The 71,280-nt window shown below is 34.7% G+C and overlaps 7 protein-coding genes across 10 annotated transcripts; 3 read left to right on the top strand and 4 right to left on the bottom strand.

Annotated features, from left to right (window-relative positions):
* Positions 1–9,775: 9,775 nt before the first annotated feature.
* On the bottom strand, positions 9,776–14,279 carry LOC104897753 (pentatricopeptide repeat-containing protein At2g17670). Its single transcript, XM_010684699.4, has 2 exons — positions 12,739–14,279; positions 9,776–10,547 (listed from the first exon to the last, which is right to left on the bottom strand). Exon 1 carries the CDS (start codon positions 14,152–14,154, stop codon positions 12,742–12,744), a length of 1,413 nt encoding a protein of 470 aa, XP_010683001.1. The 5' UTR covers positions 14,155–14,279; the 3' UTR covers positions 9,776–10,547; positions 12,739–12,741.
* A 1,657-nt stretch (positions 14,280–15,936) lies between these two features.
* On the top strand, positions 15,937–21,252 carry LOC104897752 (butanoate--CoA ligase AAE1-like). The gene is made up of 3 exons (XM_010684697.4): positions 15,937–16,673; positions 17,124–18,594; positions 20,821–21,252. Exons 1-3 carry the CDS (start codon positions 16,476–16,478, stop codon positions 20,877–20,879), a joined length of 1,728 nt encoding a protein of 575 aa, XP_010682999.2. The 5' UTR covers positions 15,937–16,475; the 3' UTR covers positions 20,880–21,252.
* Positions 21,253–22,488: 1,236 nt separating this feature from the next.
* Positions 22,489–26,481, top strand: LOC104898052 (protein STRICTOSIDINE SYNTHASE-LIKE 5-like). The gene is made up of 4 exons (XM_048647353.2): positions 22,489–23,324; positions 24,391–24,698; positions 25,378–25,510; positions 26,016–26,481. The coding sequence occupies exons 1-4, from the start codon at positions 22,896–22,898 to the stop codon at positions 26,283–26,285; spliced, it is 1,140 nt and encodes a 379-aa protein (XP_048503310.1). The 5' UTR covers positions 22,489–22,895; the 3' UTR covers positions 26,286–26,481.
* A 2,056-nt stretch (positions 26,482–28,537) lies between these two features.
* Positions 28,538–34,232, top strand: LOC104897750 (protein STRICTOSIDINE SYNTHASE-LIKE 7). Of its 3 annotated transcripts, XR_008969770.1 has the most exons (6): positions 28,549–29,847; positions 30,928–31,235; positions 31,552–31,684; positions 31,890–32,205; positions 32,831–32,939; positions 33,055–34,232. XR_008969770.1 is itself a non-coding variant. In XM_048645774.2 (4 exons), exons 1-4 carry the CDS (start codon positions 29,380–29,382, stop codon positions 32,148–32,150), a joined length of 1,170 nt encoding a protein of 389 aa, XP_048501731.1. In that variant the 5' UTR covers positions 28,549–29,379; the 3' UTR covers positions 32,151–32,359. The 3 variants fall into 3 exon arrangements, 1 of the variants encoding a protein (XP_048501731.1); XR_007274940.2 differs by having other exon boundaries at positions 28,538–29,847; positions 32,831–33,057; XM_048645774.2 differs by lacking the exons at positions 32,831–32,939; positions 33,055–34,232 and having other exon boundaries at positions 31,890–32,359.
* Positions 32,886–45,654, bottom strand: LOC104897751 (isovalerate--CoA ligase CCL2). Of its 2 annotated transcripts, none has more exons than XM_010684695.4 (3): positions 45,006–45,654; positions 33,737–34,703; positions 32,886–33,527 (listed from the first exon to the last, which is right to left on the bottom strand). In XM_010684695.4, exons 1-3 carry the CDS (start codon positions 45,420–45,422, stop codon positions 33,016–33,018), a joined length of 1,896 nt encoding a protein of 631 aa, XP_010682997.2. In that variant the 5' UTR covers positions 45,423–45,654; the 3' UTR covers positions 32,886–33,015. The 2 variants fall into 2 exon arrangements, with proteins under 2 accessions (XP_010682997.2, XP_010682998.2); XM_010684696.4 differs by lacking the exon at positions 45,006–45,654 and adding an exon at positions 38,388–38,823.
* Positions 45,655–49,422: 3,768 nt separating this feature from the next.
* Positions 49,423–56,076, bottom strand: LOC104897748 (isocitrate dehydrogenase [NAD] regulatory subunit 3, mitochondrial). The gene is made up of 4 exons (XM_010684693.4): positions 55,376–56,076; positions 52,346–52,585; positions 50,543–50,621; positions 49,423–50,049 (listed from the first exon to the last, which is right to left on the bottom strand). The coding sequence occupies exons 1-4, from the start codon at positions 55,922–55,924 to the stop codon at positions 49,775–49,777; spliced, it is 1,143 nt and encodes a 380-aa protein (XP_010682995.2). The 5' UTR covers positions 55,925–56,076; the 3' UTR covers positions 49,423–49,774.
* Positions 56,077–58,619: 2,543 nt separating this feature from the next.
* Positions 58,620–61,758, bottom strand: LOC104897747 (CASP-like protein 1F2). The gene is made up of 3 exons (XM_010684692.3): positions 61,386–61,758; positions 60,303–60,426; positions 58,620–59,016 (listed from the first exon to the last, which is right to left on the bottom strand). Exons 1-3 carry the CDS (start codon positions 61,595–61,597, stop codon positions 58,798–58,800), a joined length of 555 nt encoding a protein of 184 aa, XP_010682994.2. The 5' UTR covers positions 61,598–61,758; the 3' UTR covers positions 58,620–58,797.
* Positions 61,759–71,280: the final 9,522 nt, after the last annotated feature.

Raw genomic sequence — 71,280 nt, 5'->3', positions numbered from 1 at the left:
TTTAGCATACATCAGAAGATGACGCATTCCAATTTTTCGGACTAATTCTTCAAATTTCTTCGCCGGAAGGGATTTGGTGAATAAATCTGCAAGATTCTCACATGATTGGATTTGTCGAATGTTGATCGTCCCTTCCTTTTGGAGGTCATGAGTGAAGAAGAGCTTTGGTGATAAATGTTTAGTTCTGTCTCCTTTGATGTACCCTTCGCTTACTTGGGTGATGCATGCAGTATTGTCTTCGTAGATGATAGTTGGATTTGTTGTTATTGTTTCCATCCCCATTCTTCTTGGATATTCTTGATCATTGACCTTAGCCATACACATTCCCTTCCAGCTTCATAAAGAGCAATTAATTCTGCATGATTTGATGATGTGGCCGTCAAAGTCTGCTTCGTAGATTTCCAAGATATTGCAGTACCTCCATAAGTGAATACATATCCGGATTGAGACTTAGCCTTTTGTGGGTCTGATAGGTAGCCAGCATCTGCATATCCAATGAGTGACGCATTGTTGGTCTGACTGATAGAATAATCCGAGATCTTGTGTTCCTCGAAGATAACGTAATAAGTGTCTGACTCCATTCCAATGTTCTTTGTTGGTGCATTGCTGTATCTAGCTAACAAGTTTACTGAAAAAGCTATGTCAGGTCGAGTATTGTTAGCCAAGTACATTAAAGCACCAATTGCACTTAGATATGGTACTTCAGGACCAAGAATCTCTCGTTTTCTTCTCGTGGTCTGAATGGATCATCTTTCTCATTCAGGGAACGCACTACCATTGGAGAACTTATTGGGTGGGCTTTGTCCATGAAAAAACGTTTCAGGATTTTTTCTGTATAGTTTGATTGATGGACAAAAATCCCATTTCTTAGATGTTCCATTTGCAGGCCAAGGCAAAATTTTGTCTTCCCGAGATCTTTCATCTCAAATTCTTTCATCAAGTATTTTGCAGTCGCTTCAAGTTCTCTAGGAGTTCCGATAATGTTCAAATCATCGACATATACAGCAATGATCGCGAATCCTGATTTAGATCGCTTAATGAAAACACAGGGACTGATTTGATTATTTTTGAATCCTTCTTTCAATAGGTATTCACTAAGACGATTATACCACATTCTTCCAGATTTTTAACCCATAGAGTGTTTTCTCAATTTTATTGAAAACATCTCTTTGGGCATGCAATTTTCTGGTAGTTTTAGTCCTTCAGGAACTTTCATATAAATATCTGTGTCAAGTGAGCCATACAAATATGCGGTCACTACATCCATCAATCTCATTTGCAATCCTTTCGAAACTGATAAACTTACCAGAAATCTTAGTGTAGTTGCATCGACTACTGGAGAATATGTCTCATCATAATCAATCCCTGGCATTTGCGAGAAGCCTTGGGCTACTAATCTTGCCTTATATCTAGTAACCTCATTTTTCTCATTTCGTTTTCTCACGAATACCCATTTGTACCCAACTGGTTTTACACCTTTTGGTATTTGGGTTATTTGACCGAATACTTCACGTTTTTCAAGTGATCTCAATTCTGCTTGAATTGCCTCTTTCCATTTTGGCCAATCTTTTCTACGGCGACATTCATCAACTGTATTTGGTTTATCATTTTCATCGTATGTCATTTCAACCGCTATCGAGTAAGCAAAAATTTCATTCAAGACAACATCTTTTCGATTCCATTGTCTCTTTGTAGAAACATAATTAATTGAAGTTTCATTGTTGTCTACGCTTTCATGTTCCTTTTCTTCTGGAACACGTTTCTCATTTTGTTTTCTTTTTCATCATGCTCTGTTGGGAGATTTATAATTTATTTCTTCGTTGTCTCCCCTTGCCTTTTCATTTTTCTCGGTTTTAAATCTTTAGAACCGGGTGGTCTGCCACGTTTTCGACGTGCTATTGACTCATTTTCAATTGCCTTATTGTCATTAGGAATTTCAATCCGTTCCGGAGCATTCGCAGCAGGTACATGTGACTTTGTCACTTTCTTAGAATCTGTGAATGCATCTGGCAATTGGTTTGCAATACTTTGCAGATGAACAATTTTCTTGACTTCTTGTTCACATGAATTTGTTCTCGGGTCCAGAAACGACATTTGCGATGCGTTCCATGTAATTTCCGATTTTATATTTTGTGGGTCCACTTTCTCTCCCCCTAAGGATGGGAATACCGACTCATTAAAATGACAGTCGGCAAATCGAGCCGTAAATAGATCACCAGTTGTTGGCTCTAAATATTTGATAATTGATGGAGATTCAAATCCAACATATATTCCCATCCTTCTTTGTGGACCCATTTTAGTACGTTGGGGCGGAGCAATAGGTACATGTACAGCGCACCCAAAAATTCTCAAATGTGAGATATTCGGTTCTCGACCAGATACTAATTGTAATGGTGAGAATTTGTGATAGGCTGTCGGCCTTAATCTTATCAATGTGCGCATGTAATATAGCATGACCCCAAGTAGTAGATGGCAATTTTGACCTCATTATTAATGGTCTTGCAATTAATTGTAGTCTTTTGATTAATGATTCAGCAAGACCATTTTGTGTATGTACATGAGGTATAGGGTGCTCAACAATAATCCCAATAGACATGCAATAGTCATTAAATGTTTGGGATGTAAATTCCCCAGCATTGTCTAATCTTATTTTCTTTATTGTATGATCTGGGAATTGAGTTCTTAATCGAATTATTTGAGCCAAAAGTTTTGCAAATGCAACATTTCTGCTTGACAGAAGGCTCACATGTGACCATCGAGTAGAGGCATCAATTAATACAATGAAATAACGAAATGGTCCACATGCAGGATGAATAGGCCCACAAATATCTCCTTGAATTCTTTCAAAAACATTGGAGATTCAGTGGCAATCTTATTTATAGATGGTCTGATTATCAATTTGCCAAGTGAGCATGCAGAGCATGTTAATTCATTTGACCGAGGAATTTTGACATTCTTTATAGAGTGTCCATTTGAGTTTTCAATGATTCTATGCATCATTCCTGTGCCAGGATGGCCTAATCGGTCATGCCATAGAGTAAATGATTTTCTTATTATCTAACTTCTGGTTAGATATCATATTAATTTCAATCGGACGTATATCTATGCGATATAGTCCCGAGGAAATTGCTGGCAATTTTTCATAGATGTATTTCTTGCCGTATTTCTCTGCCGTTAGGCATATGAATTCCTTTTGTTCACCGTCATTGTTTCCAAATGGTAACCATTCTGACGTACATCTTTGAAACTTATGAGGTTCCTTCGAGATTTACTCGAATATAATGCGTCATTCCCATTTGGAAATATAATGCAGGCTTTTCCAGAGCCTTCAATTAACTTGGCTGTCCCATAAATTGTACTAACATTTGCTTGAAATATTGTAAGTTTTGAAAAATACTCTTTATTTTTCAATATGGTGTGTTTGTCTCACTATCCAGGAGACATTGTTCTTTGTTCCAACTTCTGATGAATTCATATCTTCATAAATAATAAATACGATGATTAGTATAAGAAAAATATATTTTATTAATAATAAGGAACAAATACATGAAAGTGGATATTGAAGCAGTTAAATAAACTAAGCACATTAATCGATTGTGATCTAAACAAACTTATTTTCAACTTCAGCATCATCCAAAAAAATCTGAAACATCAAGGCTGGGCATGGATGTAGTGGCTTCATTAACAAAGTTTGCTTCAGCATTTTTTCCTTTGTTTTTTATTGAAGCTTGATATAGATCTACCAAATGTTTGGCAGTACGACATGTGCGGCCCCAGTCCCAGTCATGCCACATCTATGGCAAGTATCATTTCCTTTATAGGACGTCTGCCTCTGATTTCCAGATGATTGTCCCCAATTTTTATCAGAATGTTTAAAATTATTATTTCTTGGGGAAAATCGGCCTCTTCCACGTCCAGCCCTCGGCCACGGTAATTACCACGTCCTCTCCCACGACCGTTGTAATTACCGCGTCCACCACTATGTATAGCATTTGCTTCTGGTGGATTAGAGCTTTCTTTGCATTTATCTCATGAGTGGCTGAAGACCCCGTAGGTCTAAGATTATGATTTTTCAGCAAAAGATCATTATTTTGTTCAGCCACAAGTAGTACTGAGATTAGCTCAGAGTACTTTTTGAAAGCTCTGAACCTGTATTGTTCTGCCAATATGATATTAGAGGCGTGGAAAGTGGAGAGCGTTTTGTTTATCATTTGCTCTTCTGTGATGGGATGATCACAATATCTTAACAATGATACAATTCTAAACAATGTTGAATTGTAATCACTGACGTTTTAAAATCCTGGAACCTCAGATTGGTCCAGTCATAATGTGCCTTTGGGAGAAGCACATTTTTGTGATGCCCATATCTTTCATTTAGGCTATCCCATAGTTCTTTTGGATCATCCACAAGTAGATATTCACTTTTTAAACTTTCATGTAAATGATGTCTTAGGAGGACTAAGGCTTTTGCCTTTTCTTGTACAGTCGCAATTTTAACTGATGCGGCTGTTGTAGTTGCATCCCCTTGTTGGGTTGTCACATCTTTAATTGTATGTTCCAGTCCTTGGGCCTTTAAATTCATTTGGGCGTCCACCGTCCATTCTAAAAACTTTTGCCCAGATAGATCTAGTATGTTAAATTGTCTTTTCACTAGATCTCCCATTCTTTTGACTACAAATAGGTAAATATTTGAAATTAGTAATGATGATAAATCACATATATATATTATCTCCCCCTGATTTATATCATTATTATTATAGATAAATAATACAAGCAAAAAAAAAAAAAATAGCGTACAACAATAATGAAGCAAAAAAAATACAAGAAAATACCAAAAATAGAAACAAAATACAACAAGTGAATAAACAAAAAAACTTCCTAAAATGCACTTAAGACAAAAAAAAATTGATATTCATGTGCATTTTTCGCCATTCTTCCGGGGGAAATTTTTTTTTTGTCTCCTTTAGGAGATATATCATTAATGCCATGAGGAGGAAAAAGAAACCGGCTATAAGAAATAAGTAGAGTTTTATTTTCCTAAAATCCTCTTCAAAAGAGGAAGATGAGGGTGGAGGACGGTTGTCGTCGGCGTTAAACATGGTGGCCGGAAGGTTGAGGAAGAAGAAAAAAATTTGTGGGTTTAGAAAGAAAAAGAAGAAGATAAGGATATGTGGTGAAAAGGTAAATCCGCTTTTATAGAGGGTTATCCCTAACTGTGCAGTTCATATACAGTTAAAAAAATATAACGCAATAAAATTCTAATATTGACAAATATACATTGGAGCATGCTAGTAAATGGTAATATAATATATGTAACTATAAATGCAAAAAAAAAAAAGATTAGAGACAATAATATATAATAATGTTCTGAATGCTTGTTCCCTGCATACATACACATTATTGCACATATAAGACATAATAATCTATCATTTCACTAGGCCGTCCATATAGGTGGCAATAAAAAAAATTAACCTGTCCATATAGGCGGTTTAAGAGCAATAAATAAAAAATAACGTAAATAAAATGTCCTTGCCCTCCATGAAGGTGGCGTTAAAATTATTTGTTTTCTGCGTTAGAGTATGGTGACGTTTACTACTAGTTTCTTCCTGTTCATCTCTATCTCTTTTATTACTGGGCGGAGGTTGATTTTCAGCTGGTTGTATAGGAGGGTTATTATTGGTGTTGGAACAGGGGTTTGTGGGTTTTCTCTGTAAGGTATTTGTACCGTTGTTACGGTTACTGGGTCGGGGCTGTATTACAGTTCCCCTCGCTGGGTTGGTAGTGAATGGCACATTGTTTCGCTCTATCCAAAATAAAACCCGAGACAGAGACATTGTGTAAAAAATGTTAATCCGTTACTTTGTTGGTCCATGTTCGGTAGTAAAGGGTTGGGCTTGGAGAAAAAATTTAAACTTAAAACACAAAATGGATGTAAAGATTTTAAAGATACCTTAAAAAAAATTTCGGTAGAACACTCGTGCTGATAACGTGTTGTGAGAAAAGATATATAGAAAGAATGTTACTGAAAGAAATTTATCAGAAGAGTATTGTATATCAATTCAGTATCTTCACTTCTTACAAATGGTGGTATTTATAGATGTAAAATTTTACTGTGTATTCTACATAAATCAACAATTGCTGCGAACCGGCAAGAAAATTACCTGACATGCATTAAAAGCACGCAGGAAATATGGACTTCACACATATGTGAACAGTGTTCTTCACACATATGTAAACAGTGGAATTGTTCATTCCACTGTTTTCCAACAGTTTCTAGCTAGTAAACCTATACGCAAAAAAGTATGGATATGATTTCCATGACTAATATAATTATATAAATGATGTATCTCTAAAACCACTCATACTCTACTAGAACAATATGACAAGTAGTACAAATGATATATCCTTTGCTGCTTGGTTTTTAGCATAATGTTTGCCTTATTATATTTATATTACATTGAATTTGGAGGCAGTATTATGCAATGGCAGTTAGTTTATGAATGCCTTTAAAATGAAACAACTTTTTTTTTTAAATGAAGCAACTTTACTCAATCATACTACTATATGATATATCCATACCTTTAAGGCTAATTTTTTTCTTTACTCAATTACTTTGGTTGGATGAAAAGGCGGTTTACACATGAAACAATAACTACCTCCATAGGAAAATGACTACGATAATTTTGATTGGATGATGAGGTGGTTAACCACTTTATCCATGCAACAGAACTACAGAAAGCAGCTACAAAAACAGGGGACACCTAATTTCCCCTCACATGTTCACATTCTCTTGTCAGCCCAAAAAAACAGGCACACAAGCTTTTACTCAGTTTTACTGAAAAAGAGATCAGAAGTAAAATGAGCATGTGTTTTGAAACGTGGGCGAGGCTAGTGATCATTTAGTTCCATCTAATATCTCAGAGCCCAATGTATGCAAAAACAAAATGGTTAAATTTTTTTTGGTGTTTCTTTTAAAAAATCTTGAGACCATCTCTCGTATAAGTTATATTATTGTATGATGATAGGATGATTGAGTGTGGGCCAATTTCTACTGACTAAGAAGCAATCATCGCATCTTTCCTTACTAATGTATACCGGGTATGTTTTATTCAACTTATATGTAAACTTATTTGAACTTATTAGATGTTATTAGCCCTTAACTGAACTCAAATTATGCACTCAAGAAGAAGAGAAGTAGAAACTCATAAGATCATAGCCAATGATTTTAAAAGGCGTGACCATTATTAGACGATCCTCATTATACGGGTTTAAGTGCTAGAGATTTACGAATGCGTATATGAATATGTTAATCGTGTGTTCTGATGAATGTATATGAATGCGTTAGGAGATAGATCGGGATGAAGATGTTTGAAAAGTGTTGGAGTTGCTGACATTGAGATTAAGACATGAGATGATCGGTTACAAAAGTTTAGACATGTGAGACGGTGAGACCTTGAGTACACAATGACTAGTTAGAGTAGAGGAGAATTGAGATATAGATATTAAAGAAGATGTTTTGACAACCCCAAAGATAACTTGATTATAAGGTGCTAAGAATTTTATGAATAAATTAGATTTGTGGGATCATATAGCGCTTGACAATAAGTAAATGATTAAGTGGCTAAAGTGCAAAGATAAAATTTTGATCGATGACCCATACATTTTACCGCAACCTATTGAAACAAAGACTTGGGATATTGTTATTGTTATGTTTTAGCATCTAAAGGAATTTGCAATTAAAGGGCGCAAAATGGGCATATAATTAACTCTAAATATGAAGCAAAAATTACAACGATTCAAAAGTATGTCAATTACAAAACATGGATGTGCAACAACTAACCGAGATATTTTGCTTCTAGCACAATTTGTAGCGGTAACACTTCATATATCACTTGAAAGGTTAAACATAACAAACCAAGTAAAATTACATTCTCTTTATATGGGAAAATGAATTTTACTTTCCACAAAGGCGAATAAAATTTTGATAGAATTAGGCAATCCAATAAGGAGGAATAGAATTCACTCATTTAGTCTACTTATAAAGTTAAAGGAGGTATCATTCTAAAACCAATTGGCAATATAGAAATAGTTTATCTATTTTATAATGTGATACTTTCTCCTTCAATATAGAACAACTCACATGTGCGCAACAGATATGGGTTCAACGAGCAAAATCCTTTCAAGCACTTCCTTTTTATTAGCCAACACTTTTCAAGTAGTAATATTCGAAGAGCCAAATATATGAAAGAATAATATTTTCAATATATATATAAAAAAGAGCAGCTGGAGAACTAATCTTGGAAATCATGAATCGGGAATGAAAGATGACAGTGCACTTGTAGCCTATGAGTTATACTTTCAGGGCACAAAAATAGCAGCCCATAAATATAAATTAATAAGTTCTGTCTGCCAAAATTTCATAGATCAGCAAGAATTTCCCAAAACAATTATGATAAAACTTCCAAATTTTGAATCACATTTCTGACAAAACTGGTTGTAGTCCAGCTACCTTTACCAAGGATGGAGCTATTATACTCCTGAGTCCTGACCAACAATGGGATTGTGGCATTGAAGTAATAACTGATAAGCACTCAACTGAAGTTAAAAATTACAGCAGAAAATTACCTCAGCCCATCATTGACAGCTACTTTTTTGTCAGAATGATTCAAATTTGGTCATGGTGCAAGTATAATAAGGAACCGTGCAAATTAACAGTGCCCATATGGCCATATAGTGCAGAAGTGTAAAGGATTTTTTTTAAGGTAAGATGAAATCTCTTAGAAGGAGGTCGGGAAATTGAGAATTCCTCATTGGAAAGGGTGAGACTCGATCCCAAGATCTTTAGGGTAGGAGGTGATGCCAACACCGCTATGCTATCACCTGTTACTCGTGACATATATTATAATAGGTTTCACCTAATGGTAACTGGTAATACTTGCTATCTCTTGCTACGATATTTTGTGGGTGTAATTTTCTTACTCTTCCATATACACTAAGTTGTTGTGATGGGCGGGATACCTTCTAAGAGAAGGTGACATACGTATTTCAATAACACTGGGTAGTTGTAAATTTGTAATCATGTACGTGCATCTTCAAGTTTAAAAGTTCTTGCACCAATCCCATACCCTCATCTGGCACTCGTATTTGGGTCCGAACATTATAGAAGATATCAAACAATAACAATAGGAAGGGTGAAAAAGGGTTAGGGGGGATGTAAAACAAGAAAAATGTCCAAGAGAAAACTTGTCATTTCTATATGACAAAGAAACAGATGATTATAGTTGAGCACGTTAAGAAATCATTTTACAATTTTGGATGCACCAGAAGGTGGACTGTATATGTGCAGTGAATGCTATGAAAGCAGCCTAACACAAGGCCAAAACCCAACTCAAATCACATGCCCATATTCTTATGTCTTAGCATTTTTTGTTCAAACAGCACTACATATCCATTGTACTCTACAGGACATACGCATCCTTAAGATTTGGTTAATAATAGAATAGTAACTATATGGTCAAGAAATGGCCAACGTTTCTCATATCAAATTTGGTCTTGTGATTTTTAGAACTCTGAGCTCAACTTGACCATAAACTCATTAGTACTTTATTCAATAGCATATTCGCTAAATAGATAATTACTAGTAACAAGAAACAATTACTTTACCAATCCAAACTTGAAATTATCCTACGCAACCATATCAGTAGAAACCTAAAGAGTAAGAAAAATTTAGATGTCAACTAATTTAGTAAAATCTTATGTAAATAATGGTCAAGACTTAATTGTCGAATCTCGTACTCATCAGTTCAAAAATAAATTTGTTTGAGACCCAAATGATGAATGACAAAAGTTTCTTCATCTATAGCAAAATGATATGTCTTGGGTCCATGCTTGGTGTTCCCAAGTCCATCATACATTCTTGCTCCTTGTCCATTTATGTGAACACTATATTGCAAGCTACGAACCATGAAGCTCTATACTCTTAGCTACAAGCCTACAAGGCTACAACTTGTACATGTCCCAATGCCCACAACTAGGCGTATATAAGATTTTATCAAAACAAAATATGAGAAGAGGCCAAGAATGTAGAGAAGCATTTGAAAAAAAATTGGAAAAATTGATAATCCGCCAACAAAGAGATGGGTAGTCTGTGAAATTCAATGCGTAGAAAGGCTAAGATCCTCTGACTCCAGTGGTTAATGAGTCGCCTGTAAGCTGGTACTGAGGTTTGCCGGTGAAATCCGAGATCTGAGAAGGCAGAAGAGAGATAATATCCCATTTGGTTGGCACAGATGGGGTTTTCAATATTTTCCCCCTTTCTCTGGAAGACTTTGGGGGTGAAAACACGCACATAAGGACTTCACACATGTCAAATTGTGTCTTGAGCAGCTTCATTGGAAACATTCCATGTGGGAAGGTTGTGTTTGGCTCCTGTTTACTGGCGTTTCGAGACATTACTCATATCAGGAACGTTGAAATGTGAAGCTCTCAGTGATCTTGTGCTTCATAGACGTCCCAGCCATTAGCAACTTTCATATAAGATCCCCAACCTACAGAGAGATAAAATTTGTGTATGCATTCAAGTAAATTAAGATGTGATTTTATTCCCATATAATTTACTTCAAAGCTCAAATGTGCAACAAATACATTCAGGTGACAAGATTAGGAGTTATGGACCAACTATATTAAAGCAGATCTTAAAAGTTGCTAACAATTCCTTAAAAAAAAAAGTTATAAGAAACTAATCCGCAAAACCTTGTTAATATAAGAATTCCGCTCTTCTTCCTTTCTTGTCTCCATTCCTCTTTCTGGTTCACAGTATAGTCAAAAAGGATTTATATTCTTTAAGTAATGTATGAGTTATGCAAAGTAAATAAGGATACATGATATCATACAAAATGTGTCTATAGAAACATCAATATTGTCATCCAAACTCCTATTCGAAGAAATAGAGTTATTACCACCATATCTCATAACCTGGCAACTTGCCATGTTTACCATCACATCAACAGCTTCCCTATTATAAGCAATTTTCACATACTTCGTGCCTCACATTAACTAGAGCTCCAACATACTGACACAGATTCAAACCATAGAAGTATGGTTGGTAACTGTCACACCTTAGCATTTCAATCTCATGAAGAACCAGGACGCCCACTTGTTCTCCATTATGAATCACATGGTATTGGTGGGTGTGTAAATAAATGACAGTTCAAGAGAGAAAAGTTAAGGGTTGAGAAATAAAAGGCAGGAGGCTGCTTGCCAGACAGCTTTATGTACTTACCATACTCCTGGCCTTTCTTACTGCTGAATAACCTTTTTGAATCATATTCTAATGAGCTAAGAATTATTTTATCTCATAGTTCAGCGGGACAGCTCAGAAACATCAAGAGCCATGCAGTTGGGCTGAGGAGACCAGGCCTCCTCCAACACCACCCGCGGGCTCTGCCCCTGCTAATATGACTCCAAGGCCAGCTTCAAGCCCACCTTTCATCATCTATAAACATATATACCCAACCTTCACGTAACTGCTGAATCTAATCACATGGTTGTTATAGAGCATCTTCTGTGAAGTGATTCACATGCTACATCAAGAAATTCTAGGCATTCGTTCAGTATTCTACTTGCCATTGGCCTAATTCTGATAGCAACCACTTCTCTTGTAGTAATTGTGACAGTGAGCTACTTTACGTGGACTCTTCATTTTACCTTAAGCACTTGTGTCGGATTATCATCCGACATAGATATGGATACTTTGACACTTTACTTTTGGCCATGGAAATTTCACAAAATAACCGCATCAGATACTTGGATACAAACCTGTGTTAGACAAGAGTACTTGAGTCCATGTAACATAGTCTTTGAGTATGTCTTTCTAAGAAATCCGTGTCTATGTGCTGTCATTTATTTATGATCCACTTGATACAAAAGTAAATAACATGATTCCTACGGCCTCCTTTTGATTCACATACTACATCAAGATACTCTACCCTACAGTATCTTAAAGGTAAACTTCCTATGGAAGACATGAGTATGTGTCATTTATTTACAATCTAGTAGATAAAAAGTAGCCTGGGATGAGTAAATGTGTCACTTAAATGCAATCTAGTAGATAAAAAGCCTAGAGGTTGAGGTGGTGAAGTAGTGGCATCACTTTCCATCTCATATCCGGAGGTCTAGGGATCAAACTTCATGGGACTCATTTGAAGAATTTCCCTTATCCACCCCCCCCCCCCCCCAAAGTGAGCCTCCTTTATCTTTAAAAAAAAAAGAGTAGACAAATGCGTTCGCAGCTGGAAAGTAATGTATCTAGAATCTTAGGTAATTTAACATATGCAACAGCATAGCAATTATGCTAGCATACAACAGGAACCTAATGTGCCAGACATAAGAACAGAATAAATATAAAGCACAGATCGATTACGTCAGCATAAAAGAGCTAGAAGTCCATGTCTTGAATTTTAAAGAGTGATACCATATTGATGAACTTGCTATGAGGTTGTTTTCATCATACATTTCCCTATTTTACAAAATTATTGCATCTAACAGCTTAAACATAGAAAACAAATTAATGATAAATATAATAAAACATATGTAGCTGTCCTATCGTATCCAGCATCAAGAGAAGATTCGAATAAGCTGAATAATGATCATACTTCCAGCCAAAAGCATAGATATAAAGTATAAACATGTATTGTCATTTGTCAAATAATGGTACTTGAACTGAAAAATACAAATTACCCGTCAAACAGCCAGCCCTTTTTCTCTAGTTTTCTTCAACCATTTCAATGTACTTTCCAATGTCGAGTAGGCAGCAAAATCAGTCAAACTTTTACTCTCAACAGCATAATCGAAAACCTCGTAAGCCTCTGCAGCTCTGCCTTCTCTACATAATGCTCTCAAGAAAGTAGCATAAGAAGCTGTCTCAAGTTTCACACCTCCCGATTTCATCACCCCATACAATTCCATCCCCTTGTCCAACAACCTCGATTTACACAATCCATGAAGCAATGTGTTATAGGTGCAAGCATTCGGGCTACAACCCTTAGCTTCCATCTCACCAAGCAATCTCATAGCCCCTACGGCATCACCTTCTCTACACATCCCATTCATCAATGAAGTATAAGTGACGGCATCAGGAAAAAGTCCCATCTCTGCCATAACATCCAAGTATTTTCTAGCCTCCTTAACCCTCCCCGATTTCGACAACCCAAAAATCAGTGTGTTATAAGTCACAATATCAGGTTCCACCCCTTCCTCTATCATCTTCTTATACACCCTGAGAACTTCATTACCAAGACTCAAGGTACAATACCCTTTCATAATAGTATTATAAACATAACAATCAGGCTTAAAACCATTCTCACTAAGCTCACTCAATAACCGAGTCGCCTCACGAAGATTCCTACTATTACACACATTATCAATCAATATAGTATAAGTATACAAATTCGGTTTCAATCCAACTGAACCCTGCAACTCACTAATCACATTGTAAACCATGGTCATTGACCTAGTCTTACACAAGTGCTTAACAAGAAAATTATAAGTATAGTGATCAGGAGTCACAGAATTCTTACAATGCAATTCAGAGACCAATTTTACAGCATCCTCAGCGTGGCCGGATACGCAAAGTCCCCGAACAGCGACATCGATAGTAGCCGGATGAGGCAGGCAGCCATGAAAAACCATAAAATCGACAACCCGGCGAAGATGAGAAAGAGGGGAATCATTTGAATTGGAATTGCAGGTTGAAGAAAGCAAAATGTGGAAGGTGGAATGATCAGGGGAGAAAGAAGGGAGGGTTTTGAGCATGTAGGTGAAGAGAGAGAAAGCATCTTCTAAATTGGATATGGAGGAGTAAGAATGAAGAAGGGAATTGTGAAATTGAAGATCGACTGGAGAATTGAGGTTGGAAACGAGGGAATTAATTAGGGTTTTAGCATCGGAGAGAATTGGGGAAGTGATGAGAGAGATAGGATGAGATTGGGAATTAGGGTTTAAGGAGGGTTTTAGGGATTTGAAGGATTTGGGTTTTTTCTTGGAAGAGAAATAGGAAGGAGGAAGGGGTTTAGAAGATTGAGTTTGAGGAGGGTTTTTGAGAAGTTGAGTTACAGGAATTGCTGATGATCGGAGAGATGCCGGAATTTTTCCCATTTTCTCTGTTTCTGGATTTCTTCTTCTTCAATTTGGTTTGGTTGAGTAATCTGCAACAACGCATTCGTTGAGGGTAGTGAAGCCAATGTTAGTCACCCGGTGTGGGTTGGTACCGACGAGTTGCACCAACTCATAGGGTCGGGTCGAGTAGGGGTGTAAAGCAAATACTCTCTCCGTTTCAATTTAATCTACACACTTACATTTTTCATGTATGTCAATGCAAAATTTTGAGGATATATGTCTTTAATTTAGTATTTGTAAAAATTATAAAAAGTAAATATTAATAAAATACATGTTATGGTGAATCTAACAAGATCTCACATGACTATATATTCATCCGCGTATAAATCACAAATGATAGTCAAAGTGAAATTTGTGAATAGTGTAAAATGTCAAAGTGTGTCGATTAAATTGAAACGGGGGGAGTATAATTTAGTTTCTCGCACTACTAATCATATACAAGTAGGGGTGTGCACCGATCCAGGACCGGTGATCTGGAATTTAGAAATTATGTAGATTGGAATTGAACCGGAAAAAATTCTGATCCATTCTGATTTAGGACCTCTTGAATCGCAATATGTATTTTGTTTAGATTTAAACATATTTGTAAATTAAATATATTAAAATTTAATAAATCTAGCAATGATCCTAAAGGAAAAATGGAGTAGCTTTTGAACTTTTTTAACCTCTAAACTTTTTTTAAAAAAACTAAGAAACACAATTATAGGTCCAGACTGGTGGACCAGAATTTTTCGAGTCTGTTTGGCAATTCGTAATAGTGATTTTTTGGCAACATGTGAGTGGCTTCTCAAAAGTCAAAATACTCTAATACATTGGCTGGTAAGGCATGCATAACATGTTAAGGAAATAACCCAGCATAGCATAATGCTGGGATAAGGATCAAACCCTTGACCTCATGAGCCAAGGGGAAACACTCTACCCACTTAAGTTAACTCTTATCCTTAAAATACTGTATCATGTTGATCTTAGTTTCTCGCACTTCTACAAAGACTTTGAAGCAATAGTCTACTATAAAATTCAACATATATATCTTTGGTGACTTAGCAAGATGTTGGAATTGCACCATTTTATACGCTAAAAGTATAATATACGTCTGGTGCCTTGAATTCAACACTGTACCACATCATCCCATGACAGAAGCTCATGATGCACAAGACACAAATGGTTAATGACGATTGACTTTGACTATTTGTTAATAAATACTTAAATTTTTTTGATTTATGACTAAGTGATGAAAGTGTCGTTTGGAGAAAATAAACCAGCTTTTGAAACAAGTGAATTTTTCCTTTTCTCTTTATTTGATTTGTGAAAGGTGTCAACTTTTGTTGCGTTGGTTATACAAAATAACATATACTCTCGTGTTTGGATCCTCTAGAGTTGTAAAATAACTCTACAAGGTAGAGTTTGAGCAATATCAATCATTGAATAAAAAATCAATGACTTATATATTATCTTTTCAAAATCCCCTATTTTTTCTCATCAAAATTCACCCCTAATTTTTTCCTTCCACCAATATGAGCCCTTAATTTTAAAATGTATGGTTTACTGATTCAGATTTAACTCTACCTTATCGAGTTTCACAAAAACTCTAGAGAATTCGGACTCTCTAATCTCACCCAAAAATTCTAAGTAGTATTTAATATTCTATTGGTATGTGTATATTTTTTTTATCAAAATGCTTTATTTACAATAAGAAACGAAGGGAGTCTAAAATTAGTATGTTTAACCATTAGGTATTGGTAAATATTAGAGCCACTAGGTCTGAATATAGAAAGAAAAGCCACTGCCCACTAGTATATAAGGTTGATCTGGCCATGTTCTTGTGAAGTACGCTTCATTGCGTTTTTTACGGGTTAGAATAATTGTTCTGAATCAGTTTATTAGTGTCTTCTATAACAACTTGAGAGTAATTATTTAACATGTTTTTCATTATTTTATTTCAGTAGGAGTATATTTACATATGCTCTATCATAAATTCATAATCAATCTTCTTTCACAAAGTCTTCGTGGGTTTTCTTACCTTCTTCTACCTCTTTCAATTCTTCAAAAACAGTTTCTTGTACGAAAATGTGATTGTTTAGGGTGTATTTTCGTCGTCTTAAGAAAATCAAGTTCAATCAGGTCTGATTAGGTATTGGTAAGTCCAATCAGATCTAATCAGAGTTGATCAAGTCGAATCAAGTGTAACTAGCTATATAAGGTGAAATCAGGATTTATCGTGTTCAATTAAGTTTGATAAGTAAAATTCACATAAGTTAGGTGAATATAGAGTTAGCACCTTTATATGTTTTTGTGACAAAATGGAAGGGCTTATGCAATGTGCGGCCAACTTTGTTCCACTAACTCCTATTAGTTTCTTGGAAAGAGCTGCAAGAGTTTATCCTGACCAAACTTCAATAGTTTATGGGGGAGTCTCTTCTACATGGAAATTAACTCACCAAAGATGTATGAAACTTGCTTCAGCCCTATCTTCTCTTGGGTTATGTTATGGCGATATTGTAAGTGTCTCTGATCTCTTGCTTTTAATTTGTACTTTATCTCTATATATGAATGAATAACTTGAATTTATTCAAGTTAGATGTATGTTGCATTTTATTGGGAGGAAAGATTGTCTTTTTGTTAGGTCTTAACTCTTATGCATATTGGAGGGTAGGGATTCCCTTTACCCTTCCCCCTTACTCAAGTGTCTGGTCCGTTAAGACCCGAGTAGGGTTTCGGGCCACTTCTTCTTAAAAAAAAAATTGGATATATGAAATAATATAAAGTTGAAATGAATATTTCCAATCACATGAAAGTCAACTTTGCATAAAGATCATTCTTTTTTGTAATTTGATGTGATTATATTACAACAGTCAAAATGTTGCAACGTTCAAAAAACAGAGGAATTATATGGTAACACGCACGTTTTACTACATGTTGCCTTAGCTTACATTTTATGTATCTTGTAGGTTGTAGCTCTGGTCCCAAATATACCAGAATTATATGAACTACACTTTGGAGTTGCAATGGCAGGAGGTGTTCTATCTAGTTTAAATCCAAGGTTAGACTCAACCACTTTATCCTCAATTTTGGAGGAATTAAACCCCAAATTTATATTTCTTGATCACCAAAATGTTCAAAAAATCCTTCAAGCTCACCACCTTCTCAATAACAAAATGACCAAAAACCCTTCATTATTAGTCCTTACATCAACATTTTCCTCTTGTGTTAAGGCATTACAAAATAGCCTACATTACAATGAACTCCTTGATTTAGGCCAATTGGATGATTTTGAACCTCATGTAACGCCTAAAAATGAATGTGATCCAATTCTAGTGAACCATACTTCTGGATCAACTGGTCGTCCTAAAGGTGTGGTTTATAGTCATAGAGCAACCTACCTAAACACCTTAGGAGAAATTCTTCGATGCGATTTGAGAGAGCATATCAAAGTTGTGTTTCTATGGACTGCTGACATGTTTCGCGCGAATGGATGGGGATACATATGGGCAATTGCAGCTTTGGGTGGAACCAACATTTTTCTTGATGACATGAATAATTGTAGTAACATACTTCCCTCTATATCTTTGCATAATGTCACACATTTTTCAGGACATCCTAGCATCTTATCAAGTATCATTGAGGAAGATAATAAGAGTAGTATGACTGATACTGATATGATTATTCTTCCACATAAGGTTTATGCACATGTTGCTGGTGTATTACCACCATACAATATACTAACCAAGATTCAAAAATTAGGAATTGAGGTTGTAAATAGGTATGGTATGACTGAGATTTTAGGACCTTCAGTAATTAACAAATTGCTGAATAATAACAAGAATAAGAGTACTACTGTTAATAATCCCAACATCATTGTTGATCATATTATGGAAGAATTTGATGTTAAGGATCCAAATACTATGGAAAGTGTACCTTGTGATGGTAAGACTATAGGGGAAGTTATGTTTAGAGGAAATGCTTTGATGATGGGATACCTTAAGTCTCCAACAGAGACTAAAAGGGTGTTCAACAAAGGGTGGTTTCACACCGGAGACTTGGCCATTAGGCACCAAGATGGTTGCATACAACTCAAAGATCGCGTCGTCGATGTAATCTTATACAAGGGAGAGACTATAAGTAGTTTGGAGATTGAAGCTGTTTTGTTAACACATCCAAAAGTCCTACAAGCTGCGGTGGTTGCCATGCCTATTATTAACCATGTTCCTAGTGATGATGAGGTACCTTGTGCTTTTCTTAAGCTTAAGATTGGATATGAAGCAAGTGAAGCAGAGATAGTACACTTTTGTAGTGAAAGACTACCTATTCAAATGATTCCTAAGGTTGTGATTTTTGGGAATTTGGCTATTAGTTCTACTGGAAAAGTGCAAAAGGTTATTCTAAGGGAAGTAGCCAAAACGTACCTTGAAGATAGAGAAGGTATTTTAAGCAACTAATTGCTTTTTATAAGGTTGTTATTTCCTCCGTTTCTTTTTAATTCAGACTTTGTATTTTAACATTATTCACATACTTCACTTTGATCCTTGCTTGTGATTTATGCGTAAAGTAAAATATAATCATGTGAAATCTTGTTAGATTCATCTCTACATATATTTTAAAAGTTCTATTAGGATATTAATGTTCAAATTTATGTAATTTTTACTTATTTGATCATTATTAGGATATTAATGTTCAAATTTATGCGGCAAACATGAAAATCAAGTTGCATAGATTAAAAAGAAATGGATATAATATTTATCAAATGCTTGTCATTATTTACAAGGTGTGATCTTTAGTTATATTATAAATTATTACAATGATATATATAGATTTTTTTTAAGGATTATTTTGCCAAATAGTACCATTTATACTTTTTTTTTTGTTGTTGTAAATAGCACCTTCTACGCCACTAGCAAATTCATATAGACGACAACATTAAATCAAACAAAAAGTTCATATGCGACATTATTTAAAAAAATTGTTGACAGGTTTTGTATTAGAATTATAGACTAAACTCAAAAATAACATGAATAAACATATTTTACTTTTCATATATGTTAATCAAATGAATTACTTATAAATATACATTAAATATAGATAAGCTAGATCTAAAAGGATATAAAAAGAAAAGACATGAATGTTCAATGTAAAAAAATTGTATAAAAGAATATGTATAATATATCTTTTTTAAGTATTATATCTTTTTTTAAGTATTTAGCCTATAATAACTTTTTTGAGTGTTTTAGGTTATATAATGATTTTTTTATTTAAAATAATAATCGAGCCTGTTAACGAGCTTTTCGAGTCGAGCTTCACCTAGTTCGGCTCGGTTAATTAAGTACTCAAGCTAAATTACCACAAGTCGAGTTTTGACCGAACAAAGCTCGAACTGTTCACGAATGAGCCTAGCTTATTATTAGCCCGTAGTCTTGATTCAATGATTTGCGTAAGAGAAGCTTGAGACCTTGAGATAAGTAAAGTCCCACCACGACACCACCTCCACAGTTGCACAAAAGAGCCAAATTAAAAGTCGTACAAAATTATAGTATATCCAAACAGTACCAACCATTGATGTGAAGATACAAATAACCTCAGCTTTTAAATTAACCTGCTCTACCAATGTAAATTCTGTTTGCAATAATACTGGATCTAAACAAAAACACTTTACATACAATATCAGCTTGACCCAAGTTTTGGCTTTACATACAATATCAGCTTGACCCAAGTTTTGGCTTCACCATCATGGGCCCGAGAAGCCACTTAGCATAATTTTGACCAGCTCTATGATAAAATCAACAGTTGTTATACACTTATGATTAAAACCGATATTATATACTTTCTCTGTTCTATTTTAAATGAAACTGTTTGTTTTTTCACGCAACTCAAAGTGTTTCTTTAATCATGCACATATAATAAAAAAAGTTATAATTTGATAGTATGCATCGAGACGAATCCAACAAGATCCCATTTGACTATGTTATTCTTTATATAATGGCGATAAATTGGAATCATAATTAATCAATGAATAGTATCATTTAACCCAATGTTTCATTTAAAACAGAATGGAGAAAGTATTAGTTATAATAGTTTGTCTTGTAAGAGACCGCCTACTTTTAAATTAAAATTAGGCAAAGCTAAGCCCAATACTAAAGCCCAATAGTGACTAGGTTAATTTATTTCGGTCACTAGTTTAATCCATTTAGTTACTAGGTCTACTTTTATATTAAAATTAGACCGTCTCTTTTAATAATTTGTGTAGTTATAAACATTCTCTCTTACTTTCTTTGTCAATATTAGAATTCAAATTTTATACTCCCCAAAATCCATCATATATTATCTCAAGATCTTGCAACAGACCTAAACGTGGATCCAAAATTCATTATGGCAAAAAAATGAAACGAATCAAAAATCGATTTAGGGCGAAGACAGAATTAAACAATTTCATTTTTTTTTTTTTTTTACTTCAAAATTACTCCATCCCTACCCTCATACCTTACAATATATATACAAACTGTGGAGTATATGGAAAGAACACAATTCCGTTCTTTGAGAATAATATGCTTAATTTAAATTGTATCTACTATAAAGCCTGACATTTGTATTTGGAATGGAATGCTCAAACTATGATGGATTTTTCCTTTACTATCTCTCACTTCCTTCTTGCAGGTCGCTTATCTCCCTTACAGGCAGCTGACAACCTCGCCCCTCTGGTTGCTTCAAGCTAAATTTCGATGTTTCGGTTATTGACTCCTCAGTCGCTGCTAGTGTGGCCGTTCGCAACTCAGCTGGCCTTTTTATGGCCGCACAAGTTAATCATTTTGGTCAAACCTTGGCTCTTGTTGCTGAAACTTTGGGGTTTAGAAATCGACTTTTTCTTGCTATTCATCAGCATATTCAAGATCTATATGTTGAAGGAGATAATCAAGTGTTATAAGAGCTCTGCAAGGGCACTACGCTTACCCTTGGACCATCCAACCCGTTATCATATTGTTGACAGTTGTTTCGTTAGTTAAGATTTTACACCAACAAGCATATTTTTCGGGAATCCAATTGAATAGCGAATCTTCAATCAAGAAATGGTCACTATATTTCGACTGATTTTTCGTTACATAAATTTATTCTTCTTGATTCGTTAGGGTTCTTTCTTGAGATAAGGGTGTCCTAACTTTTTTCATATACCAAAAAATAATTTGTCTTTATTTCTCAATCAATGTGATTCATAATAATGCATGCTTCATTGTAATCTTTAACGCTCCCAATGATGGGATATTAAAGGGTATTTTGAATATTTCGGAAGGTTATATTTAGTAAAGGCAGGGTGCATTTAATAAATATGTTTTTTTATCTATATGAGTCACGAAAACAGTACAAGGTATGAAGGGTGCATTTAATAAATATGTTTTTTTTATCTATATGAGCCACGAAAGCAGTACAAGGTATGAAGGTAAGAAAGGGGTGATTCGAACTTGTGATCTATCATTCACAGCACTTCAATTTTAACCACTAGATCAAGCTATCCTTGATTAATAACTATGTTAACATCATTACTTCAAAAAAAATTAAATTCTAATTAGCGCCATTTTCCTTCTCAATCAAACAAAAAATTGTTTTGTCGAGAAGTAAAATTTTTAGGATCAAGATTTAGAATTTAGGACTGAGGATTGAGCTTCTCCAAATCCCACTTATCTTTATCTTTGCCAAATGGCTGTTTATGTTTCTTGGCAAATGGCAAGTAACGAGGCCCATCATGTGGTGATGAATGTGATGAGAATAAAAGGAAGTCTCATATAAGTGATGTCACAGTACCTTTCTCGTGAAGGCGTTGAGAACGAGGGCGAGAAATTTGAATATATATGAGTTAAAAGTTAGGAAAGATACTTTTTTTTATGAAAAAGTCAAATTTCCGGTCTTTGACTTGGTAGATATTCGCGAGTGTACCACAAAGTGACAGTGAGAAAGTTAGAAGAAAATGAATGTAATAGAAGCAATTGAATATCACGCACTATACAAAGAGTAGTTAATTAAGCAAGTCAAAGGTCGAAAATTTGACTTTTTCACCAAAAATACTTAAATTTAAATTGATATATCCCACAAAAAAAAATTAATAAGGCATATCTCCGCAAAATACACTATTACTTTTATATATCCTTGCAAACAACTCTATATATTCCGTCATCCCATAAGCACAGGTGGATGGGGCGTGGACACAGATAATTGGAAGGGATAGAAACAGTCAAGGGAAGGCGACAATAAAATAGGCAATGGTTCGAGAAAGTATATACAAATAGGAAGGAGAAAAAGTTATCATTCTCCACGGACTAAGGTAAGGCTGTAAAATAACATCGCAGGTTGAAATACTTACAAACTCAGCTCAAACCCTTAACTTCTTAAATAATCCAAACCAGTAAATATCTAATGTCAAATGACTTGTAAATGACAAAAAGTTCCAGGTTATGATGTGTGATGATGTTACAATTAAGAAGGTAGATAGACAACACGTAAAAAGTCCCCATGGAGTAGCCACCGGCCTCATATATTAACGTACCTTCGTGTTTTTATCCATATGAACCATAAAGACAATACAAAGTACAAAAATGGAGAGAAGATCCGAACATATGAGCTATCATTGACAGCACCTCAATTTTAACCACTAGACCAAGACATTATTGATTAACAGATCTTCGTCTCCTCATATTAACAAATCTTCGTTTCGTCATATTACCAGAGACTCACCAAAAGACATGGACGAAGCGGCGTTCCAGGAATCAGTTCGTGTAACTGACAGGAAAAATACAGTACTATGGTCCTATAGCTTCCTATTTTTAGCTATTACCCCAGTACTCCTAGCAGTGCTGTTATACCAACTAGACCCACTCGAGCCAGCTCAGTTACCCCTACACGAGTTAACTGAGCCACAAAAGGTGGCGCGTCGAGTCAACAGCAAGTTGCTTGAAGGAGCAGAGTTTATAGGGGTTGGGAAGTTGGTGGGTGCAGAGGATTTTGCTTATGATCCAGAATCACAACTTATATATACTTCTTGTGCTGATGGTTGGATAAAACGAGTTATGGTGAATAACTCGGTTGTAGAGGACTGGGTCTATGTTGGTGGCCGACCTCTTGGACTCGCTCTTGGGTTAAATAACGAGCTTATTGTTGCGGATCCTTTCAAGGTAATTCATAGACATAGATGGATTAAGTAAATAAATAATTAGTTGTTTGTAAAGTGTTATCCCTCTGTCCTAGATCATTGCACCACTTCTTTTTTTTTTTTTTTGAAGGAAATTGCACCACTTCTGTTATAGTATAAAATTAATTTAAATGACTAAAATACTCTTATAATGGATCTTACTAAATTCCCATCAAATCACAATACAAAGCTTCTCTATCTATCTCTTATTGCTTATCGGATTTACGGTGTTTTTTTTATATTAAAAAAAAAGTTTAGGTTCAATAAATTCAGATCTTGTCTTAAGGTTTTGTTTGGAGAAGTATTTCAGGTGACTTAAATAATAAGGTGCTAGAATTTTAAGTCACCTTATATGATTAGTAGTGTTTGGTGGAGGAACTTAAATAAAATTTAAGTCCAAAACTTGACTGAAATTGAGTTGGAGCAAAATATAGAGTCTGAAATCAGGTGCTGAATTTTTTTTTTTTTTTATTTCTTTTTATCTTTTTAAGCTTAAAAAGATATTTTTCTTTTATCTTTTTAAGCCTAAGAAGATATTTCAGCTACATTCATAAATAATTTTACCAAACAAGTTATGCAATCAGCTAGCTTATCAGTTTCAGCACCTTAACAGTTTCAGCTGCTACCTAATCAGTTTCAGCCACCTTATCAGTTTCAGCTCCATCTCAGTCAGTATTGTCAAACATAGTCTGAAATGGAGCTGAAACTGATAAGGTTGCTAAAACTGATTAGGTAGCAGCTGAAACTATTAAGGGTCAATTAGATCTAATGCAATACTTAGAAATAAGTTCTATTAAGAGTCAATTAGATTTAATAAGTTCAGTTCAGATGAGTTCAAGTTTTTCGGGTGAAGAGATCGAAGTAGATAACCCATCCTTAGGGGGACTTTTCGGAAATTCCCCAGGCAACTTTACTCTATTTTGCAGGACCCAAACTAGCTGGGATAGACCTCCAAGGAGTAGACATGAAGCAACTCCCCAAATGTACTTCCATTGTTAACTTCTTTGATATAGAAACACTAATGATTTTCTGTTATTTGGGTGTGGTAGGGACTGTTAAATGTGAGTGCAAATGGCAAGGTTGAGGTACTAACAGATGAGGTAGAAGGCAGAAAACTAAAATTTGCAGATGGAATTGATGTTGCCAAAGATGGAATGATATATTTTTCAGAAGCTTCCTATAAATATAGTCTACTAGACTTTATTTTTGACATTTTTGAAGGCAAACCTCATGGTAGTTTGATGAGCTTTGATCCCATCACTAGAGAAACCAAAATCTTGGTCCGGGACCTTTACTTTCCTAATGGAGTTCAAATGTCTGCTGATCAAAAGTCTGTCATATTCTGTGAGACACCCATGTAAGCTTTTTTTACCACATTTCTACTAAATTTTATGGTGATAAGTTTCATACATGATAAATATTCACGTTGATGGTATAATTTAAAGGAAAAATTGACAATATTAGTCTGAACTTTGGGCGATAATTTTTAAAAGGTTTGAATTATTGATTAACCTGTGTAAGTCCTAACTTTAGGAGGTCTTAACTTTTAACCGGCCTCGGTGACTTAAAATTGACGATTTTTTTTAAAATCTCACATAATTCCTACTTCCCTCCCTCAGTTAACCCTTCTGGTGTGACCCAAGTTTTACAAGTTATGACCTATTAAGCCAGTTTCAGGTCACTAAAGCCCGCTAAAAGTTAATACCCCTAAAGTTGGGACCTACACACGTTAATCAATAGTTCAAACCTTTTAAAAATTATCACCCAAAATTGAGACCTTTATCGTCAATTTTTCCTAATTTAAATGCGCAATTTGACAGTTTAGTCCATACAGGGTTAACACTAAGGTTACCATTTAGACTCTCTAGATTAATTAGTGCCTGTTTTCAAATTCATAACCTGTTTTTACACATCTAAACTTAGCTAATAAAATCTTCAGATGTTGTGAAGAAGAGTAGCATTGAAATTGAACTTGTTCGGGTGTTCTCTGTTTTTATAGCTTAGTTGCTTATATAGGTTGGCATTGATTAATACAGGAGAAGATGTAAGAGATACATTCGAGAAGGGGAAATGCAAGGATCATTGGAAAGTTTTGTTGATAATTTGCCCAGTATACCTGATAATATTAGATATGATGAAGAAGGCTACTATTGGATTGGAACTTCCACGGTATTTGATCTTTTATCGATCTATTTAGAGTTTTAGTACAATTGATTAAAGTTGTGTCAGTATAGTAGAAATGGTAAACCAAGCACATTTTGCGCTTTTAAGAGTCTACACATAACACATTAACTTTTACCTCCAAATAATACCAAACATGAGTACATGACCCTACAACTACATATACCGTATCAATAATAATGGATAGGAGTTAGCTCAAGTGGGTAGACGCTCCCCCTTGGCCCCTGAGGTTATTAGCATGTCATGCATGCTTTATCAGCCAACCTGTTGGTGTTTCCTAAATATTCACACAAATGTCCCAAATATGAGGTTGATAAGAGTCGAACTTTCAATCATGAGGTTGGGAGGTGGGAGCTCCAACCATTGAACTCCTACATGATTCTTCTTTTTACTTTTTTGTTGATAAGTTGTTGATACATATAGTATAGACTATTGTGTTCAAATTATTTTATTTTCGCATAATAAATCTAATAATTGTCTGATAAACTGGCAGTCATTGAAGCCATATTGGGATATAGCGTTGAAGTATCCTTCCATTAGAAAAGGGTTAGCAATTATAACGCGATATGTTGGCCGACCACACATGGAGAAAAATGGAGGAGTATTTGGAGTTGATTTGGAAGGAAGGCTGGTGGCTCACTATTATGATCCAAAATTATCATTGGTCACGGGTGCAAATAAAATTGGGAACTACTTGTATGTTGGTTCACTTTATTATCCTCATATCATACGTCTTGATCTTGCTCTACATGATGCAAAATAGGTAGAGGGTTCAAGCTACCTATGTGATCTTGTTACCTTAAATACCATAATATGGGAGTTGGAAATTATGTAACATCGGAAGTAGGCATGTTTTTTCCAGCTTATTTTCAGTTAGTTCAGTTTCAATCAGTTTAGTTCAGTTCAGTTCCAACTATCATTTTTATTATTTATAATTTAATTCATTTCAGTTCAGTTCAGTTCAGTTCAATTTAGTTCAATTCAGTTGCATTCGTTCAGTTAATTTCAATTCAGTTGTTTTACTTCGAATAGAACAAGCTCGTACAACGTTATTATCGTGTGGTTCAGAAAATCAAAAAAAGAAAAAAGAACTTACATTTTATTTACCAGGAATGATAAAACACTAATTAATAATGGGCAAGCTGTCCACTATTAGGAACAATCTTGTAATTTCAACATATTAAAATGTTAAATAAATTATAGAAATGAACAAGGGTCACAAGATGATCGATTCTTCTAGGCGTGGATCACTTTCTCAAAAGTAATATTCTGATCCTATTCGTAAAGCACGGGTTTCACGGAATTCACCTTCGAGATACAAAGAAGAAAACAATAGTGGTCACGCTTACTATGAACACTATTAATTGAGAATGAATTTGTGAGATTTGTAAAGATGATGAGCTTCTTAGATTTAATCTTTAGAGTCTATATGCAAGAGAGAGAAGTAGTTTTTCTCAACCCCTTTCATCATATATATATATATATATATATATATATTATATATATATATATATATATAACAATGCTATATTGTTTCAAAAAAACCGAAACAGTATATTGACAAACCGTCAAAACACACGAAATCATGCAAAGAGCAACAAAAAACAGACGATCGTCGCGAGTCGCGATCAGTGTCGCGAGTCGCGAGCTGGGCAGCGTCGCGAGGTGCGACCCAGGTCGCGAGTCGCGACCAACCCCGTCTCTTCCCTGCTTGGCGAGCGCACAGCATCGCGAGGTACGACATAGGTCGCGAGTCGCGACCAGTCCACTGCCTACCTGCTTGTGCGAGCGTGAGTGCGAGGCCTGCTTTGTTTGCTTGTGCGAGCGAGATGCGAGGCCCATGCTCATGCTCTTGAAAGTATTGCTCTTCATTATATAGCATAATATTACATATATTGTTTCAAGTAACAACACCATTACCAAGTAAATTAACTTTATACTCTAAATCTCCAACATAAAACACATAAATAGGGGATGGTTATTTTTGGGTTTCTTTCCAAAAGGACTCGTACTAATTTTTCATGAACATCAACGTGGGGTTTCATATTCGCACCCAAAAAAAAATGAGATTCTTATAAGTAATACAATCAAGGTTCTTGTAAATTACTAGTTGCACTTTATGGAGAAAAGGTTGAGCAAAACACACAAAGAGAGGGTTTTTATAATAAGTTTTAATTTTTGACGGAAACACAAGTTTTAGAATATCTATATTGCATAAATTGTATATCCATCCTAATTAGCGGGTTCAACTAACAATTACCAACTACCAAGGCGCCGAGAAGAAGCCTTGGGAGGTCGTCGAGGCAGCACTGGCAGCCATGTAGGGTTGCGAAAAGAAAGAGCCAGCATAGTGCTGGAGCCCGGCGGCAACAGCGGTGACCTGTGCGGCGAGAGGCGATGCCGACGATGTGGTCGGGGCCGCATAAGAGACCGCCGGCAGTGGCTGTGTTGGGGCAGCGGAAGTCTGAGGCGTGAAAGCCATGGCCAGGGGAAAAAAAATGCCGATGAAAAAAAAAGGTTTCCTTTTTTTTTTGTTTTTTTTTTGTGTTTTTCTTTTAGAAAAACTTAGGCTCTTGATACCATGTATAATTGTGGGAAATAATTGTGTTAACCTATTGTAGGTTAACCTGACATTCAATATGTATAGTGTTTACATTACAGACCCATGACTATGAAAGTACTATTCTACTCTTTACAATATAATATTATCCCTTTACATATAATATTATCCAATAATACTAATTACTTTTTTCGTTTCATATTACTTGCTACACTTCTCAATTCACGGATTCTTAGGCAATTTTTTGAGAAGAGTAAGGTAGAGAATAAAAACTTAAGGGACCCATGTGAGAGGAGAGAGATATAGAGAGTTTATTGTCCAAAAATAAAATGTAGCAAGTAATGTGAAACTTCCCACAATAGAAGTATAGCGAATATTATGAAACAGAAGAAGTATTTTTGTTAAAATTGTATGGGCCGACGACATACAGTTAAGTCATAATTCATCATTGTGCCTCACGTTGCAGGCCACAGCAAATTCATATCCGGTTGACCCAGTCATGGGTAGCTCTACCAACTTTTTTTTTTTGGTGCGAAGCTCTACCAACATTCATCTTCAATAGAGTTTGTTGGAACGCAGAAGTGGCCCGCCCAAAAAAAGACAGGTTTTAGGCATGATTTTTTGGCCTACGATCGAGCCCGGCCTGATTTTTGCGTAAAAGGCAATCGAATTTTTTTGGGGACAGGGGAAGGTAGGTGGTGGAGGATGTAGCAGGTGGTAGGGGAATGAAGGTGGTGGTTGTGGATAAGTAATAAAAAAAAGAAAAAAGAAAAATTAGAAATACTCCTTCTGTTTTCTAAAAATCTTCTTCGTTTAAGTGCGTTTTCAAAAGATTTTCATCTTTTACTATATTTCTTATTTGGAATTTTTTTTCCCTTTTTACCCTCTCATGTCCCTATCATATGACCAACAATTATATCATTAATTCAATTTTACTCCCTTTCTCTTTCCTACTTTAACTCCTTTTTATATTTTAATTTATCTTAACCCCTTTCTCTCTCCTACTTTAAACACGTTACACTCCTGACAATTGGATTCCTCCTTGATATCGGTAAGAACAGTAATAAGGAAGATCTTTAGAAAACGGAGGGACTCGAGGAAGTATTTAGTAAAATCTGAACGATTTTATGTAATTTTGGGAGGATGTTTACTGGACCCTAAAGCCATTGTAGGCGCAATTTACCGTTGCATTTCAGCGGTTCACGTAATTTTCTCATCTACTTACCATTCACCAATCACCAGTTGCCTCTCTTGACTGCTCTGCTCTTCCGTTATCCAGCTTGACTTAGCCATTGCTATGGCCGACTCAAAAACACTTGCAGCAACAAGCAATCCAAAACCCATTAAAACCCTTCTTACATCCTTGATTTTCCAATTAAAAATATGGTTACTTCCTATATTACTAGCAGTAGTTGTGCTCTTATTCCAGGTTAACACCTTTGATCCTGCACCATTCCCTGTGCACGAGTTTACTAACCAAAGAGCAGCACCAATAATCGCTCCCAAAACCAACAGTCGTATCCTTTGGAAGTCGGAGTTCATTGGTTCAAGACAGCTTTTAGGGCCTGAAGATATAGCTTATGAGCCTAAATCAGGGATTATTTATACAGGGTGTGTAGATGGGTGGATTAAGCGAGTTAAGCTTGGTGACTCGGTTTCAGAATCGGTGGTTGAGGATTGGGTCAACACTGGTGGTCGACCTCTTGGTATTGCTATTGCTATTGCTAGTAGTGGAGATCAACTTATTGTTGCTGATGCTCATAAGGTATAACATTTTACTCACTCTCTTTTTCTTCAAAAATTATTAAACGAGACAGTCTAATTTTAATATAAAAATAGACTTAGTCACAGTGGTGCGTGGTATAACAAATTCTTCTTCGTTCATTGATTTTGGTATTGGGATGTTTAGTTTGCTGTTTTTTGTATAGAATTTTGGGTAATGTTAAACATTAAATACATATCTTTAAATGGAAACAGTTTAAGAATTCAAGACATATTTTCACATCAACTGAGGTAATAAATGTTTGATTCAATATTTTATTTCCATTTTAAGCACCTTATACATAGCCCATGTATATCATTTTCCTAGAATTTTTTTATACATTAGCTTGTATTTCATATTTTTATCATATTTATCTTCACATGGTAATTTACTTTGACATCATTTATGGCAATAACTACACCTAGGCCAATAGTTTGTGGTTCCGACTACTAACCAAAGTTGGTGGCGTTAGATGTACTCACGTTATAGTTTGTGGTGCTGAAGCCAATTTTGTCTACTACATAAAGTATAGCTAATGCTATTTGTTTGCTCATTTGAAGCTGCTGTTCTTGGTCAATTTCGAGCCATTCGAAATAACTAATGAACAAAAGAGATCTATTGTAAACCAATTGCCCTATAGCATCTGGTCTCTCTACTATAAGCTTGTATCTCTAATTTTGGTCACCGTGTATTAAAGATCAGTGATTCTCTACCTTGGTTGTAAATCTTTGTCTGACAATTAATATTTTTCAGAAGTAATTCATTTTTCATTATGAATCTCTAAACATCTGCTAATTCTCAAGGGTTGTGAAAGAGTTATATTGCTACGTGATGCATGTAACGCGTGTATACTTGTGTGAGAAATCTTCCGCACATAAAATGCATCCGCCAATATAAAGATATGCTCTTGTACCCATAAGAATTTTCTTTTATCCACCAGAGTTTGCTGCCAGAAAAATAGAACTTTATTCAAGTAGATATTCTTTGTTATATTGATCAATTATCAAATTACATTATAAGTACATTATAATACCAAGGGATTGGACTGATTACACTTAATTAAATGTGACATTTTTCTCACAGGGACTGCTGAAAATCACAAAGAACAAGGAAATACAGCTACTAACTGATGAAGCTGAAGGGCAGAAATTCAAGTTTACAGATGGTGTTGATATTGCTAAAGATGGCACTATTTATTTCACAGATGCTTCATACAAATATGGGTTCCAAGATTACTTACTTGATATCTTAGAAGCCAGACCTTATGGTAGACTTCTGAGTTTCGATCCGAATACTAAAGAAACCAAAGTTCTTCTTCATGATCTCTACTTCCCAAATGGAGTTGTCATCTCTCCTGATCAGAATTCTCTTATCTTTTGTGAAACACCTATGTAAGTTTAGAGTTTGCTCTTGAAAGAATAACAAATGATAGGTTGCAATGTTGCATGAGCTCGACCTGAAGTTACTGAAAGAAACCTTGTTCAAACTGACCTTAACTACTCAAGCACCTTGAATGCGACCTGAATTAACCCAAAGTTCATTATTTGTTAAAGTGTTACGTTTTACATGATATTCCATATGTTTTGAGCTTAATCCGAAATCAATCCAAACTTGACTCTGTGACCCTAATGTCGCGCCTCCTACTAGTATGATCATCAACTGGCTGGTATATATATATGTGATCTTAAGTTAGTCTCAATATTGCAGGAAGAGGTGCAGAACGTATTGGATCCGAGGTAACAGAAAGGGTGCAGTGGATTCATTTATTGATAATCTGCCTGGCTATCCAGACAATATCCATAGCGATGGGAAGACCAAATATTGGATTGCGATATCCTCTGTAAGCCTTCTGAATTTGCATACATCCTGAACTTATCTTATATGATGAAACTACTGAAAATATAGTGAGGAGAACATAAGCTTAGTTAATCACCTTTAGTACCAAACAAGCCTTTATATAATAGTTGAATCCGTATCACTTACAAATTACAATCAATGTGTGTTGGATAATAATTGATCTTCTCTTTGATTTGATGATTTTTCAGTCTCTTTCGCCATATCTAGAGCAAGCAAATAAATTTCGACTAGTACGTAAGGCCATGTCGATGGTTGACAGATACATTGGCCTTCACCATATACAGAGGAATGGTGGAATTTTGGGTGTAGATTTAGAAGGAAACGCAACATTGCACGTCTATGATCGGGCTATGTCGCTGATATCAAGCGGAATCCAAATTCAAGATCATCTATATATTGGTTCTTTGCACTATGCCCATATCATTCGCTTCAACTTGAGCTATTTATAACCACTTCTCCAGCTGAAGAAGTCATTGCATTGATCATCCAAATTGCATTCAATTTGTAAGCATCAACTTAATATTTGACATCTATTCCTCTCAAAATTTCCGATTAAATTTTTGTAAATATGTCAAGCATTTACCCCAATATGATTTTTTCTATATTGGATATATTGTATGTAACAATTTCAGTTATCCCAACTCACATAAAAATCAAAGATTTAACCTGTTTGTAAATTGCAGTGACTAAATATGTTGCATACCATACACCTATTGCATACAAGTTTTTTTGCATTTACTTTGGTCAATACATTCTGTAATACATATTCTTAACTATATTTGCTAAATGTTCTATGTAAAGATAGCTTCCTATTGGGTTTGTGAGCATGAATTCACAAATCATTTCAGCTTTTGGTGATACTTTCCTATTGTTATGGTGGTATTCAAAGTGTTAAACCGATACATGTTCATGGCGTGGTGGTACCTTGGATGTTTGTGGCTGTATGTGTTTTACAATGATCAAATGTATGTTGTAGTATACTACTATTAGATGGTTGGCATAGTTGGATGTGCCAAATTTGGTACCTCTCAAGGATTAATTATCCTTGAACAGAGTAGACACCAGTATCTTACTGTTATATGATTCCTTGTACCCTTAACTTACGAATTATTATTGTTCTTTTTGACAGAGATAGAAGATCATTGTCCTAAACTTCACAAATGGGACCAATCAGAAGCAAAAGGTCCATGAAAATGATTCAGAATGTAGGATTATATATTTTTGAAATTCTGATATCAGTAAGTTCTCTATTCTGCTACAACACAGGATATATATACTAATTACTATGTAACAGATTCTAGTTACACTCACATTCTAAAGACCTTTCTGAAATTCCTCTTTTCCTTGTGACAGGCATCCCATAGCCTTAGCCCTTTCTCTAAGAATAAACTTCTGCATCTTTCCAGTTGCTGTCTTTGGGATTTCCTCAAAGATGACGCTCTTAGGAGCCATGTAATGAGGCAAATGATCACGGCAAAACTTGATAATTTCCTGCTCGTTAGCTTCATAACCGTCTTTCAACTTGACAAATGCGCATGGTGTCTCACCCCAGTGATTATCTGGCCTTGCTACAACAGCAGCCTCTAGAATAGCTGGGTGACTGTAAAGCACAGTCTCGACCTCCACTGTACTTATATTCTCTCCACCAGAGATGATAACATCCTTCAACCGGTCCTTAATTTCTATGTAATTGTCAGGGTGTTTAACTGCAAGATCACCTGAATGAAACCACCCTCCTTTAAAAGCTTCCTTTGTTGCTTTTGAATCCTTCAAGTATCCACTCATCACCGTATTTCCTTTGAACATGATCTCCCCCATTGTTTTACCTATTCAAAACCACAGTTAAAGATTGTCAGTGTTCGACTTACGTACATTCTGTGTATTGTATACAACATGATTTTAGTCACCTGATATTACATAAAGCCAATTTCATGAAGGACTAGTTATATTGTAAGTCAGGATGACAGTGAGTAGATTCTGTTGTATACAATAGAACTGTAGTATATGTAATTAAAAAAATTGTAAATAACATTACCATCAACTGGTACACTTTCCATGGTGATGGGATCTCTGACATCCACCTCCTCCAACCCAAGGTGTTGTACACCTTGTCTAGCTTTGATCTTCGATTTCTCACCGGGAGGTAAAGAATCCCACTCAGGCTTCCAAACGCTATAAGTGGCTGGGCCATAAGTCTCGGTGAGTCCATACAGATGAGCAACTTCAAAGCCTAACTCTTCCATCTTGGACAATATCTGAGGTGGAGGAGGTGATCCTCCTGTAAGAATCCTCACCTTGTTCGATAAGGTCCTACGATCACCTACAGGGGAGTTCACAATCATGTTCAGAACAGTAGGAGCTGCACCCATGTGAGTCACATTGTGGTTTACAATGCTGTCAAATATGGCCTTTGGGGTGACCTTTCGAAGGCAAATATTCGTGCCCCCTTGAGCTGCCACACCCCAAGGAAGACACCACCCGTTGCAGTGGAACATGGGGACGGTCCAAAGGTAAGTTGGCATGGAACTCATTTCATGAAGCAAAAAGGTGGAGATCGCGTTGATGTATGCACCTCGGTGATTGTAGATAACTCCCTTGGGACGCGAGGTGGTGCCAGAGGTGTAGTTTACACTAATTGGATCCCATTCATCGCGGGGTAGTTTGGGCTCAAATTGGTCATCCCCATTGGCTAACAGACTCTCATATTCATAATCATACTTAGCATTTATAGGTTCATCAGTATAGGAATTTTCATCAGAATCTGTAATGAGGACAAGTAAGGGTGGTTTTCCTCCAGTTTTGGACAAGAGATGGAGGGCTTCTGAAGCAATGTTGAGTAATTGATGGTCTACAAATAAGACCTTAGCTTGGGAATGAGCAAGGAGGGTAGAAAGCATGGTCGAATCGAGGCGAGTGTTGAGAGCACATAGAATGGCGCCGGCCATTGGTACTGCAAAATGCAGCTCGTACATAGCAGGTACATTTGGAGCTAGTGTTGCAACCTGCTCACACAATGGATAAATGTTCAAACTAGTTATTACCGAGTATGGGCGATGGGATATATAATAACCACACTTACTAGCCTACTATTGTGCAGGACGTGTAAGCTAATCGATTGCAAAAGTATGATCAAGAAATTGTAGTTATATCTCTTGTTGTTTTGTGGTTGCTCATCTCGTAATAATTAGGAAATTTTGTTAATAAATATTACACTTTGGTCACTTTTTTGAAATAGATAACTAGTTTGTCTGAAATTTTATATAAATACCAACTTTCTGTCATTTCTTTTGGAATCACTATCACTTAATAAATTTTCGCAAAACCGTTAATTTTGTCCCTTAGTGGTATGCGAAATGCACTTCTTATCTTTCATTAATCTCCTCCTCCTCCACCACCACCACCACCACCATCAAAACTCACTACCTTGGCGATCCCCTTACTTCTTCTTCTAACCACCATTATGAGATGGTGGTGATTTCATAGTTGGTTAGTATTGTGTGGTGGGTCGATTTTTTGGTGGGTGGAGGTAGTTTTGTAATTGGTTAGGGTGGTGGATTGGGATGATTTTTGAGTGAGTGGAAGTGGTGGTGGTTTTGTAATGGGTTGTGGTTGTGGGTGGTGGTGGCGGCAACGGTGGCAAGCATGGTTGTTGCATGTGGTAGGGGAGGTAATCGTGGTGGAGGAAGGGTAAGATCATAATTTTACGTGCCACTAACAATGCAAAACTAACATTTTTTTCAAGATTACATTAAGTGGTAGTGATTCCAAAAAAAATAGCCAACCTTGGTATTTATATAAAATTTTAGACAAACTAGGTATTTATTTCAAAAAAAAGTGCCCAAAGTATGGTATTTATTGACATATTTTCCTAATAATTATAGTTCATCTCAACATTGAAAAGATTCATGACGTCATGTACTCCGTGATTCATTGAAGATTCTATTGTGCTCCCAGGAGTAGAGATGGCAGTGGATCCCAGACCCGGCCCGGATCCATGGACCCGAATTCGTTTTTCCAGGTCTGGATCCTAAAATTATGGACCCGTTGGATCCGGGTCGGATCCGGGTCCACTTGTTAGATCACGGATCCGGGTCAGGATCTGTACAATAAACCCGGACTCGGATCCGCAGATCCGTTTTAATAAAAGCTTTGCTAAAACCCTAGAAATAAAACCCCCCAAGTCCCCAGCCCATACCCTCTATTTCCGCCCCTTCTCTCTCTCTCTCCTCATCCTCTTTCCCTCCTCATCCTCTCTCTCTCTATCTCTCGCTCCTCATCCTCTCTCTCTCTCTATCCCTCGCTCCTCATCCTCTCTTTCTCACACAATCACAACGCTTCTCTCTCTCTCTCACAACAGAACGCTTCTCTCTCACACAGTCAGCCGCCACCAACAACCACCACCCACGGGCCACGTACAACCGCCACCAACAACCACCCACTCGCCAGCAAAAGACCCACGCTTCTCTCTCATCTACCGGAGGAAGCACAAGGAAGAATTGGTTGATTTTTGGTTTAGTTTCTCTAGTTTTTTGTTTGATTTATTTTTTATTTTCATATATATTTTCGTTCTCTTGTATTTTCATAACAATTTATTTTTTGGCTGATTTTCGTTTAGATCTAGTCATTATGTAATTTATTTCGATTTTAGGGTTTATGTTTCAATTTTCGTTTATCAGTGGATTTTCGTTTAATTTTTTGGTTCATTTTCGTTTATTTGTTGATTTTTGGGTTTATGTTGATATTTGTTTTGATTTTGCTGCTGTTTCAGTTTTGTTTTGAATTTGTTGTTCTTTCGATTTTGTTGCTGCAATTGTGAAGCATAATTTGAAATAATTTGTTGATTGCAATTTTGGTACCGTTTGTGTGAATTTGTTCATTTCAATTCTGTGATAAAGTTGGTAAATTGTTAAAAATCAAGTAGAATAGTAGGGATCCGTTTTGGACCCGGATCCGTAGGATCCGTCGGATCTGGATCTGGGTCCAACATTTTCAGACCTGCTGGATCCGGGTCGGATCTGGATCCAGCATATGAAAACGGGGCTGGATTCGTGTCCACCTGGACCCGGTCCAGATTTGACCCGTTGCCATCCCTACCCAGGCTCAGTAAATTTGTTCTGTTTTCAATAAATATATAAATGTTATATTTCAACAAATGTTCATTTAATTTATATTTTTCAGCAAAAAAAATATGTTCTATTTTTCGGAAAAATTGTTCTATTTTCAATAAGCAAATGTTCTATTTCAACAAATGTTTGTTCTAAGCTTATTTTTCAGCTAGAAAATCATGTTCTATTTGTCGCGAAAATTCTTCTATTTTCAATGAGTAAATGTTCTGTTTTAAAAAATATTCTTTTAAAACTTATTTTCCACCAAAAAAATATGTTTTATTTTCCCTGAATATATGTTCTACATTTGAGAAGCATATGTATTTAAGTTATTGAATTCTAGTAATGTTTCACTTCAACAATGTTCTACTTCAACAGTAAAATTTTCTTTTTCATAAATAAATTCTTGTAATGTTCCATTTCAACAATAAAATGTTCATTTTTATAAGTGAATATTTATAATGTTATACTTTAACAGTAAATTGTTTATTTTTCGTATTCATAAATGTTCTATTTTCGTATTATAGGCTCTCATTGTACTCCTAGGAGCACAATGCACCTATCAGTGATTCATTGATTTGTTATAACTTTACTACTTTAGTAGTAAGAGAATGGTTACCGCAAGTTACATGCGAGATGTGACATACTGCCTGACATGTCTCATTTCTGATTCAAGTGTATTCTCTGTTATGGAGTACATACCAAGTGAAGTAGAATTTTGCATTAGGAGTATAAAGTTATACCAAATAGAATCTAAACAAAACCAGCCTATAATTTTTATAAAAAATGGTAGTACTAATCTAAACGTCAAATTATTTTCATATTTATCAATACACATTTTATATTATCAATATCTTTAACTACATATCAGTAACAATTGTAAAAGTTTGATTTTCGTAATCTACATGATGAGACGAATCAAACAAGACCTTATATAACTATGTTTTTCCTTACCTATAACTAGTGCCAAAATTAGAATATAGAAGTCTTTTAAAGACCAAATTAAGAAAGTAACAAAGATATTTTTTATCCTCATTAAGTATTAAACTGCTGTAATATTTGTAAATATACAGTGTATTAATAATTACTTATAAAAAGAATTCAAGTTGAAAAATAGATCCTATACTTCCTTTTATTTCAATGCAAGATATTTCATAATGGCCAATTGTAACCCAGTTGTAGATATTAATAATATAATACGCCCTCCGTTTCCTAAAGATCTTCCCACTTACTGTTCCTACAGATACCAAGGAAAATCAAGTTGTGTGGGGCATGGTGTGAGTAAAGTAGGAGAGAAAAAGGGGTTAAGATAAATAAACAAATAAAAAGGGCTTAAAGTAAGAGAAAGAAAGGGAGTAAAATTGAATTAATAATGTAATGGTGGACCATATGATAGTGACATGAGAGGGTAGATAAAGAAATTTGTTTTGCCAAATAAGGAATAAAGCAAAAAAGGGAAAATCTTTTGGAAACACCCTTAAACGGAAAGAGGGAAGATCTTTAGGAAACGGAGGGAGTAATAGAGTATAATGGTAGTAATAAGTTAACAACCAATAAAATAAAGTGACACGCAAAACATACAAGATGGCCACGGGAGACGTGAAGGAAGGTGGCGAGAGCGGAAGCGAGTTTGAGGCAGCGGTGACGAGTCTCGCTCCAAGTATAGCGTAAGGAGCCGTAGACGACGGAGCTCCGATCAGGGAACACCTTGGCGGAGCGTTGAAGGAAGGTGATTGGTGTTAATGGAGTTGAGTTAGCCTCGCATTTGACCAAACCATCCACACTTGTCCATGACGCACCACCTTGATCTCCACAAGAGGAGCAAAATGCTCGTTTTGGTATTGGCCTTGGGATTAACAATTTATTTTGGGCACTCACAAACTCACGCGAGTACTTCAGTAACCGGTGAAAATATTGATGTTTCATTGACTTCAAAAAAAACAAAGATGAGTGGAGGAGTAGTATTTCTTTTTCTTTGCTTGTGTGGTGGAGAGAATGAGGTGTTGAAATTTTGAGATAGAGCCAAACAAGAAGCTACATTAAAAGATCAGGTTATTGTTTAATTTGGACATTGGAGTTACAATAGTTGTCTTATTATCCACTTGTCAAGTTACTAGTACATATTTATTTATTTTTGACAGGAAGTTACTATACTTTTATATTACTGGTTTTATTTTTTAGAAGTTGCATGTGATGTGTATAAGTAATTAACAATTTTGTTCTGAATATGATGGATTGTCCAATGAATGCTATAATATGAGATTTGAGATTGCAAGGCGATATCCATAATGATTTAATAACCAAAAATTTATTATGTAGCATTATCTGAGCACTACTTGGAATCTTTATTTATTTATTTATTTGTTTGAAGGGATACTTGGAACCTTTATTATTGATATTGTTAGAGCATCTATATAAACTTCATAATTTGATTAACATAGCTAAACTAACTTAATACCAAACAATTTAAGGAATTTTTTTAAAAAAAAACTACCTTTGAAAACAATTTTTTTTAAAGAAAACTACCTTTTATAGCAATATTCTTAGATTGATAGTTAAAACTAGCATTGACCATCACGTGTTACTCATATGAACATGTTACTAGAAGTTTATTCCCTCCCAAATGAGCTACTACTTCGTCGGAGCACAACTTTCCTCCCACCCGAATAATCTACGACCTCATCATAGCACAATTACAGTCCCTTTGAGTTTGCTAAAGTGCTGACGTGGTTTTCACGTGATTATCAAACATCATTTGAACTGTCAAATTTAACTAAAATCTTCAAGTGAAAAAATATTACTCATGAACAAATGCACATCACAAACATTGTTTAATTGATTAGTACTGCAATTAGTTAATAAAATACAAAAAACTGAAATTTATTAACAATGCAAAATAAAAGAAGAATTAGAATAAGGTTAAACTATTAGAATGGGAGGTCTAATAATTTTAGAAAAAATTGTCAGAAACCACCTTTTATAATCACTTTTTTGTGAGAAACCACCTTTTAAAAAAAATTGGTTAATTAGCCACCTTTTTTGTTCTTTTTTTTGTTGGAAGCCACAGCAATAACTTACTTTAATCCGGCATTGACTTCGATTTTCGGGGGTTGACCATCAGATTTTCGCCATTCTTCCCCCTTTATCTTTCTCCCCCCCCCCCCCCCCCCCCCCTCCTCCCCCCTCCCCCCTCGCATCTCCGGCAACCCACCCTCCCCCTCGCATCCCCGGCAACCCCTCCCTCTCGCATCCCTCGGCAACCCCCCTCCTCCCGCAACTCGCCGGCAAACACCCCCCACGACCATCCCCACCCTCCCAGCCCTAAGCACATCTCCTCCCTCGCATCCCCGGACATCTCAGGTGGAAGAAATGGCGAAAATATAAAAAAAAAAACGAAAATCTGATGGTCAACGCCGGAAAATCAAGGTCAACGTCAGATTCCGAGAAGTGGTGGCTTCCAACAAAAAAAAGAACCAAAAAGGTGGCTAATTAACCAAATTTTTTTAAAAGGTGGTTTCTCACAAAAAAGTGATTATAAAAGGTGCTTTCTGATAAATTTAACATAGAATTCAACAAATTCAAGCCTAGATTTTCCTAACAAGCCCATTTTACTTCACTCTAACCTATATCACTGTCCCTAGACATTTCTGACCAGCCTAATCGTCCCTTCTTTTTCGATCTCCTTTCTTTGTTTCTCTTTGAATCTCGAACTAAAGCAGACAATTACAAAAAAAATAACTTGGCAGTCTTAATTATCAAATAGATTACATTAGTCATTAGATTGATTGAATGTGATTGCTGAATGGATTAAGTTAGTCACTAAATAAATAAATTAAATGGGTCACTATATTCAGAAAGGTGGTTCATTCTTCTTAATATTATTGCGCTTGGAACGTTGCCTAATCTATACAAATATATTAAAAGGTGTGCATAAACAAGAAACTGTACCATCTGGCGCTCTCCCTAGGGGGTTTTAGTTAATGTAGTTACATGTCAATAATTTTTTTTAGAAATTGTTTAGTATAGGGTTTGATCTTGAGACCTCAAGTACATATACTAAAGTCTTAACCACTAGGCTAAGTTGTATTTAGTGTTATTATCATAAAGTATTATATTAATAAATGAATTTTTTTCTTACCTGGGGCATAACCCGGACCTAATAACTAGTTTTAGATTAAAAGTAGGCATTCTTTTACAGAATCAACGGTAAAATAAGAGACTAGGTTTATTGCGTTTCAAATAATAAAGATAATTAAGAAGAATGGGATAAATAATACAACATTTACGATAAATAAAATAAGAGTACTCTTACGGCCTGTTTGGTAGTTGGTCATAAATGGTGGTAATGGGAATAAATTTGTTTGTAAATTTGTGAAAAATATCATTGTCCATTCCCATAGTAATGCTAATTTATCCTAAAGTGTCCACTTTTCTTCTTGAATTTTCATTCCCATCCAATACCACGTACATGGTAATGAGTTGTAATGAAAATTGCTTCCCCTTGGAGACAAAAACACAAGTTTAGGGGTGAGATTATTGTTTGCCCATGGAGAAAAAATGTCTCCCCATTGAGATTTTAAGGGTGCTTTCCTAATAAAATTACACTTAAAATTCATTCTCATTACCACAATTTATTTTTTTTTTGAAAGAGAAATTTCATTAATTGAAGGCCAAACGGCATCTACAATAGATATTAAAGAAAAACAAGATACAATTAAACAAGGTTAAATCAAATTCGTCTTCGAAGAAACTATAATGAACCAGATCGAGCAATACAGCGCAGCCCCCTTGTATTTGCTGAATCAAACAGCTATTGATGGGAAGTCTATCATTCTGACATAGTTTGGGAAGAGCCTTCTTGATCGAGCCATGTTAACCGCATCCGAGATTCCAATACCTTCATGTTGAGATTTGAACTTCAACCAACAAGAACAATTTCTCATACCTAAAAACAAAACAACCACACTCACAACTCCCATAGAGGAGAAGGAGATCTCCACAACAAAGACTAAAAACCCATAACAGGGTTTGAAGAAATCTCATAAAGAGATACTGATTTATTCAACAAAACAAGAAAATAAACTAAAAACTGAAAATAAAAGGAAAAAGGGGGCTTACCATGGATGAAATCATCCATGGCAGCCCCTAACTGATGAAGAAGAAGTAGGGGAGGCTAGGGTTTTAGAGAGAAAAAAGAAAGAGGGAGGCTAGGGTTTTTATTTCTTTACGAGTATTTTCCTAAATCTATATCCAAATTAACTTAATGTGGAGCACCACAATTTATTAACGACTACCAAACGAGCCGTTAATTGAAAAACTACTTCAACTGCCGAAAAGGTGAAGAACAAAAACATAAAAATAAAAGGGAAGTGGAAGCCGGGAATTGGTTTATTGACTCAAGGCTATGCTCTCATCACTATAAATATGATGATCTGGTCTGAATTTAGTAAGGGGTTGATCACCTTATTTCAGCATTCAAACTATCCTATTAGGAGTGAGCAAAAATTTCGGGTACCCGGACCCGGCATGGACCCGCCGGATCCGAATCCGGTCCCAGTCCAACTGGGTCCGGGTCCAAAAAAAATGGACCCAATTGCATCCGGTTCCAATTCTGGGTAGAATTTTGTCCCCTATTCCTACATACATAGTTTTGCACATATATAGTTCCGAACTTCCGATCCTACCAATGATAGGTTTGGGCAAATTTGTACTTTAGTCCGTCTATATATTTTTGCGCAACTATACTTAGTTTTTTGAGTTGACCTAGCCCATATATGCCGACTAATAATCGTACTCCATCAGTTTCATAAAAATGGCTACACTTTTTGGACTCTATTCATTGTCACCATTTTGACTTCTTTTATGCTTTATACATAAGGAAGCATATAATCATATAAAATTTTATTTAATTTCGTCTTGATATAAATTTTCAAATATAATTTTTTATAATCTTCACGAATATATAGTTAGAGATATTACTATTCATAGTTACAACAACAAGCATGAAAATTCAAAATGGGTATATATCTGTGGAAGGGAGGGATTATATCAGATCAAACATATTTCAAAAGAGATCAATTAATAAGATCGTTCATTAACCCATATATATCAGATAGTCAAGCATGATAAATTCTAATCTTAATAACAAAATCAAACTTGTCTTCACTTTTCAAAATGTTGAACATTCTTTTTCATGCTTGATCACTAATTTGTACTTTTGTGATTGGAGTTTAATTTTTCACATAATGTAAATGATTTAGACAAAAAAAGACATCAAAAGTCAAAACCAAGAACAATCTCAAATTGAATACCATTCATATCACTTACTTCGGTTTTTCGTTTTCTGATCTACTAATCTTTCAGTAATTTTATAAAATTCGACTGGTATATCTACTAACATGAAGTACATATAATATATCATTAGGTGGGTTTTTTTTGGAAAATTTGTTAAAAAAAATTCACAGTTCAATATTGCCAAAAAAAAACTTCTAAATCATTTTTTGAAAAGAAAAACCACAAATTTTTCCTTCCAAAAAAAACCACAAACTTAACTTTCTTTGTAAGATGCAATCTTTTTTCATTTTTCGGTGTGCTTTTTAATTAAGATGCATATGGGTAGTGCTTCAATTAATGGATATGGAGAGTTAGGAAGATAGAAGGGTCACTCCTATGCATCTCAAAAAGCATATTGAAAAATGAGAAAAAATTTCATCTTGCAAATAAAATTATGTTTGTGGTTTTTTGTTTCAAAGAATGCTTCGCAAAATTGAACATTTTAAATGAGTATTTTTTGGCAAATTTTCCATTTTTATAAAATTTTAAGATTAGGCGAAATTTTACGAAATTCATTTATGTACTTTCAAACACATATTGTTTTTATTATGTATCTGAATATATCAATAGTCAAAAGTATACATCAAAGAATGTTGTATGAAACTAGGGCTGGCAGTCTCTGACACGACACGAATCCGACATGAAGTTACCGTAAGAAATACGAACCCGGCACAAACACAAATACTGTTATTTATTACTTGAAATCTTGTGAATGGCATAAGGCTGACATTGAATGCACATATCTCTCAATCTATAAATGGTTTTGATGTGATTCAAATTGGAGGTGATAGCTTGCTCAAAGAGCTTTCCAACGATAGGTCATATGCCCAATTTCGCTGAAAAACGAGAAACTTATGGCTGTTTTACGAATAACTAACGAAATTGTTTCGTCTCGCGATCAGGCGGTGCGCCGATTTGTGCGCTACGCGCGTTTTTCGGCATTTTTCGTTTTTGAGTTATCTTTTAGGATTTGTACTAGGTTCCTTATGTTATAAAAGGGCTTCCTGGTGTTCATTATTATTAGGGCCGGATTTGAGGGTAGGCAACAAGTGCAGTGGCCTAGGGCCCATCAGCCAAAGAGGCCCAAACCAAAAAATAATCTACCTATAAGCTACGTGATAACTGATACTTAAGTGTTGCAAAAAAAAAAAATGATACTTGAGCTAGGTGATAACTCATTTCGTCCTATTTCCAAATTTCCATGGCCTTTCATTTCCATCTAGTACTTTTCTCCAAATCTCATTCAATTCTTCCCATATTCCAATTGATTTCACCATTATTTCTCATGGAAAATATCAAATGCTTCCCCAAAAAAATTAGAATTATTTTAGATAGGGGCCATTTTTTTTATTTTGCCTAGGGTCCATAAAATGTCAGGAACGACACTGATTATTATTGACACCACTTATGTAACACTTTTAGCCTATAGAATTTAGGACTCCTTGTATTGTTCTCTCTGATTTTCTCCATTATATTAAAGAAGCTCTAATCCCCCACCTGTGAACGTAGGTCAAATTTGACTGAACCACGTAAATCCTTGTGTTCTTTGTTTGTTCATCTTTATTGTCTTCTCACCTTTATTATTTCATTGATTTTCTGTTCTGCATTAATCAAACTACAACATCCTATTTCCTAACAAATACAAATCACACGAAGTCAACCCTTAATTACATTTATCATATTATGCAACTATTTTACTTTTTATATCATTTTTGATACATTTGGAGACCAGACCAAAATCGTCACAATTCACAAAACCAAACACGAACACGACCCACTGACACGAATTGCCAGCCCTATATGAAACCTTGAATAAACAGAAAGAGTACGTAATATACATATTGCTTTATAGGGAATAAAACTTACGAGATGGCCAGGGGAAACGTCCAGGAGACTGCTGAGAACTGAAGCGAGCTTAAGACAGCGCACACGAGTCTCACTCCAAGTGTAGCGTAAGGAGCCATATACGACGGATGTTTGATCGGAGAACACCTCGGCGGAACGTCGAAGGAAGGTGATTGGTGTCAAGGGTGTATAGTTGGCCGTGCATTTCACCATGCCATCCATACTTGTTATGCCATCTCCACCTCCACAAGATGATGAGCACAATACTAATGCTGGTTGTGATCTTGGTCTAAGGCTTAATAGTGAAATTTTTTGGCCACTCATACTCAAACTCATCATAATCTCACTCTTTTTATTATTAGTATTATAGCTTGACTTCAATAAGAAATCATAGTATTGATGTTTTATCGAGGGTGAAAAAGAAATTTGAAGTGCCATTTTTTAAAAAAGAGCCAAAGAGGAAACTGGTTGTAAATGATCAAGCAATATAAATATGTCAAAACTCTTACCAACAACCCACTCCTCATTGATGATAATGTTATTAGTTTTTTATTGCACGCATTATTGGCTTTAGAGTGATGAAGAATTGATGATTATATGTGATATCAGAAACTTTTTTATAGCACGTAGTGTATAACCCAATATCTTATTGTATGTTTACCTTAAGAATAATATCTTATGACATATCTTTCGACACGCTTGTTAATACATATTTTTAAACATTAATAATTCTAATTCTCTATAAGTAAAAGTTATAAAGTTTACTATTCTGAAAGTATATGTCGAGATAAAACAAATAAGATCGTACATGACTGTATTTTTTTTTGGTAAAATTGCTTAATTGCAAGTATTGGTAGATCCGTCATCCCACAAGGTTCACTCTTAACTATGCATAAGTACATAGTAAAGTTGTTTAAATGTGTGAATAAAAATTGGTTAGTGGATAGAGAAAAAAGCAAAAAAGCAAAAAAGCAAAAAAAAAAAAAAAAAAAAAAAAAAAAAAAAAAAAGTACCTCAAGAAGATTGAAGAAGTTTGGCTAAAAACTTAAAATGATAATGTAAAAGTTTACTAATGTTCTTGTGGACAAACGAAAGGTGCTGTAAAGTGTACCTGTCAACTTTCTAAATGAATTATATGTATACTGAACCACATGTACGTTACGTATTCTGATTGATCAAATATTGGATAGGAAAGCCACCTACGAAACTATGAATATGATAGTTCTCAATTCTCATATCAGTCCCTATAAGTAAACACATATACATGTGGTGTGGCCTATGTAACCAAAATATGGCAAAAAGCACTTGAATTTTCTTAAAATGTAAGTTGCTGAATACTATTATACTTAGTATTATAAGTTTATGGCTATTTTTTCTTCTACTTTTTTGACTTTTTTTATATAATATTTGTGTATTTTACTTTGATCATTTATTATGACTTATCATGTTATAATAATAATAATAATAATAATAATAATAATCATATTAATTTATCTTAATAAATAGTTTCAACATCAGAACTTTTATAATGTTAACTTCTATACTATAATAATTAAAAGGATTATTTGACTTTAACTAATTTATAAATTTGGCTTTTTAAAAATAAAAACATCTCTTACACTGAATATTTTTCTTTAAAATAACCTCCTATATAACTCTTTTTATATTAGATTACCATGAAATGAGGATTTTATTTGTACGATAAGTGTGTGACAATTGACAATTTCTTCAACGAATATGTTAAGTGATGTCAATTAAAACAAATCATCTATCCTAATTCCTATGTGACAGAATGCATATATAAGTTGCATGATAATTGTGAGCAAGACATCCACGATTGCATTACCTTGACACCTGTCAAGCATAACCTTTTTAGAGGGTGTTTGGTATGAAAGCTTTTGATGTAGGAAACGGATTCAAATAAGCGTTTTCATTTCTAATTGTTTGGTATGAGTGTTAAGTCTCAAATACCGTTTCCGGAGGGAAACATAATCCCCCCATTTGTTACCCTTATCAAACTAGTGGAAACAAATCACGTTTCCTTCCTCAATCATAAACCTCTCAATTGTTTTCATTCCACTAGGATACCAAACAACTATTGAAGGTAACGATTATTATTTCCATTTCTCCTCCTTATCAAAATCATTTCCATTCCGTTTCCATTAATCTTACCAAACACCCCCTACAATTTACCATGAGCGGTAAAATGTATAGACAGTATGGTATATATATATTTTGATCTATATGAACCATAAAAACAGTACAAAGTATACATATATATATCATTGTCCTATATAAATAACTTTTTGTTAAGAAAATTATGCCTCATGCTTCTTTATTACATTTTCTATATACCATACTACCACTTCTTCAATTATGTTATGTGAGCGAGACAATGATTTTAGACTATGAAGATTAATTTTAAATAAATAGGATTATTGTGTAAAAACCAACTCAACCAAAAACTTAAACGGATGATTGGAGTCTCACGAATAGTTTATACTCTATTTGTTATACTTTATAGAAGTTAAAATTAATGAATAGAAAACTTCCTTTCTTAAATGGTTCCGATAATTGAAGGGGAAAATTTTACATTGTGCAAAATGATCACAATGCTCCTAATCCTATTACATGTATTATTACTAGCAGGAAGTTAAGTAGGAGGATGCATGAAAAAGAATATTACCAACTAACACCACACCACTTCCACCAACTCCTAGTATGTAGTACCTCACACTTGAACCAGTCAAACCCACATAATTATCTTCTTAACTCACTCTTGAAAATTCCTCCTCAAATAATGTGTTTCTCCTTATATCATGACCTATACTTGCTTGTTGCCTTTCATGTATCACTTGCTTGCATTTTGAGTCTTCCTACCGTTAGAAAGCATGGAAGTTATGATATTCTACAAAAATATTTGCACTATAAACAATCCCTCTTCTCTTTCCCTATGTTGAATCTCTCAATTTTCTATAATCTATATTAACATCCAGTACATCATCATATTATCTTAGTGTCCTGCAACATGAGTAACGTCAAAAAAGTTCCTCACTCCCCTGCACATGAACGTGTAAGAACCACTGATCAAGGGGCGGAGGGACTCCGTGTCGCCTCATCCGGCCCTATTAACTTACAGATTCCTCCGCCTCCATGGCGGGCATCTCAACCACCGCGAACCACTTCCATGGTAAAGAGATATTATAAGCCGTATGAAGATCCTTTCCTTACTGCTATGAAGGAGTGCACCAAAAATAGTTGCCTGCAAGTTGTGGAAGGTAGAAAAACAAAGGGTCTTCTGTCTTTGCTTAAAAAAGGGAAGGTTACATTTTCATGTAAGAATGAGTGTGAAGTTAGGGAAGATGGTTTAGTGAGATTGTCTCAACTTCCTACTCTTCCTAGGGAACGATCAACCAGAGGAATGAAGATAGCATAGAATTTTCTTAAGCCTCATCATCTTAGTGATCGTGAAGGATTGAATTTAGATTCAAGTGATTTCTCTTCATATTTAGTCCGTTTGCACATCTACTTAAATAATGTCTATGAGAATTTAGGAGTTGTTTTATGATTGTTGCAATATTCCAATGAGATTTTCATGTGAAATAGAAAGAACATTGCAAATATACAATGTAGCCATAAAATTTTTATTTTATTATTGCAAATATACAATGTAGCCATAAAATTTTTATTTTATTCATAATTTGTAGTATAGCTACTCCGTTTGTTTCGTTCTATTTTTGCCACAATTTCCTTCTGTTATGATCTATTTGCTACAATTTTGTCCCAATATACTTGCCACGTATTTTTTTAAAATTAAATATTGTCTCCATTTTTTTGCAAATGTAGTACATTTTATCATCGGTTAATTCCTACAATTGACTTTTACTTTGCTGTCCAAAAAAGAATTTAAAAAGAGAAAATTCTTGACATTTCAATAGCAATTGTTCTGTTACAATAAATGAACAAAAGTAACGTTTTCCGCATTATAAGAGTACCTTTATAGAAGTGGAAAATTCAAAAGTTTGTTGCTTATAATTCCTGACTTTTCATAAAATACTAAATAAATATGTATAGTGTGAATAAAGAAGATATGTCTATCAGACGAGACCAGAACTTAGTGAAAGTCACCCCCGCCCAACTTCACTGTTGGAGAATGGCAAAGATCTCAACTTATCAGGGACTATTCTTCTCTTCACCTTTTTTTTTTATGAAATTTTTCAGAACTTTTCTTATTTTTTCTGAACTTTCCCAATTTTTTCACTTTTCTTATTTTTCTCTGAACTTTTTCTAGACTTTACCTAGTTTTCTGAACTACTTTTTTAAAATAAAACAAATATAAGATGAAGAAAAACAAGCCTTAAAAATGGTCATTTTAACACAACATAAAAGTTATGGGTCTTCTTATTGTCTTTCCTTTGCGCTTGTGAAAATCAGTTGGTACTTCTCAACTCTTCAAAGACCTATTGTATTCATCATATAGAAAGAGAGAAAGCTTAAAAAACAATCAGCACTCTTCAACGCTTAGCTACCATTTAAGCAGTTACAAAAGAATTTACATCAATTTCCAGTCTCGTATGGTCATCCTGCATCTTCCATGCAGAACCAATAAACAATGTCCGAGAAGCTAGAATCAGCTTGAGCAACTCATAAAATTTCCTATTTCCTCGAAATGCTTGTGATCTTTCAAGCCTATGATCCTTTATCTTGAATCATATATTATTTAAAATCAAAGTATTTGCCAATTATGAGATGATCTTGATGTCAAAGAAGATCGGAAAACAGGGCAAACCTCAGTCCATAGCTGCTATGATTGCATCAACCACCTCTTGGGTGGTGCTGTCACCGTCGAGATCTGGTGTTCGATGCTTGCCATCGGCTATCACTCTTTTCACTGCAGTCTCCAGTCGATCAGCGAACGATGGAAACTGGAGATGTCTCAACATCATTGCAGATGAGAGCAGAAGAGCTACCGGGTTTGCTTTCTTTTCTTTCAAAAGTTCATCACTCCCAACGTTTCCTGCTGAAGCACCTTGCTCGAATACGGCATTGTCTGCTCCTACATTGCCTACAGATATCAACAGTAAAAAATATGAGACCTCATTTTACCCAATAGTTAAGAGCTAAAATATCAGCTCTGACGTTTCAAAGAATTTCATTCTGTAAATACTTGCACGAGCACTAATCTACGTCAAAACATGCATCAAATATCTTTCTTAGGGGTTGTTCCTTAATTGGTAACCAAAAAGAATAGCATACTCCTAAGATATTGGCCACCAAAGAAGAGAAAGTAAAGGTAGTCGTGCAAAAAAGTGAACAGCATATCAGCAATAGCAATAGGTTTTACTTCTAGGCTCTAGCTAAGGGGAATTTATTTCCTGAAAAGGATGGGTAAGTTAGCTTGTCAGATTTGAAGAGCATGTCTTGACTGATAATTAAACTGCTCAAATATTCTAACTCTTTGGATTAGTAAGCCCTTCAGGTGATATTTGTCACAATATCATGTGGGAAAAAACTGATAATTGGAGGCGTTGGTAAGAAAAGCAGGAAGCAAAATTTACCTCCAGGCATTACTCCTGTGCCACCAGCTATACCAGCTGCTGTATTTGCCACAAGGTTTCCATACAGATTTGGTGTAACCTACAAGATCAAGGTGTACAATCTGATTAGCATAGATTCCATGATAGTTCTTCCTCATAAACAGTTGAATTTCCAGTTAGAAATATGATCAAGACAATATCCTCTCATGCAGAGTGTTGTGAGATATTGTAAATATATCTTTAGAGAAGAATCATTCTTGACTTATAATATGTTCCACTAATTTGCCAAAGCTTTTCAAAGGTACAAAAGCACATTACAAATGATGGCATTTATCGTGTATGTATATAACAAGAAAAGAGATTTATCCAGACTAGCCACTTTTTGACAATTCTTCCTGAAGTGAATGATTTTAGATGAAAGATCATATATGTTCTAGTACTATGATAAATGGACACTAATCATTAATTAAGATTAGGAAGAGCCAAAACTCTCATCCAATAAGACTTTTTTGTTCTGCCCAAGGCTCAGCTTTAGAAACTATAGTCTTGTCTTTGTTCATGATGTAGCAAATATGTTTTCCAACTCAAACTAACAGAAACAGATAAACTTCAGTTCTCTCTAGTTATGCTACTCAAATTGCATGTAAGTCCATCTTCATATGCTTTGTCTTGCTACGACATACTGAATCCTTTGCAACAATAATTGCGGAATCGTATTCAGTATTCACCAAGACTTCGATACCGTACTTACAGCCATCATTCAAGTATCTTTTCTTAATCATATTGCTTTGCTCAATTGCCAAAGCTACAATATTCCCAGCAGCCAAACTATGAAGGGCCCTTTTAATTACCTAGAGCTGGGGATGCTAGGTCCACTCCGTTTGCGTTGAAAACTATGTAGCTTTGTATTGATTCACCTATATGCTAATATAACTAAGTTGAAATTTACTCGAAAGGTATCTTATAGAGTAATGTGAAATAGGCGAGGAAATATAATTTGAATTTCCAGCGTTTACATATGAACATAAATAAAGTACAAAAAGAAGTCTAAATTTATATGAATCTCCTACCCCATCTGCTACAAAAAAACCTTTAAGGATCTCTACTCTACTCTGCGTCCACTCTCAAGCCCCCCTTCTTTGTCCTCACCCATTCTCTTTAATGACCAGCCATCAGTGACTATAAACCACAATTAAACTGTTCAATTTGCCTCAGAAAAAATTTCATGATCTGGGAGTAATGGTAGGCTAATCATTAGAACGAGATAGAGAAGACAACAGAGGTACAAAAAATATTGGAAAATGAGCCAAGGGCAAGAATTTAGAGTAGGATTGAATATTATAAGAAAGAAGCAACCAGTCCAAAATTTTGCTCCTGGATCTGTTCTATATTTTCATATTGGGGGGGGACTTCAAAAAAATGGTTCTTGATTAATTGTTATACCACACAAAATTCAGGCGTGTAAAGACGTAAACTGTTTATAGACATTCTATTTGTGTTCTTCAATCCTATTGGATCAAGCCAAAACATATATGCCTTCTTAGATTATTATTCCATCCAGAAAAGCAAAAAGGGAAGAAAAAAAGAACATGTTCGATCATGAACAAAGCCTCTCTTGCAAATGTACTTTCCCTAACAACACATCAGCCACAGAACAAGACAAAATTGGCATATACAGTGGCTAAATTAAATGCTATACAGACACCAAGGATAGCAAGACCAGTCGCCAGAAGGTAAGATAACAGTAATTCCCAATTAAAGCATGCCAGAATGCATATTAAGTCGTGAAGATAAAGCACGGTTGAAAGCAAGGAATCCACATACCATCACATCAAATTGTTCAGGCTTGGATACAAGTTGCATGCAGCAATTGTCCACGATGATTTCATCATACTTGATTCCAGGATATTTGCTTGCAACTTTTCGGCAAGATTCTAAGAAAAGACCATCTGCAAGCTTCATAATATTGGCTTTATGTACAGCTGTCACCTTCTTTCTATTGTTGAGGTAGGCATACTCGAACGCATATTTTGCAATGCGCTCCGAGCAAAACTTTGTTATCACCTAGCAGGTGAAATGAGTTCAAACAAATGCCAAAAAATGCAATATGCATAGCAGATACATTATCAACAGGAATTCACGTGCAAAAACTATTATATGACCGGAAAACCTTCCCAAATATAGATAACTATAAACATATATTGTCAACAGATGACATCCACCGAACCTTCCAAATCAGATTGAAGAATGCAGCACAAAAAAGTCACCAAAAGAACACAAGAAAAGTATAACCACAGTAGTTGCACATAATAAGAGCCTTCCAATTCCACTTCCTTTAGAAGCCTCTATTTCTTATATCAGTTTAAAGTTAATAAATAAAGAATCCACAATTGAACTAAAAAGGCTTGAACCTAGAACCTAACCACAGTTGACTAAAGAGAGATGGGACTTGAACAGGAATTTGGGACCCCTGACATGAAACTCACCAACTCCAAACGACACAAACACTAGTAGGTCGGACGCAACTTTTTCTACGTCAGCCCATAGCATCCAATACTTTCGGTTATTTGATACATTACATATTGTTTCAATCATCTGACAAGATTCACATTGACCTTCTTATAAAGAATAAAAAAAAGATTTACATTGACCTACAAGAATCACAGAATGTGTAGAGTAGATATCCCGCTTCATAATTTCTAGGGTGAGTAACAATTTTATTAAAGTACCCAATATTGCTTTTTTTTTAGTATTATAGCAACACTCATTGAGTTGACCCAAACAAAATCTGACAAAATAAATGTTTTGTACTAATCAAAGTACAGAAAACTTCTACGTATACTATTATAATTGGGTAAGAGTTTGATGCAGAAAACCTTAATAGCCACTTATAACAGAAAACTTCTTAATATCCCTTCTCCCACTCCAATCTTACAATCCTACTCAGCTTCATCATTGCAGTTGTGAATTAGCAAACTTGACATAAAAAAGAGACAGTGTCATCATTTTCTTCAACAAAATCAAGCTGAAAATATCTTCTGCACAATTTATACCTTTCAACTACTAAGTTCCCCTAAAATTGGAAATATTGGAAATAGAATACAAGCTCTCTCAATAAATCAAAATGTAGGAATTCAATAAATCAAAATTTCAAAATATAAAGAACTTTTCAGCATGCATTATAGCCTCCCTCTCCCTCACAAGCTTCACCTCATCACAACAAAAATGAACTATCTCACCCTTTCTTCACCATTGCTTAGTTCCTATATATCAATCTCATACCAATTGGTTGGTTACCACCCCATCACAGCAAATCTTTGCACACTTAAAAGTTAAAATGCTACCCGCTTTAATTTCCTAAAATGTATACAAGTGCGCCCTCTTAAGTCTTAAGAACCAAAAAGCATTTGAAGCAATCCATCACTCGTCATATTCAAGTGAATCACCATCTCACAAGTCACAACTTGCTATCTTTCTTCTGATTTCAAACGAGTACTCCAGATTAAAGCTATGCAATGCAAAATATCACAAACAACATCAGCAGCGTTTACCTGTAGCGCCTAAAACGAATCTGACACAAAACCAATTAGAAGTCAGTGCATTTCACTATTTGAATTTGGGTCAATTCGATATCAATCGCAACCCATACCTAAGCATTATTTCCCTAAAAAGAAAGTGATGAATCTAATTTGAAACACCTCTTTTTAAAAGGTGTAGCATCTAAAAAGAAACGGAGGAAGTTTAACAATTATTGTCAACAAAACAACACCATCACCTTCTCCTATCCCACACATAGAATCAATCTAAGCCACAGAACTTTCAAAGTCAGCTCAAAATCACAAAGTAATCCCACTCCACTTGGAGTATGGCACTCTGCCACCTTCTCCTACAATTCTACTAGAGGATCTTCAATATCAATCCCAACCCATACCTCAGCATTACTAATATTAAGTCTACGATGTTAACACAGTCAACCTCAACAATCAACACTTTCTCCCATTAGATAGACAGAATAGACTCCAGAACTAGCAAATATTTGTACACTTAAAAGTTAAAATGCTACCCGCTTCAATTTACTAAAATGTATACAAGTGCACCCTCTTAAGAACCAAAAAGCATTAGAAGCAATCCATCACTCGTCATATTCAAGTGAATCACCATCTCACAAGTCACAACTTACTATCTTTCTTCTGATTTCATATAAGCATTTCAGATTAAAGCTACGCAATGCAAAATATCACAAACAACATCAGCAGCTTTATACCTGTAGCGCCTAAAACAAATCTAACACAAAACCAAATTAAAATCAGTGCATTTCACAATTTGAATTTGGGTTAATTCCTAAAATTAGAAACTTAACCAATCTCAATTTCGGAAAGACATCAATTTCACAGAATCTGACAACTTTTCAAAATAAAACACAACCACTCCTCAAAATTTCCAAAATAGACTTCTAATGAATCCCAAACAATTAATTTGGAAATTGGAATAAACTTTTAGTACTTCACTTTTCTAATCTACAAATCACATCAATAAGTAGAACCTCAAAGGAATTCATCAATCACAAACTTCAGCTGAATCACCAAACTCAAATCATGTTCACAAATAATGATCAACTTTTCCATTCTAAAATAAATGAAACTCCTCTCAAAAAGCTCTCATCTAAAATAGAACTCATTTCAGAACGAACGAAGTACTAACTACAAAATTCACAATTCATATCAAAACACCACCAAGTCAACAAACAATCAGCCAAAAAAAACACAAAGTCAACATCATCATCAAATATAAACACAATTCTCCAGAAAATCACACCAAAACTCAGATCAAACCAATGAAACAAAATGATTATACCTTAAGACTTTCAACGACGCCAGGAACAACCTCGTGTTCAAGTCCAGAGTATTCTCCTTCAGTATTCTCTCTAATGACAACAATATCAACATTTTGATGGCGTGTAGGTAATCCTTTCAAATTAAAACAATTGACCAAAGAAGCGTACAAATCAAGCTCCTTCCTCAACTGCATATTCAACGAACTAACACCTCCACCAACTGGAGTAGCCAATCCACCTTTCAAGCATATTTTATTCTTCCGAATCGATTCCAAAACTTCTTCTGGAATCTTCTTCATGTTTCCGAATACTTCGTGTTTCTCGAAGTATATAGGCGCGTGCATAGCTTCCATTACTTGTTCGACGGCGCCGGTGACTAAAGGTCCGATTCCGTCACCGGGAATTAGGGTTACGCGACGTGGAGCACCGTCGCCGGGTCGGGGCATGTAGGTGACGGATCTTGAAGATGACAGCCATGGTTTCTTCGAAAGGAAGTTAGGGTTAGGGTTTTGGCGGGAAGAGGAGTTTGTGAGGTATTTTAGGAGGATTGGAGCAGATCGACGGGCCATTACAGAGGAGAGAGAAAGAGAAAGTAGGTGTTTTTTTTTGTTTACTTCGATGGAATTTTGGAAGAAATTTCAGTGACTTCGAAAGAGGAAGAAGATGAGAGAGAAACTCTTTTTTCTTTTTTTCTTTTTTTCTTTTTTTCTTTTTTTATTTTGTTGTTGTTTTTCCCTCCTTTGTAATTTCAATTTTTATTTCTTTTTTGGTCTTAACATGAGAAATTGTAAAAATATTGTTGAATTTGTTTTGTAAGGGATCGTCTAATTTTAAATTAAAATTAGGCGATGGTAAGTTCAATAATAACTACTCCCTCCGTCCCAAAATATAGTTCTCATTTTCCTTTTTTCACGGTAATTTATGCAAGTAGAATTTAAGAGGGATAGTAAATATTTTTTGTTTATTTAAATAAATATTGTATGGGAAAAGATGTTTTTAGGAGAGATAATGGAAAATAATTGGTGAAAAAACATTAATTATAACTTTTTGGTTGAATACACAAAGGAAAAAAACAAAATTCTAGAAGCAAATAAATGATGGTACACGATTTTTCTAGACATATTACGGAAAAATGTGGAACTAAATATGGAAATGGGAACTATATTAGGACACTTAAAAAGAAAATGGGAACTATATTTTGAGACGGAGGGAGTAGTAATCTAATCTATTTAGTTACTATGTCTACTTTTTTATTAAAATTAAACTGTTTTTTTTATAAATTTTTTAATATTGTTTTAGACTAGAGGTCACATTATCAACAATTCACAAATGCGTATGATTCATGATTCATTGATGATTGTACATTTGTACCCTTTGGGAATTTGGACAACAAACTACAAACATGACTCATGGGTGAACCGAAAGGAACAAATCCATAAAAATATACTATCAATTAGTTATAATTTATTTGAGATGATGATAATTGTGATTAAATAGGTTAGACTTCTTATGTGAGTAACATGTTATATAAATAAGTCAGTTTATGGTTGATTTTTAACATGTTTATGAATAGACGAGGTTACTTTTGTGAATAGTTGGGATTATCCATATGATTAAATAGGGTTGTCATATAATTAAGTGAAATTACTTTGATGAAGAAATGAGGTTACTATTATGATTTATGAGCGAATGAGGTTATTCATATGAATAGATGAGGTATTTAAATTTTATGAATAGATGAGATATAAAATAATTATATTATTACGGTTTACATACACTAGAAATCAGAGCAATGTGTTAAAATAACACTGCGGTTAAAAACCGCAGCAATATATTATTTACCTATTGCTACGGCCTTAATTGATGCGTGGCCAAAACCGCCGCAATATATCACTTAATGACCGCAACAATAAGCATTTATTCTACTAGCATGGGTTACTCGTATAATAAATATGATCGTCGTTTGATTAAGGGCCTGTTCTCCCCAGCTTATTTTCAGTTTAGTTCAGTTCAGACCAGTTCAATTCAGTTCAGCTCTTGACAGTACTTTTACTCTCACATATCAATATTTATTTCAGTTCAGTTCAATTCAGTTCAGTTCAGTTCAGATCAGTTCATATCAGTTCAGTTCAGCTGTTTTATGCGGAAGAGAACAGACCCTAAGGGCCTGTTCTCTTCGGCATAAAACAACTGAACTGAACTGAATTGAACTGAACTGGAATGAATAATGATATGTGAGAGTAAAAGTATTGTCAAGAGCTGATCTGAATTGAACTGAACTGAAAATAAGTTGGTGAGAACAGGCCCTAAGGGAGGTTACTCATATGAATTAATGGAGTTACTTTTATAAATATTTGGGGTTACTCGTTTAATTAAATAATGTGATTGTATGATTAAATGAGTTGAATCTTATAAACGAATAAAGTTACCCATGTATCTAAGATTACTCGTACGAAGAAATGGGGTTACTTTTGTAAGCAATTGGTGTTACTCATATGATTAAATGATGTTACTCGTATAAATAAAGGAGGTTACTTGTATGAATAAGGCTCCGTTTGGTAGGGCGTAAAACGTCTTCCCGGAAAACTGTTTTCTTCTATTTTCAGTTTTACATTGTTTGGTTGGCAAAAGAGTGTAAAACCATTTTCCCTTGGGGTAAAATTACTCTCCCAAGGATGGAAAATCATTTTCCTTTCAAAATGAAGGGAAAACTATTTTCCTTCTCTCTCTTGTACACTCCTCTCACTACCTCCTTACTTTCCCTTTCATTTTCCTTTCATTTCATCATTTTTTTACATCGAACCAAACAACGGAAAACTAATTTTGGAATTGTGTTTTCCATTGTAAATTGTTTTCCATGAAGATCATTTTACACTGAAAATATTTTACGCCCTACCAAACGGAGCCTAAATGGGGATACTCATAAGAATAAACAAGCTTTACTAATATGAATAAATGGAATTACTCATAAATTTTAATGGGATTACTCACTTAAAAAACCTCCTCAAGACGAGAGAAAAAGCAAAATAAGCCATAGAAAAAAGCAAGATTATAGAAAAAGTTAGTATGAAGTCTTTACATAAAGTATGAAGCTTATACATAATTATAAACTTGTACAACAATAATGAAATCAGGAAGAGCAACAGGTCCAAGATCGGAACGAACCAGTCTCGGTCCCAAAAAAAACGGGTTGTGGTTCAGTCCGGTCGGTTTCACATTTGGTCCTGGACCGGTGCACACCCCATCATGACGCAATAAAAGAAATAAAAGTAAATCAATTGTAAGGCAATAATACCGATAATCAATGAATTTACACTTGGTTTCCTATATGATTCAAGTAAAAGAATTCACAAATCTAATTTGAAAGGGCACATAATAAATCTAAAGTACAATAAATAGGAAAATAAAACTCTCATTATCGTCAATCCCAAGCTATTTGGCATCATTTAGCTTGTTGAGCTCGTTTAAAAGCCATGATAGTGAGAGCAAAGAGACAAAAGAAAGCCAAGTATGAAAACGCAATAGAAATGGTTATATAATTACAGAATTTATTGACATTATCACATATCTTTGTCCACCCTGTTTGGTTTTGCCCAAATTTTCCTACATATCCTATAGCAGTCGCCGCAGCACAACCAGCCATCATCAATACCATTGCAATCTGCCATTTCAAAAATTATAATTATAAACATTAAGATATATTTCCTCTATTTAGAGATAGTCGCACAATTTCATATTTTCACACTTGTCAATGCATTATTTCAAACATTAACTAGTTTTTGCCCTGACGATGCTCGTGTAAGTTACAACAAACAAATATGTTCTTATTTTTTATTTCATAATTTATTTTCCTATTTTTCGTATTTTTTGTCTATTAAGAAATTGAAAAATTCACGTCATGACGTGATAAGTAAAAAATATTTGAAAGCTTTGAGTTTGAAAACAATATCTTGAAAGGAATTGTGGTAAGAGAATATGACATTAATATTATCTTGTAAGTTACGTAATAAGAGTGTTAAAAGATGTACTCGCTCCGTTTTTTCCAATTGCTACATTTTACTTAAATTATTGTTTCTTTTTAATTGCTATATTTTTCTTATTTGGGGTACTTGGCCCACCATAAAGCATTATTTTTATACTTGTTCTTCTCTTTTTCCACCCAAAAATACTACTTTTTCACCTTTTTTCATTATTTTACATTAAATACATCAAAAAGTATACTCCAAAAAGCTTGAAAGTGATATTGCAAACATTGTTGTGCCTACAACAATGTAACAATAAAAAAACGGAGGGAGTTGTTAAGTTTTTTTTAGTTAACTACAATTATTACAGGACTTTATCATATTTTAATTGAAACATTGATCAACAAAGTCATAGTGTAGTTGATGGTTAATCTCTTACTTTTCATTTCAAAGGTCACGTATATGACTATGTTTTTCTTAAAAAATATATCACCATAGACAATCAAAGTATAAAATGTGAATTAAACACTATGCAATAAATGGTGCAACTATTTAAAAAGAGAATCAGCCCAATAGTGACTAAGTTAATTTTTTTCGGTGACTAGTTTAATTCATTTAATGATTAAGTCTACTTTTATATTAAAACTAGTTATTAGGCCCGGACTATGCCCCGGGTAAAAAAATTTCATTTATTAATATTGTACTTTCATAGGATATCACTAAATGCGAATTGGTCTAGTGGTTAAAACTTTAGTACATGAACTTGAGATCACGGGATCAAAACCTATACTATGCAATTTTTTTTTTTTTTTTCATTTTACATGAATTACATGAACTAAAACTCCATAGGGAGAGCGCCACGTGGCACCGTCCCTGATTTACGCACGCCTTTTAATATATTAGTATAGATTACTCTCTTTTAATAATTTTTAAAACGAAATTATTCAGATGAAAAGGAAAATTGTAAACATGCTAGTTCTCTTACCAGATCTTGAAGGAAAACAGAAAAGTAGCTTTTGCAATTGGATTTTGGCCTATAGAAAGCACATGTGGTGATTAATGAAAACACTGAAAACGCACATATGGCTATATTTGTACCAAGTAGGAACCTGCACATTCATAACAACAAGACTTTCAAATTGTAACAAATAAAATGGAGTAATTATTCTATGCGTTTTTAAACAATAGGACGTATACTAAAATATACTCTCTAAAATTATTATTTGTTATGTCAGATCATAAACTTCACATATTTGATTATTGATAGATTGTTAGAAATTACTGGAATAAATGTAGAAATTAAATATATATGTTAATAAATCTTACATAATTATATGATTTTTTTCCTTAAATATTGGTAAAAATTTATAGTTAAAATTGGTAAGGCTTGACTATGAGAAATTCAATCTTTCACTTTCCCATGTTAGACCTTGATTACACCCTTAACAAAATATGTGTGAGTTACAAGTATCATTTCAAAGAATAATTACATTTGCATACAAAACGATAGAGCATGTTCGTTTTAATTTCTTTTCTCTCATCTTCTCAAGAATTATGAAGAGTTCATCAAACTTTTCAAAAAGAATTAATTAAGTCGAGAAATATAGATTGAATAGAATAGACCTTTAAGTCTTTAACGGTGTTTCTTTAATCCAATCTCTTTACAAAAATCACTAATAATTATTAAGTACTTTTTTCGGTTTTTTTTTATCTTTCTCACTTTTGCGCACATCTCCGAATGCACATCTTTGAATTTAAATATCTTTCATTATATATTAGTAAAAATTATAATGATTGAATATTAATAATATACTAATTGAGACAAATCAAACACGATCTCACCTGATTATATTTTTTCTTATAAATTGAAAAAAATTGAGAAGATTCTCTTTAAATATGAATAGTGTAAAGATTCTAAGTGAAAACGAAAAAAAAAACAGGGGAGTATCATCTAAAATGGAGGATCTTTAACTCCTACATATAGAGGCATGGCTACATATATTTGTTATCAACTCATTATCATCCCTTTTCTCTTATCAACCAAAAAATGAAAATTCAAAAAAATCACCTGAATGCTGAAGAATAGTTATACTTGGCTTGTAACACAATACCAAAAACCTCAGTAGATTGACGACTATTCACCATTACACAAATGGAAGCTATTGTTGACATGAATGCAACGCTCCTAAGTATCACTTGGCTTACAAAGAAGTTTTTGTACGCCGTTTTCGTCGCCAAAGAATTAGCTTCAATGGCGTTTGAACCACCATTAGAGGCCATTATATTGTTTTTGGCTGATAAAATTTCTCTAGATAGCTTGATCTCTTCTTTTCTTGAGGAACTTGTTGATGGTAATGTAGGGAGAAAGAAAGGGTTATAGCATATAGGGGTTTGAAAAATATATGTAGGTGTTAACTTATATAGAGAGGTAATTTGATTTTTAATAGGGGTTTATCATGTGCTTGGTTAGCTGGGTTATCCTGGACAAATAAAATGCTAGCTTAAACTTACAACTTTGGTGTATCTTATTAATTTAACTACAAATCATGTATGATCTTGTGGGGCCATCATATAATAAACAATAATCTAGATTATGGTCTTTTATAGAAAAAAAATTGAAGATTTCTTTTTTGTTAGGGTGATGGTATACCCTAATAACATGTATTGTTTGTTTAAATTCAATCATATAGATGAAAATTGAACTAATATCTGTTATATAAGGCAGGGGGCTATGGTGTTCCCTTTAAAAAGTTATTTTTGTCCTTAGTTATATATATAATTGGATATTCAAATTTCTACAATATATCATTTCCTAATTTAAAGATGGGGTCAAAATTCTAATGAAAAATTAAACTAAATAAGCATTAACAAAGTAACTTGACACAATGAGAAAAATGGTAATTTAATTGATAAAAATTATAAATTTAATTTGACTATAAGACCTCACATCTAAATGTTCATTACAATTTCTAAGCATTTTACATTAGTTTGTACAACAATAATTATAAATCACACTTTTAAAATCATATTTAGATGAAATTTATTAAGAACATACCCAAACAATCGACGCACACATCGTGTGCATAGAAGGCTAGTAGTACTTTAATTCATCAGCTTCACGTATGTGTAGGGGTGTAAGTTATTTGGTTAAAAATAAAAAAATCAAACCACATTAGTAATTTAGTTTGGATTTTTTATGAAATAAGTTTGGTTTGGATTCTATTTTTTTCGATTTTTTGGTTTGGTTTGGTTTGGTTCCAAACCAAAATATAGATATGTAGATCCCCGTCCACAAACCTACTCTTGAAAATTTTGGGCTTTTGTCACTTTGGGTTTCCTTTTCTCATAAACTCAAATCCCCTAAGACGTAAGTCAGTAAGTTGGGTTTCTTGCTCCTCTCTCTCCTAATACCTAAGTCAGTAAGTCACCACTAAAAAAATCGGTTTGGCCGGTTTGGTTTAGTTTGGATTTTGGAACATTAAAAAATTCGATCTGGTTTAGTTTTGGCTTTCAAATTTCGGTTTGGATTGAGCCAAATTTCGAATTGGATTTGGATTAAAAATTTTAAAATTGAATTTGTTTCGATTTGGTTTGGTTTTGTTCAAAAACCAAACCGAAAATCGGACTTACACCCCTACGTATGTGGTTGAAAAATACCCTATACATAAAAAGATAGAATTTGTTGATATGGCATGAGTAACCTTTTGGAGAGGAGTGTAAAACAATAAATAAATAAATATTCCCAAAAATAGTAAGATGGAACGCTTCTTATTTGGCCTCTTCGGCAAACGAAATTGTTGCGGTAACTATTAGATGTAGAAGTAGCTCGATTGATGTACTAATTATCAGCTATCAGATATTAGCGGTTAGAGTTGAACTGTGAAAATAACTTTTTTGCTAATTAGTGTTCGGTAAAACTAGTTGCCAGTTTAAAAAATAACAAAAATAAACTATATTCAATCCTCAAAAGCTACTTGAAAAGCTACCTCTACTCCAAAAGCTAACCAAAATACTAATTCAAACAACAAAAGCTACACCGGATATTACTTTACCAAACCCAACTTTTCATTATTATTAGAGTTTTAACTTGGTCTAAACATAAAAAGCTACATCAAAAGTTATTACCGATCACGACCATTGTATAACCTATGCATCTAGCAATTTATCTTTTTATCTACCCTATTATTCTATAATCAGTATTAGAAAATTCGAAAATTAATTTTACGGATTTTTCAAGCTCCAAAAATTAAGTCTTCTCCATCAAACTTACACCTATTAGCATGAAAGTATAAGATAATCGTGCATGAATCATTTAAATAATAGTGCTAATTAAAAATATTCTTGTTAAATTCAAATAAAAGATAAATGGTTGTCTTATAAGATGGTAAAAAGTACTAATAATTTGAAAAGTTTACAAAATTCCTATATAATTTCATGTTCGTAATATTTTATATGATTTTTTTTTGATAAAGATAAGGAAAAAGAAGGTTAGGAGACCCTCCCCACGAGGGGAGCTCCAACCTTATCGTTTACAAGGATAGAATGAAGAGTAGAGTGAACACAATTTTCCACATCAAACTGAGAATCAACTGAATGGCCGACATTGGCTATCCAATCTAGTGCTTTTTTTGCTTCCTGGTAGATATGACGAATATTCTACAAGTTGAAGGAAAGAAGCAGAGTTTGGATGTCCTGGATGATATGAGCAATTTGCCAAGGAGGAGACCATAGACCTTTAACTGCATTGACGACTATAAGATTATCGCCTTTGATATGGAGGTGGTGAATATTATTTTGGATACCAAGACGAATCCCTTGATGAAGAGCGGTGGCTTCGGCAATGGAAATTGAAGAAGTACCAAGGTTGAAAGTTGCCACCTTGTGAAGGTGACCATCAAAATTCCTGATGATAATATCTGCTGCTATAGAAATTCTAAGAACCGAGCCGTCGAAGTTGAGTTTGAAGAAGAGGTTGGGAGGCGGCTCCCAAGCAACGAGGATGGAAGATGGATACTCGGGGTCAGTGGCGGATTCAAGGGGGGGCCTACCTAGGCCATGGCCCACCCCATGGTTTTAGTTCTTTACTAGTATTAAATATTGCAAATATTTACATACAATCATGGTAGTTCAGTTGGTATTAGTGTGTCTTTGACTTTTGCTAATATCTTGGCTTCAAAACCTGTTGTAGACTTTTTTTGCAAACATTTTGCCATTTAAAAAAAAAATATATTTCTTCTTGATTACTGTTCCAATTTTAAACATCTTTTCCCTTTAACTTCAGCATTTGATTCCTGGCTAGTTGCTTTCCTTCCTCTTATTATTTCTTTCGGATACAATATTATCTTTTTTTTTCTTTTTTTGTATGTTAAATTGTTCCTTTTCTACCAAAAACTTCTAATTATTACTATACTACGTTTACTTTCTATTATGTACTACTATACTTACTCTGTTACATCTGCTTTTTTTTATAAAAAAAAAGTTATATTAGTTATTGTGTATTATAAAACTTAATCACGGAGATAATCAAATTAGCATAGCAATAATCAATAATATACAACTAAAATTATCTTTGTTGTTATAAGAAAATTTGATAGATTTTTGTAATTAAGGATAAAGAACTAAAAAGAAAAAAAATGTAACTACTTCATATCTTCAATATTTATGTAATTATGGATAATTAAAGTTATTTTATATTTTTATGATAAAAAAGTATACGTCGAGTTTGGCTCACCCGATCCAAAATTCCTAGATCCGCCACTGCTCGGGGTGGAAGGAGGAAGAGAGAAATGGAGACTCATCTTTTACTACAAATCTTTGTAATGCTCGTGCTCTTTCTAGTATTCTTGTAACCCACGCATTAGGAATTCTCTTTGAGCGAAGGGTCTCCTAATACCATTTCTTTTTATCTATATATAAAAATAAACATAGAGAATAAAAACAATAGAGGTAACGCACCCTAGCTAAGAGATTATAAGAGGCCGGCAGAATTGTAACTCTAATTTTTAATTTGGAAGTGGAATTTCACCACCTAACCAAACATGCAAAACAACACTTCATATGATAAGAGGTGGAGTGTACTAATGGCAAGAAATTAAAGCAGCTGAGGAGGATTTCGTTTCTCATTTCTTTTTGTGGAAATCGCGAAAATGAACACACTACACTACTATATTTCTGTTAATGGGGTTGGTCATCACTCATCACACTAGCTAATGGAAACATGATCATATCTTATGATACGAGCGCACAAGAAGGTTGAACAATATATAGCTGTAATTTACTCCTTTTGTAAAGATTTCTGTATATTTTTAATTTTTTTGAGGAATTAGTTTTTGTATTGAGATTGAGAGAATAATATTACACTAGATATCGATAGGTGTATCACTAGTTTCATGCCAAATGTGAATAATATTGTTACCCTCTATATTCTCTTAGGAACTTCAAGATAAAGAAAGCTTTTTTTTTTTTTTGGTTATTGAGCTAGAAATATCTAAAGAGATATAATTATTAATCAAAATCGGGTATTGTTTGAGTTTTACTTGGTTTTTGTATCGATATTACAAAAACGACTTATATTATAAATAATTTTGAGAAACTACATCTATAGTTGTATTGATATTTTTGTAGAATGAGTTAATTTAGACGAAGATAATAATTAAAATGACTTAATTATTTCTTGAATTAAAGTTGTTAAGAATGCAAGCCCAACATAGTTGTTTATTATGTTGTTTGAAGAGAAACTGAGTAGATGAACCAAGTCAAGAGGTGGTCTATCCGCTGGTTCACGAGTTTTGAGCTGCTGGTCCATGGAGTGGTCCACGGGTTGTTCCGCGTGAAAAGCTACGATTGACTTATTCTCTACGTCTTGTTAATCAGTTTCCACTTCGTATTGGTTGCAATATTCCTATTTTTATTGGGCCCCCTTTCGGAAACCCGTGGTAAGATGAATTCCTCTGGGCTGCCCTTGCACAAGGCCACTCACCCAAAGCAGGCACAATATTTGGTTCCACCTAGATCTGAACCTTGGTCTCCCATGTGGGAGATAGGAAGCCACCCCCATTGGACTCAATGGTCCTTTGTAATATTCCTAATTATTATTTCCTATTTACTAGTTATTTTTATTTAAGAAAGTTGTAAGATATTCTACATAATATGGAAAATATCTAGTGGTTGATACTAGGAAGGTTGTTTAGTTTCCTAATACTAGTTGGTCTAGTTTAGGTAGTATAGAGTCTTATAAATAGGAGCTTATAGAATTGTTATATAGAATGATTTTGTACCATTGTGAGGCACAATGTAGTGCTTGAGGAAGCACACGTGTGGGCAACGAGTGGTAGTCGACAATTACCGTTGAGGAAGCTTGGTGGGTGAGGCAATGGGAAACCCATTTGTTGTGTGAGTGGCGAGTGTAAACACCAAGTGGGTTGCGGTTGGTGTACGACGGGACGTGCACAAACAATATACACATGAGCGTTGGTTTGTATGGTGGCTTAGAGGATGGAGTCACTTGTTTGAGACGAGAGGTTTTGAAGCTAGTCATTCGAGATGCTTTGTATAGTATGATGTATTACTCGTCTTTGTGATTAGTAATATTGATTGGTGGTTTTTTTACCCTTTGACGGTTTTTTCCACGTTAAATCTGCGTGTCTTAATTATTTGTCATTGTGTTGTTATCTCGTTTATTATTGTTTATCCAATTATAGGTTGGGGAAAGATGATCGACGTACGGGCGGATCTCCCCTTCCCCAATCCCCTAACAGAAGTACTATCGCCTCCTTCGTCTGTTTTAGTTGTACCAAGAGGCCGGTTACACGTTTGGCAATATACAACTTTGAACATTCATATCTCTAATTATGGTAGTAATTTATAAAAAGTTGATATAATGATATCATATAACGAAATGGATCTAAACACATCCTACATAACTAGATTTTTCCTTATAAATAATAAAGCAAAATCAAAGTAGAATATATGAATAATGTACGTGAAGTATCAATAAAATACAACTAAAGAAAAAGCCAGAAGATGTATTATTTATTATAGGATTTTGTTAGAGATTGATAAGAGGTTTTTAGTATGTCGTTCAGGTACTAAGAACCGCTTTCCAAACAATATTTGTAATCCTAACAAGCAACTACTAATGGAATAGTAAGGGCAAGTCAAGGGTCGATCCACAGGGAAAATGGGATTGATTAGAGTCTATCTAGTCTAGACTACCTAATTGAAAGGTATTTGGGGTTTGAAAGATGTTTGGTAACAACTAAGACTATCTAACAGCTAGAACAAGCAAATATCACGAGTTTAAATATCAAATAAAAGACACTAGAGTTAAGGTTACTAGTATGAATAAGAATGGATAATGATTGTTAATGCGATTGTGGAACGACGAAGACGATTATGCAAGGTTTAGTCCTCCTCTAAAATACTCGAGTCCTCTCTCGAATGGTCCTCAAGAGTAATCGCTTAATCTATCAACTAAATCCTCTCTCGAATGGTCTTTAGTTAATTGATTAAGAGATTCGATAAGTTTGGAAAACCCCTAATGAAGGATCCCCTTAATTTCACCATATATCTTGGTATGGAAATTAAGTTGATTCTTGGGGATGATAAAAGAGTTCAAAATCCGGTTTAAGAACGTTTGAAATCAAAATACCAAAGTATAGGTGTGATCAATATCTATCCTAAGGTCTCAAAACACCAAGATCAATGCATAATTTTCTCTGAATAATCACAATCACATCATCAATCATATTTAAACCCTAATTCATACTTTCACCCTAACCCTAGATTATGAAACTACTCACTAATCATGGAGTTAAAGCAATTAAACAATGAATCTATGACTGATCTAGGATTAAACATGATTAAGAAATGATTAAACTAATAGAAATCGCAATTATTAAACTCAGAAAATGAAGATCTTAAATAATATGAGAACATAAACAACACCAAGAGAATGAAATAAAAACTAAAACTTTGAATTGAATTGAATAAAAAGTACCTTGAATGTAAATCGAATCACAAACTATGATCTCTAATCTCAATTACCAATGAAAACTAAAGTGTTTTCTCTCTAGTACAAAACCCTAAAAAGTTGTGTGAAAGATAGATTCAAGCGTAAGTCCCCAACTCCTCTCGAAAAGAGGGTTTAATGATCGATTTTTTTTTTTCCGGATCGTGAGGTGCGGGCGCACCAAAAGGAGGTGCGGGCGCACCTTGCTCAGGTGCGGGCGCACCAGACTTCAGGTGCGGGCGCACCTGAGTCTTCTGCCTCAGGGTGGACTCTCTTCGTCAAAAGGTGCGGGCGCACCAGATGAAGGTGCGGGCGCACCAGATGAAGGTGCGGGCGCACCAAATGTAAGGTGCGGGCGCACCAATGTAGTCTGTTTTGTGCTCCAGAATTGGTCGATGGTGCGGGCGCACCAGTGGCTTGTGCGGGCGCACCATCGTGTGCGGGGCATACCAAGCGCACCTCACAGGCTACCTTTCAGCCTCTAGCTCAATCCCTTATGCCATGTCTCGCATTTCTCGACCCGAAGAGGGCAATACCTGCAATAGAAACACGAACAAACATGGTGAAAGCATATGTGCTAGAAATTCGATCGAAATAGATCGAAAATCTAGCAAAATGTCACTATGACCAAGTATGATCACGTGAATGAAATAGAAGGGAAAAGTGAGGAGAAAGAAGGAAGAAAGGGAGGAAAAGGGAGCTAAACAAGCCAAAAGGAGGTCATAAAGTGCGTTAGGAACGCACTTATCAGAGATATATTAGGATACTAAAGATATGATAAATATCTTTAGGATATATAGTAGTTAGGATATTAATTATATTAGGGAAATATTATCTTATGATTTATTTCAGATAAGTATTAAGAATAATATATCTTTTGGAGGTGGTTTTCGGATAGGAGTTTCTATGTACTCCTATATATATTGTAGTCATCGTTCATTATTGAACACAACTTAATAAAATCATATTGTTCTCTTTATATATTATTGGATATCAAGAGCTAATTGAGATCTTGGGTCAAAACTCTAAATATTGTTCTCTCCTGCCGGTGGATTAGAATTTTAAGCCCACCGGCCGGATATATTCTCATGAAGTTGAGATTTTTTTCCTACTGATGGATAGGGTTTCATGAGGTTTTATTTTAGCCCACCACCGTTGTGATCAAACATAAAATTGAAAAACAGACGATTCAAAGAGAGGTCTTGAATCGCGGGAGGGAAACAAAAGAAAAGTCATAGAAAGAGAACGATGTTTTCCGTGGATTGATATATATGTGATAAGAGGTTCGAAAAGAATGACGTGCCTCCTATACTTAACGAGTTCGAAAAGAATGGCGTTCCCGTTTTGCTGAAATATTTGGTGAGATCGAAAAGAATGGCGTTCTCATCAAGAAAAAAAAAATTATTTGCAGGCTCGAAAAGAATGGCGTCCCTGCTTGACTGATGATTGATGGATTCGAAAAGATTGACGTTTTCATCTTCAAGACAAAGAAAATTACAGGTTCGAGAAGAATGACGTTCCCGATTCATTGAAATATTTGGTGAGTTCGAAAAGAATTGCCGTTCTCATCAAAAAGAAGAAAAAATTTGGCGGGTTCGAAAAGAATGGCGTTCCCAACAATATGTCTCTTTAATTTGATTTGACTTAATTTTTTGTTTCTCCAATCGCAACGTTCGTATTACTGCCGTTGCGATTACGGGAGGGTGTTAGAGATATATTAGGATACTAAAGATATGATAAAAAAAATATTTAGGATATAGTAGTAGTTAGGATATTAATTATATTAGGAAAATATTATCTTATGATTTATTTCAGATAAGTATTAAGAATAATATATCTTTTGGATGTGGTTTTCGGATAGGAGTTTCTATGTACTCCTATATATATTGTAGTCATCGTTCATTATTGAACACACGTTAATAAAATCATATTGTTTCTCTCGTCTCATAAACTTGTCATGGTATCAGAGCGGACGATCCCGACCCAGGGTATGTGGCCCATTGAATGCAAGATGAAAGGTTTGATCTGTTTGGAGCACGTTGCCCAACAGAATTGTGTCCCAAGTAGGGGCGCCCTAAGTAGGGGATTCTTGACCTCATGTTGGAAGCCCAAGTAGGGCCAACGAGGTGTTATATATGACCTATCAATTTCAAGTTTAAAGGTGGCACACATGTGAGGGGGAGTGTTGAGAGTGTAATCCACATGTGTCCCACATTGGAAGAATTGAAAGTATATGACTAATATATAAGCTAATGGGTTACTACACCTATCACCATATGGTTTTAGGATGGAACCTCATTGGACTTGTTTGTGGTCATACTCTTCTCTTGTGTGGGCTAGACAACTATATATCGTTAGGTAATTTTCTTTTCTTATGATTTCTACCGGTTTTTTTGAAAAAAAATCGTAACACTTGTTGATTTATTATGTTTTTTTTTTCCTTGAGCATGCATTTACTATTTAAAATCATGAAATATATATTAGGCGTACATTTGAAAGGTTGGAGATCTTTTTCGATTTATTCCAAACGGATGGGTGGACTTATCATGATTCATAATTATGACATAATCTGCGAAAATCACTCTTGTTTAAGTTGTAAAACCATCTCTTCTAAAATAAAAAATAAAAAATAAAAAACATCTTCTTCCAAGGTGTATTTTGCTGTATCTCTTATCATGCTTCAAAACTGGCTTATTATATGGTCACTCAAGAAAAGATTGGACGTCTTTGAAGCACGTAAGGACATTCCAGCAAATACACCTTGGAACTTGGAAGTTGTAACTTCTAACGATTTTAAAACTGGATGTTACGTTTTCGTTCTAACAAGTTCTTCTAACAGCGTAAATCTCTCCCTTATGTGGATCCTCCATATCTCTTGGCAATTGGCATGTATTTCCATAAATTAATATGCCAAAGAGAAAATTTAGAGTGAATCTTGCTGTATCATATTCAT

The sequence above is a fragment of the Beta vulgaris genome, chromosome 6 (assembly GCF_026745355.1).
Source record: "Beta vulgaris subsp. vulgaris cultivar EL10 chromosome 6, EL10.2, whole genome shotgun sequence".
Lineage (NCBI taxonomy): Eukaryota > Viridiplantae > Streptophyta > Magnoliopsida > Caryophyllales > Amaranthaceae > Beta > Beta vulgaris.
Note: the sequence above shows the minus strand (reverse complement) of the source record. Positions and strands in the feature narration are given on the sequence as shown.

Bases quoted from the DNA above. Each gene is read 5' to 3' on its own strand.
- LOC104897748 (XM_010684693.4), bottom strand. From the start codon at position 55,924: ATGGCCCGTCGATCTGCTCCAATCCTCCTAAAATACCTCACAAACTCC. The intron at 50,622-52,345 runs GTATGTGGATTC...TTGATCTTGTAG, and splicing joins CTGAACAATTTGATGTGATG to GTTACACCAAATCTGTATGG. The intron at 50,050-50,542 runs GTAAATTTTGCT...TGATATCTGTAG, and splicing joins CACAGGAGTAATGCCTGGAG to GCAATGTAGGAGCAGACAAT.
- LOC104897747 (XM_010684692.3), bottom strand. From the start codon at position 61,597: ATGGCCTCTAATGGTGGTTCAAACGCCATTGAAGCTAATTCTTTGGCG. The intron at 60,427-61,385 runs GTGATTTTTTTG...ATGAATGTGCAG, and splicing joins AACTATTCTTCAGCATTCAG to GTTCCTACTTGGTACAAATA. The intron at 59,017-60,302 runs GTAAGAGAACTA...TTGAAATGGCAG, and splicing joins CTGTTTTCCTTCAAGATCTG to ATTGCAATGGTATTGATGAT.
- LOC104898052 (XM_048647353.2), top strand. From the start codon at position 22,896: ATGGACGAAGCGGCGTTCCAGGAATCAGTTCGTGTAACTGACAGGAAA. The intron at 23,325-24,390 runs GTAATTCATAGA...TGGGTGTGGTAG, and splicing joins TTGTTGCGGATCCTTTCAAG to GGACTGTTAAATGTGAGTGC. The intron at 25,511-26,015 runs GTATTTGATCTT...ATAAACTGGCAG, and splicing joins ATTGGATTGGAACTTCCACG to TCATTGAAGCCATATTGGGA.
- LOC104897752 (XM_010684697.4), top strand. From the start codon at position 16,476: ATGGAAGGGCTTATGCAATGTGCGGCCAACTTTGTTCCACTAACTCCT. The intron at 16,674-17,123 runs GTAAGTGTCTCT...TGTATCTTGTAG, and splicing joins GGTTATGTTATGGCGATATT to GTTGTAGCTCTGGTCCCAAA. The intron at 18,595-20,820 runs GTATTTTAAGCA...TCCTTCTTGCAG, and splicing joins GTACCTTGAAGATAGAGAAG to GTCGCTTATCTCCCTTACAG.
- LOC104897750 (XM_048645774.2), top strand. From the start codon at position 29,380: ATGGCCGACTCAAAAACACTTGCAGCAACAAGCAATCCAAAACCCATT. The intron at 31,236-31,551 runs GTAAGTTTAGAG...TCAATATTGCAG, and splicing joins ATCTTTTGTGAAACACCTAT to GAAGAGGTGCAGAACGTATT. The intron at 31,685-31,889 runs GTAAGCCTTCTG...ATGATTTTTCAG, and splicing joins ATTGGATTGCGATATCCTCT to TCTCTTTCGCCATATCTAGA.
- LOC104897751 (XM_010684695.4), bottom strand. From the start codon at position 45,422: ATGGCACTTCAAATTTCTTTTTCACCCTCGATAAAACATCAATACTAT. The intron at 34,704-45,005 runs GTAAGTTTTATT...TTGTGTGAGCAG, and splicing joins ACGTTTCCCCTGGCCATCTC to GTTGCAACACTAGCTCCAAA. The intron at 33,528-33,736 runs GTAATGTTATTT...GGTTTTGAATAG, and splicing joins GGAAAGTGTACCAGTTGATG to GTAAAACAATGGGGGAGATC.
- LOC104897753 (XM_010684699.4), bottom strand. From the start codon at position 14,154: ATGGGAAAAATTCCGGCATCTCTCCGATCATCAGCAATTCCTGTAACT.